The following is a 72,089-nucleotide window of genomic DNA, read 5'->3' as shown; positions in this document are numbered from 1 at the left end:
TTTCCTCCCCAAAGAGATACTAAGTAGAGTATTCAATTAGTGTTAGGGTACCGTGTACCATTCTTTATCTAATTTTTTAAGCTACACCAAAAGATTAAAGAAATGCAAGAAAATATTCAACAACAAAAACATGTAATCTCTACATTAAAGAAGAATAAGGTAATGTTAGTTTTTTTTTTTTTTTTTTTTAAAAACTAGTGGTTAGTTTATGATTGTTATAATGGATATTTAAGTCCTTTTAATACTTTTGGAGGTTTAACCCCTCTATGTTGTTATTTTTTTCAATACAACTCACGAAGACACATATATTTATACTAGAGTATAATTTGAGAAGTACAAAATATGAGGAAAGACAGAATAAACTACCATAGATGGTGGCGGTCAATCTGTGGAATTGTGTCTAGACATAAAGTAAAACGATAAACCTCTTCAATATGGAACAAAATCTTCAAAAAAACAACCAAGAGCCATGTTGGTTTAGAGAGCATAGCTCAATCTGATGCTACTACTATATAAAATACATTTTAAACTAGGAGAACTACGTGATTACATGTGCAATTGAAGAGTAAACAGCCCCAACACAAAAACTTGTATAAGTAGAACGAGATTTAACAGCCCCAAGTCAAAAGTAGGGGACATATTTACAATTACAAAAATACCTTATGAACCCTATATCTTTAGAGTGCATCAAAACAGAAAAGAGAGCCATGCCTTGTGTGCTGAATGAACTGCAAACACCGACTTAGATCTTCAGGTTGTTCTCATCTGTTGCCTCAATCTCTACATTCTCATCATGTGAGGCCTTGTCCCTAAACCTGTAACCCACATAGAGGCACTTTGGAATCTCTCTCTAAAATTCTAAGGTGGGGAATTTCTCAAGTGTCTGGGTGTGTTACTGATGACAGACCATGTAGTGGAGAGAGTAGAATAGATCTGAGAATTGGTTGCTATAGATGGAGAAATGATCTCTGAAAAAAAAGCTAGCTCATTCTCCAAAATCTTGCAATTGATAGATTCTCAACCTATATTTCTAACATTATAAAGGCTAGTCTACTAAGGTTTATTTTTAAGATACTTCCTAGGGAAAATCCCTACTACCAAACCCTTTCCTACAAATACGACATATTTTTTAACAGTCCTTTCTAAATCATAAAAAATAAAGTCTTGCTTGACATATTGAGAGCACAGATGCATTAAAGACCCAAAATTCTGAAGCAAATCAAAACCATTGGAGATGAACACAAAGACAACCTATGAAGGGTAGAGACTATGTGGGGCTCTAGGATTAACCACCTCCTCCCCGATGACACTAATTATCGCCTTCTGGGTTTTAACGTTATCTCATTTGAAGATATGTTTGAGGTGCTCCACGGTATAAGTTCCAGAGGTGGGGAATTCCCAGCCGGTGAAAGAGATGGAAATTCTTAGGTTTAATAGCTTATATTCAATTTCCCTCTATGGCCAGATGTAGAGAGTAAAGAACAATAAAAAGAAGGGTGGAAATAAAAATGAGCTCCTTTCCACTGAAAAGCACTGTCCCAAATCCTTCACACATTTTGCAAAGATCAAGTGACCCAAAATAGCATTCAATTCGAATGAGGGAAAGATTTGAAGTGATCACAGATGATTAGGATCATACAAAATTATCCTTGCTAGTGTTCAATCCTAATCCTTCACAGCTCTTTTTATGATTATCAATCCCTTTGCATGTGTAAGATAGCTACCACCTATATGTTGGCATTTGATCATTTATACTAAACCGAAAATGTGTGTTTGCTTGATGCAACCGGTATATGTCTATTGTGCATAGAGATTAAATTAATGTATGATGACTATTTTGTATGTTGTCGTTGATGGCAACTGTGTTTCTTTAAGTCATCTAAGTCCTAGAGTTCAACCGGTTAGATTTAACTGGTATAACAGAGACAATTTTTATCAAAATTGGTAATTAGAACTTCAACCGGTAAATGACAGACAGTGTTACATTTCGACAACTGGTACATGAAAATCATGAAGATTGAGATGATGTGGTTTTGTAGCAGCATTAGAGACTATCAGATGAAGATATGTTCATGACTGCATGTGTTGAATTGATTGGGTGAATGAGATTTGTTTGATAGAACATATTAGTTGATGGAGACCTAATCGGTAGTGACAAAAATCACTCAGATTGGTAAAACGACATAGAATTGGATTTGTTATGTCAGTGGCCAACATAATTAAAGTGTACAATGCAAGATCGTCTAGATGCATTGAACTTAGGGAATTGTAACAAGGTTCTAGCCGATGTTATGATGATTTTAATTGTGTGTTGAGGTATGAAAGGGTTTAAATACATGAGCTTGATAGTGTGATAGGTGATGAGCGAATTTTGTATTTTTGATAGTGCGAAGATCAGAGGAGTTGAGAGATGAAGTCTTTGTGATGATGTAATCTTCTAAAGCAGATCTTTTCTAACACAGAAGGTGTTATACTGAGATTATTTGTACTTGTTGTCTCCCTAATAGTTGCAATAAGAAAATCCTCTTACAAGGTCACTCTTAACATGGTGCAATCAGATACTAATAGTTCTAATCATCAAATCCTCTAACCAGGTGACACATTAACTTGTGTTTGCAAATCCCAGTTACTTGGGTAGCTCCTAACAGGGCCGGTCCTCACAGGCCTTTTTGTAAAGCTCTTAACTGGGCTTAGACACTTCTAACAAGGTGTGCCCCTAACCGGGTGTTGTAGACCTTAACTGGTCAGATCTCTATACTGGAGATAGTGGATCTTGTGGGATCTAACTCCCATGGTGGTTTTTCCAATTTGGGTTTTCCACATATAAACTCTTGTGCCATGTGATTTATCTTTGTGTGGTGACTGCATACTTGGTCTTATTTCTTACATGTTTGTTGATTTTTAAGTTGGTGAAATTGATACTCAGTTTTGTATTGTTTTTACTATCATTTATTCACCCCCCTCTTAGTGCCTTATAAGTTCATCAATTGGTATCAAATCCTAACTTCCTTAACGCTTAACCACTCGAAAGGGATCTCTAATCATAAGGAAAATATGGGTGAAGGAATGAGCTAGAAACTCTAAGTGGCAAGTATAAGACATCACTAGCAAAAAGGAAGAAACTGACCGAACAATTGTTGGAGATCTCTGATAGCAACTCTTCAAATGAGGCAAACATTGAGGCACTGGTTGAAGAAGTGGAGAATTTGAATCGTGAGAAGACTAACCTTAGAAGAGAGTTGGAAGCACTTACAATCCGAATGAGTGAGGAACTTGAAGCTAGAAGAAAGGTTGAGGATCAGAATTGAGATAAAGAGCAAGAAATCTTTAAGATCAAGCAAGAGAAGGCAACTTTGTATGAAGATTGGCATGACGAGAAAGAAGAAAAAGAAGCACTACAGTCAGATCTTGAAATGGAAATATCCTTTAGAGAGACCCTCATGAAAACAAATGAAGATCTTACAAACGAACTTGATGAGGCCCATGAGAAGCTTGATAAATTCAACAAGAGCTCCTCTATGCTAGGTGAACAAATCCAATCTCAGAGGATGAAAGGTGATACATCTGAATTAGGATTCAATACATTTGAGAAGGGAGAACCTTTTGGTACCAAAAGAGACATGCATGAAGGTAAAAATGCTCCTAAGACTCAAAAACCTACCGATAAGAAAGTTTACAAACCAATTTGCTTTAACTGTCACAAAACAGGACATACTGCTAATGTTTGTAGAAGCAGATTTGATGCTTATACTTGTTATAGACCTAATACTAGATATGTGCCTAGGAGATTTGAAGGTTATTATTATACATGCAATCCTAGGCAAAAAAGAAAAGCTTGAAGGAACAACAAAGAGAAGCAGAGACTATAAGGACCATTGTTGATATTTTGTCAAGTCTCCTACCAGAGACTAATAGAAAACATTTGTTACCCCTATTGCCAAACTTGGACACTTAGTTATTAATGCCAGTGAATAAATTAAATCTCTTGAAGAAGCTGCATACATTTCTATTCAAAAGGATTACAAGAATAAAAGGGGAGAACAATTAATGGTTGTGATAGATAAAGGCAAAGTAGCCCTAATAGCGAATAAAGACTTGTTGAAGACTGGATTGGAAACCGGGTGTAATATTTTGGCGAATATTTGCCAATTTTCACTATTTTGTGTAGACTTGAGAAAGAAGAAAGCTAATACTAAGAAGGAAATACAAAAGTTAAGTGAAACTTTCATATCGATACAAGACTCAGTGATCACTTTTGGTAAAAAAGTTGTTGATCTATAACACCAGTTAGAACTTTGTGAAAATGAGCAAGTGAAACGGGTCAAATCATTGAAAGAACTCCAGATTCAACTACTTCCGAAAGTAGATATTCTTCAAAGAGAATTCAACCAGTCAGAGGCAATTTTGGCTACTCCTAAGATTAATACAGTTGATGCTATGGAGGAGTTTGCAGCACAGATCTTGACACATGTTGAGATTGCTAAGACATTGTTGGAAATATGGGACACTAATCTTAAGGAATTGAAGTTTCATTACAGTGATGTTTTCTTAAGAATTGCATTATAAAGACTTTAACACTTTTATTTCTATATATACAAGTAGTTTTACTAACAAATTTTGATGTAATGTATCTATTTTACTTCTTTATTTGGCATTGTTGTCAAAGGGGGAGTATAAATAGTTAAGTCAAAATTTTGTATGTATTTCTAAGGGGGAATATATTTCATGAAGTTTTTTTTGTTTCGCACACTTGGTTGACAAAATTTTCCTAAGTGTTGCCATAAATTCTAAAGGGGGAGATTGTTGGCATTTGATCATTTGTATTAAACCGGTAATGTCTTCTTGCTTGATGCAACCGATATATGTCTATTGTGCATAGAGATTAGATTTTTGTATGCTGACTATTTGGTATGTTGTCATTGATGGCAACTATGTTTGTTTAAGTCATCTAATCCGTATGGTTCCACTAGGTAGATTTAGCTAGTAAAGCAGAGAGTTTTTTTATGAGAATCGGTAATTAGGACTTCAATTGGTAAATGATAGACAATGTTACATTCTAACAACCGGTACATGAAAATAATGAAGATTGAGATGGTGTGGTTTCCAAGCAGCATTGGAGACTATTAGATGAAGATATGTTCGTGATCACACGTGCTGAATCGATCAGGTGAACGAGATTTGTTTGACATAATAGGTTAGTTGATGGAGACTTAATTGGTAGTGATGAAAATCACTCAAATCGGTAAAACGACATAGAATTGGAATTGTTATGTCGGTGGCTGAGATAACGAAAGTGTACAATGAAAGATTGTCTAGATGCATTGAACCTAGGGAAATGTAACAAGGTTCTAGACAACCTTATAATGATTTTAGTTGTGTGATGAGGTATGAAAGGGTTTAAATACATGAGCTTGATAGTCTGATAGGTGACATGAGAGAATTTTGTATTTGTGATAGTGCGAATATCAGAGGAGTTAAGAGATGAAGTCTTTGTGATGTTATAATATTCTAAAGTGGATCTTATCAAACATAGAAGGTGTTATACTGAAATCATTTGTACTTGTTGTCTCCCTAATAGTTGCAGCAAGAAAATGCTCTTACAAGGTCACTCCTAACAAGGTGCAGTCAGATCCTAATAGTTATGGTCATTAAATCCTTTAGCCAAGTGACACATTAACTTGTGTTTGCAAATCCCAGCTACTTGGGTAGGTCCTAACAGGGTTGGTCCTCATAGGCCTTTTTGTAAATCTCTTAACCAAGCTTAGACACTTATAATAAGGGGTGCCCCTAACCAGGTGTTGTAGACCTTAATCGAGCAGATCTCTATACTACAAATAGTGGATCTTGTGGGTTGTAACTCCCACCGTGGTTTTTCCCATTGGGGTTTTCCACGTATAAACTCTTGTGTCATGGTTTATGCTTTGTGTGGTGATTGCATACTTGGTGTTATTTGTTACATGTCTATTGAGTTTTAAGTTGGTGAAATTGATATATTTCAGTTTTGTATTGTTTTTACTATCACCGATTAACTCCCCCCTCTCAGTGCCTTATAAGATCATCACTATACATAGGAGTAACACTTGGCATCTGATTAAAAGGCATATGAGCTAGATTACAAAAAGGTACGCTATGGAAGGTATCCATTAATGATCTTTCTTACACCACTCCTTCGCCACATGGGAAGACCTCGCTAAAGAAGACACCATGTTAGGGAGAATTAAAAGTGGGACTTGTTAGAACTCTCAAAACATCTTTGAAAAAATTATCATGTTTTAATTTTTACCCCTCAAGTTACCTCCTTAATTAATTATTTCCATTTATATTTCCCATCTTTTTTCCCTAAATACCTCTATTTACCATACTTGCTATGTCCTCTAAGCCCAAACGCTACTTCATCATTAATTATCGCAATCTTGCAAGACTCTTTCTTTATCACATCTAGTGGGTAGCGATATGGCGATAAGAAAAGCAAGGTAACAAGGTTATCATAGTATTGCAAAAGAGGTGTAATGTTAAAACAAGAATGTTGTGATACAGTGATGAAAGGCTAAGTGACAAGCTTATCACAATATCGCAAAGAAGGTGTAAAACTAAGGTAAGGATGTTGCAATATAGCGATATCCCAGAGTGAAGTTGTCACCAAAGCGTAGGATGTTGGTAGTTAAGAAAAGGTGCTATTGCGATATAGCAATAAGAGTAAACTCACGTATTGCAATATTGTGGGAAGCAAAAGAATAATGGAAAGAAAGGTTGTGATAACATGGTGACCATTACGACAACCTCACAATGGTGAGGGAAACCATTAGGCCCGAGCCTGCGATATGGCCATAAGACGAGAACTGAGTCTACTTGGAGGCGCAATCGGTAGGTCATAACTCTATTTTTGGAAAAAGTGGCGGAGTTGTTACTTCCATACAATGACATGAATGAATTAAATTAGAAATGACTCAAGTGCAAGCTGCCAGTAAAAACTAAATTCTTTCTTCTGAAATTCATTCAAAATTTGAAGATTGAACAATGCGATCTCTACGACAAAGGGAAGAGGGTCACAATCATCAGCGAATTCATAAGTAAGTACTCCACTGTCTCAAAGAATTCTTGAGTGATTTCCATCTAAATTTTAAGTAGGATATAAAAGTAAAAATGTCTAAGAGGGGAGAAGGGTCTAAAATGGGTGAGAGTTCAAAGAAGGGGAACGGTTCCAAGAAAGAGCTCAACCATTTGACCCTATTGAGAAAAAGAGCCCACTCCAAAATTCCTTTTTAGATGTATTTTCATGGTTAGAAGACACATGAGATAAAAAAAAATTTAAGGATAGCATGGAAGGTTGCAAAGATGCTTTGATTCCCATAGCTGGTGGAGACTTATTTTTCATATTTTTATAAAAATCGTGATGGGAAAATCCAGTGTCAAACCTTTGGAATTTGAATGTAGCTAAGTTAATTGTGCCAAATGTTTTCATTGATGTTAAGTTAATTCAAGTACTGGCTGAAAACTATCACCCTATGACTTAGACAGTTAGAATGCCTAGTGGGAATCCATTGTTAGTGATGCTCTGCAAAAAGGATTAGAAAATCTGTTTGATGGCAACACACACAAGAGCACAAGAAACAAACGTTAGTGTTAGCAACAAAAGATTATCCTAAACAGGCATATCAAGAGAGATATTAAGCATGAATTAGAAAGCATATAAACATAGAATGAAATAGCTAATCAAGATGCTCATAGTTGCTCCTCCCTTGTTCCTCTCCTCTCCAAGTCCCAAATGAGTGTAGCTCTCAGCTTTTAGCACTAGCCATGGATGCCATATGGAGATTCAAGATAGTTGAATATGATAAGCAAATACTATGCAAGAGTAGATAGTGATGCTATGAAAAAGCTCTATGCTAATGCCAGTATAACAACAATACTCTAAATGCTTCTTTTTGCTTGAGGAGAAGGGTTCTATTTATAGAAGAAATAGGGAAATGAAGGGTTAAGATTGAGCAATCTTAACAAGGGTTAGGATTGAAAGTTGGGGATCCATGTGCACAATTGGCACCAATAAAATGGTGACAAGTTTCAACATAGGATTGGGTTGAGAGAAGAGGTTGGAGGCATTAAAGGCCTGAGAAGACCTCATGGTTATCTAGAAGGTAAGGGTCAAGTCTAAATTAAGATTACCCATTGGATTAGGAGTTAATGCAAGGATAAACCTTTGTACAAATGATTAAGAGATAATCATGGTCAAAGCATTAATGGCCTGATGAGACCTTTGGGTTGGGTAGAGGTTGAGTCAAAACAAATGTTTTAACCATGTGGGAGGGTTGAATTAACCATTAATGGTTATTGGAGACTTTGGGGATTAAGTGGTTGAAGGTTGAAAGCTTTCAAAGGTTATCCAAGACTTTGAGGGTTAATTTGTTGAACACACAAAGCATTAATTGCTTTTCAAAGACTTTGGAGTCTTTGAGAAGTGACTCCAATTTGCTTAGGAATGTGACAATATTTAGGGGATGGATTAGGCTAATTAGGAAGGGTTTAGAAGAATCTAGAAGGGGTTTAGGCATACAAGTGGATTTTGTAGGAAAATGCAAGTGGGAGAAATTTTGGTATTTTCAATTAAAATAAAATCATTTATTTCAATTAAATGGTGTAAGTTGAATTTGGATAAATATTTAAATAAATATTAATTTATTTAAATGAGAAAAAGAAGATAAAGCATTTAAAATGCTTGAAGACTTTGAGGGAAACCATTAAAGGCTTGAAGACTTTAAGGAAAACCATTAAAGTCTTTAAGAAGACTATAGAAGGAAGCCATCAAGTTTGAAGACTTTAAAGCCATCAAGTTTGAATACTTTAAGGGAAACCATTAAAGGTTTCAAGTGGGTGAGGATAAATAGGTTTTTAAATAAATAATTTATTTAAAATAGTTGTGCAACTTGCTTTTGTAGGAAAATACAAGTGGGTGGAGGATAAAGGTGATTTAAATAAATTATTTATTTAAAATAATTGTGCAACTTGCTTTTGTAGGAAAATGCAAGTGGGTAGAGGATAAAGGTGATTTAAATAAATGATTTATTTATTTAAATGTGAGAGGTGGGATTTTGGGGGATTTAAATAAATATTAATTTATTTAAATGTGAGAGGTGGGATTTTGGGGGATTTAAATAAATATTAATTTATTTAAATGTGAGAGAAGATTTAATTAAACAAATATGATTTATTTATTTAATTAATGGTATGAATTTGGTTAAGTGAATTAAATCAAATAAATTGAATAATTTATTTAATTAATAGGAGAAGAGCGTTAAGATGAATTAATTAAATATCAATTTAATTAATTATTAATTGATGGTTAAATAATCAAATAAATACTAAGTATTCATTTAATTAAGTGGACAGATTTATGTGACTACATTTGCCCCTCTTTGAGACGGTGCGGTTTATCGCGTCGTTTCAAAGAAAGAAAAATAGGTGTGAAGAAATGCCCCATAAAATGTAAATTTAATGGGTGGTATGCCCCCTCGAGGGATGGGCCGAATTTTTTTTGAAAAATCGGGCGATCTCTCGAAAAAGAATAAAAAGCGGAGGGGAGGTAGAATAGAAGAAATTAGAACTAATGATGAAAGAATGGGAGAAAATAGAGTGAATATGAAGAAACAACAAGCCAGCGAGTACCCTGAGGTCATGCAAGAGATACATAACAGATGTAGTGTGGGGTTTGGATTGATGCTATACAATTGATCAAAATTGTTTGGACAATCTGGTGCAATCGGTTTAATTGCCCTGGTCATGTCAAAGCGTGACAGTTGATGTCAGTTGGTCGCTTGAACATGATAAAGTCTGAGTAAGTGAATCAAAGTGACCTGATGGTGACTTAGACAATTGATGTAATTGTCCGATGAAGTCAAGGTATATGAAGCAAAATACTCATTGAGACGTAGACAATTGATGTAATTGTCCGTTGGATTGTGTTTGATTGGTTGATCAATTGATAGTGTGTGCGTGTGATGGATGATTGTGGTGAATCATAGCAGCCCCGTTGAGACTAGGTCATTATGATAAATGCCTGATGTAGTCTAGGATTACCATGATCGATTACCTGTTGAGACCCGAAGATACTTGATCAGAGTATCTGTTGATAGTCTAGGTGTGTGGGAGTCGATGTATCTGTGTAGACAGAGTAACTGGCTTAATTTTGTGGATGAGTGAGGATGGGAAGTGATGAAGGGATTAGGATGATGTTGATGATCAAGATAGGGAGGGTGAGGGGGGATTCGATGTTAGATAGAAGATATGGAGGACTAGGACCGAGTCCTATGGAAGAAGATGAGTAAAATAGAGTATGCATTATTATGACTACGTATGCATGATATGCAACTATTATGAATGTATGGATGGATGGAATGCAACGAAATGCAATATATACAGATGAGATGGAATGACGATCCATGGTGCTTTATTTTTCATCATTGAGCTTTAAAATGTTGTAAGAAAATACAAGCAACTTGACATAAAGATTCAAGATGACCAGAGTATTTCTTACATGGATTTTATATAGCAAGTTAATACAAGCAACTTGATATAATGGATCAAGTTGACCTGAGTATTGCTTGCGGAACAGACAAGGATTATCTCCTTTCGTGCATGACTTGGATCATCCTCCTTGATCTTAGACTGATCATATCCTGAGACAAGTGCATACCGTAATAAGAGATAAAACCTTTATCCAGTTTGGATGAGGTAGGAGGAACCAAAGAAAAAGCATTGTACCTGCAAACAAACAGTATATACATAAAGAATAAAGAATAAGGATCCTTGGTAATGGTTCATGCCCATATGGTCGAGGTATACGCTGTAGTCAGCAAGCCATAGTGATCTATGACTGCATTTTGCATAAGATCACGTAGCTTGGTGAACTTCCCACGTAGACACCATTAGTACATGCCCCAGAACTTCATCGGAAATAATGCGCAAATGATACAAAACAATACTGAAAGATCCCGATACAGATAAACAAATGAATTGCTCACGAATCAACCAAGTATTTGATAGCTTAACATAATTTTCTTGTCAAAGAAAACGTCACTTTTGGCTTTGTTTTGGTAAGGAAGGATGCATTCTTGTTTAAGATAGTTTGGATTGTTGATGTTGATTGTGTTGGTCGAGTGATAAGTGGTCATTTGTGTGAGTATTTTGTATCTGATCGGATGAATATGTACAAGGTGTTGTCATGTTCTTGGGTGATTTTTGATGGTTTTTCCGATGTTTTTGGATTTTGTGAATCATTTTTGAATGTTTTTGGATTTTGTATTTTGCGAGACATTTTTGAATGTTTTTGTATTTTGCGAGACATTTTTGAATGTTTTTGTATTTTGCGAGACATTTTTGAATGTTTTTGCCAATGAATCACCAGTAATGTAGAATCCACTTCCATCATCTAGATTGTAAGGGCATTGCCCCCAAGTTGGACATGATTTATGAAAAAGCAGGATGCTAGACGCATGAAGTACTTTCTTGGATGACAGATCAAATAACAAGCCATGGTTAGATGGATGGATGTGTGTATGTATGAATGTGATCGCAATGAGCCTGAAAGATACTGGAGCCATTGCCTTTACGAGTGGCGCCTGTTTGCCAGGTTTTCACCATCGCACTTACCCAAGGTGCCACCGGAGTGGTTGTTCACCGTTTGGATGCATGATTTTTTTCTTTACTTTTGTGAATGTTTTTGTATTTTCTTCAGGACATTTTCTGAATGTTTTTGGTATTTTCTGATGTGCAGTGGAGCCTGATGCTCTGTACACCTTAGGTATAAAACCTTTTGAGGTGCATGCTGTTGATTGGATCTGCAAGCGGTTCTCCTTCTGAAGTAGCCAACTGATATGCCCCGGACCCGAATACAGCAGTGACAACATATGGGCCGAGCCAATTTGATTCAAACTTGCCTTGATGTTCTCTATTTGGTTGGTTGCGAGGATTTTCGCGAAGAACAAGATCACCTACCTCAAATGTACGAGATCTAACTCGGTGATTGTAGCTTTTACTCATGCGCTGCTGATAGGCTTTGAGGTGATTGTATGCAGCTTGTCGCTTCTCATCAAGTAACTCTAAGTCCTGAAGACGGGATACTCTGTAGGCTTCATCATCAATGAGATTGTGCAAGGAAACCCTTAATGATGGTATCTCGACCTCAATAGGCAAGATAGCTTCTGCACCATAGACCAATGAATAAGGAGTTGCACCTGTAGGGGTTCGAATGCTAGTTCGATATGCCCATAGCGCTGGATTCAATTGAACATGCCAATCACGACCAGCATCATTGACTGTCTTCTTTAGGATCCTCAATATGTTTTTATTGGATGCTTCGGCCTGACCATTGCCTTGTGGGTAATAGGGAGTGGAAAAGCGGTGTTGGATATGAAATTTCTCACAAAGCTCACGAACATCCTGATTTTTGAAAGGAAGACCGTTATCTGTGACAATGGACATGGGCACACCATACCGACAGATGATGTAATTGAGGATGAATGAGGCGATCTGCTTGCCGGTGACTTGGGTAAGTGGAACAGCTTCGATCCACTTGGTGAAATATTCGGTGGCGGTAATAATGAATTTATGGCCATTGGATGAAGATGGATGGATTTTACCCACAAGATCAAGACCCCATTGACAAAAAGGCCATGGTGTTGTGATTGGTTGCAGTTCTTGAGCTGGTGCATGTATTAGGTCGCCATGAACTTGACATTTTTTGCACTTCCTGACAAAGTAGTAGGAATCCTTTTCCATAGAGGGCCAATAGTATCCAGCTCGCATGATCTTCTTGGCTAGTGATGGACCACTTGAGTGAGTCCCGCAAATTCCTTCATGTACCTCTTCCAAAGCCTTTGTTATCTCATCTTGTTCCAGACATCGAAGGAGAGTACCATCAAGACTACGTCGGTATAGGGTTTCAGCAATAATGGTATATCGAGCAGTTTGGCGAATGAAGGTTTTACGTTGGTTATTTGATTGGTTGGGAGGAAGGGTGTGATCACGGAGATAGGTGTAGAACTCACCGTACCATGGGGATTCAGAACCGACAAGGCAACATATCATTTCAGATTCGGGGATATCATAAGCAGGGATCCAAAGTTGTTCTACCAAGAACTCGTAGCGTGTTGAATTCTGTGGAAGATCTAGTAGAGATGCGATGGTAGCCATGGCATCAGCAGCTCGATTCTGATCTCTTGGTATCTGCTCAAAAGTGATAGTAGTAAATGATGTCTTTAGAGTGTCCACCATTTGCTTATATGGCATGAGTTTATCATCTTTGGTCTGATATTCATCTGTTGCTTGTCGAATGACCAGTTGCGAGTCGCCATATACTTGTAGTTCTTGTAATTTCCATTGTATGGCTAATCTGAGTCCTATGATCAAAGCCTCATACTCTGCTATGTTGTTTGTGCATGGAAATGTGAGCCTGTAAGACTTCGGGATGCTATCACCTTGAGGTGTGATAAACAGAATGCCTGCCCCCAAGCCATGCCTAGTGTATGAACCATCAAAATACAGTTTCCATGGCTGTGCTTCTGTGATCATGAATATCTCTTCATCTGGAAAATTGGAAATGAGAGGATGATCGCCTATGAGTGGTGCATCGGCCAACTGATCTGCAATAACTTGCCCTTTGATAGCCTTACGGTCCACATACTCAATATCAAATTCACTTAGAATCATCACCCATTTGGCTAAGCGACCTGTCAATGCTGCTTTGCTGAGTAAATACTTGAGTGGATCAATTTTTGCGATGAGTTGTACCTTGTGTGTTAACAGATAGTGCCGCAATTTAGTGGCTGCCAGGATTACTGCTAGGCAAGCTCGTTCAATAGGTGTGTAATTGAGTTCATAGCCAACCAATGTGCGAGAGATGTAGTAAACAACACACTCTTTACCTTCTTCATTATGTTGTGCCAGTAGCACACCCAGTGCTGTACTTGTTGCTGAGATATAAAGTAACAACGGTCTACTTGGATCTGGTGGCGTCAACAAGGGTGGATTCATGAGATAGTCTTTAAGTGCCTGAAATGCTTGCTGGCATCTGTCATCCCATTGGAAGCGTATGTTCTTGTGTAGCAGGTGTGTGAATGGGTGACACTTATTAGCCAATTGTGCAATGAATCTTCGGATGGATTGAAGCCGTCCTTGTAGTGTCCTTAGCTGACTGATATTCCTTGGAGGTGGCATGTCCATGATTGCCTTAACCTTTGCTGGATCAACCTCAATACCTTTGCTTGAGACAATGTATCCTAGAAGCTTCCCGGAGGTCACTCCGAAGACACATTTCTTTGGGTTGAGTCGAACATGGTATTGTTCCAGTCTATCAAAGATTTTATCTAAGATGTGAAGATGTCCTTCTCTAGTAAGTGATTTTGCTAGTAAATCATCCACATAATCTTCCATTATAGTATGCATCATGTCATGGAAGATGGTGGTCATTGCTCTTTGATAGGTCGCTCCTGCATTCTTTAGACCAAAAGGCATTACATTCCAGCAGTATGTGCCCCATGGACATGTGAAGGCTGTCTTATGTTGGTCCTCTGGTGCGATCTTTATTTGATTGTATCCTGAAAAGCCATCCATGAGTGAAAGCATGGCATGTCCTGCTGTCAAATCTACTATGATGTCAATATTTGGTAGAGGGAAGTCATCCTTAGGACATGCTTTATTTAGATCTCTGAAGTCTGTACAAATGCGGATGCCCCCTTTTGGTTTGCCAACTGGCACAATATTGGAGATCCATTCTGCATAATCAATTTGTCTAATGAAACCAACATCCAGGAGTTTCTTGAGTTCTGTTTTGACTAGCACGGCAATCTGAGGATGCATCTTACGAAGCTTCTGCTTGACAGGTTTGGCTCCTTTTGCTACTGTGAGATGATGCATGACTAAATCAGGATCAAGCCCAGGCATGTCTGCATATGACCATGCAAAGTTGATCTGACGCTGTTGGAAGAACTCTATAAATTGAGGTTGTTCCTCTGGAGTGAGAAGAGATGCCAGATGTATGATATGAGGATTTTCAGGAGTCCCCACATTGTATTCTTTGGTTTCCTCGATAAGAATCGTTGATCGTTCCTGTTGTGTACTAGCAGGGAGAATGTCAAACCCTTCATCCTCAAGTGCCTCAGAGAGGTTTTCACCGTTGGATACGCTCTTTCTTTTTACTTTTGTTGGATCAAACAGTGCCACAGTGTGGTTTTCACTGGAAGATCCATGTTTTATTGTTATGTTTTTGTAGCTGAAAGGTTTGGCATCCGCCCCAAAGTATGTTGTGCTATTAAGTTCAATGGCGAATCCAGCTTTGTGATCCCCGCTTGGTAGGTTATCCCTTAATTCCAAAAAGTCAATGATGGCCTCATCGTTTTGGAAGAGGTCAAGACATGGGGGATTTGGTTGGTTCCATTCAATGAGTTCAGGGTGGATAATGGGCATTACTTCATCGATTAAGTTAAGTGCGGGAGATGTATCAGTGAGGGTTAAGACAGTGTGGTGAAAATCGTTGATGGTACTCTCCCTGTCAGAATCAGGCGTAGGATGAGACGTAGGGTCTGTGGAAGATGTTTCCAGCTCAGGTACCCAAGTGGTCTTTATCTGTGCTTCTCCGTAAACAGGGATGTCTTTGCGTGGCGGAGGTGGTGACGTGTCTTCCTCATCTGAAGTGTTAAGCTGTACAGAATCAAATTCCCACTCATGTGAGTCAGTCTCTGAATCACTTTCTAGCATCCGATTGCTATACCATACTGGGATGTCTTTGGAGTTGAACACGGCAGGTGTGATTGGTTTATGTACTTTTGTGGTGATCAATGCTGCAGGAACCGTGATGGGGTTTAAAGGATTTGTTACTGGAAGTATTGGTAATGGTGACTCAGTGGCTTCTGCTAGAACTACTGGTGCCATAGATGTTGCTGCGGGTTCTGATACAGTTGCTGCTGCTATTGGTGTTATTGACGGGATTACTGGTTCGATTGGTGGTATGTTTGGCACTGGTGATGGTTGCGGTGGGGTTGTGAGCCTCGATGGGGCAATGGCAATATTGCTTGATGGTGCTTTGATTATGAAAGGTGTCCTCTTTATAGTAGGTGGGCAAAATGGTTTGCTAGGTTTTCCTTTAAATCTGAGTTTAGGAAGGATCTCTTTTTCAAAGCCTAGGCCTGTATTACCTTTGGGCTTGAACTCTGGCAGCAGTGGTTCATGTCGTCCTTGTTTGCAGTATCCCAAAGCACTTTGACCATCATACCCCATTCTTTGCATAATGAGGAGGCCTTTACCATACTGTTCCGTAGGAAGTGTAACTTGCGGTTTATCAGTGGTGATGGGATCCTTATAGATCCAGTCCGCTAGGTCCTCATCTTGTGTTTCTTCCTCTTGACTCTTTCCAAGGATGAAAGGCGTTAAGGCACATGCTGGCGTGATTAGTGGTTGCTGGAGCAACTGCTGTGGTTTACCATGTGTTCTAGGAGAAGTGGGCATTTGTCCCACACAAAAGAGCTGACTCAAGTTGTATTCTCCAGGACCTTCCTCTACGATTTTCATCTTAAGCTTTTCTTGCTTGGGTATAGGGGTGTTTGAACTGGCAAGAGAGGCGGGATTTACATATGATGTGGAGGAAATGGCTTCCCTATTATTAGGAACAGTAATCTCTGGTTGATGGCTGATATTATGGCAAAATGCAAAGGGATTTGCATCGCCCAGGATTGTGATCTCTGCACCATTATGTGGGAACTTGATACATTGATGGTAGGTAGATGGAACGGCTTGCATGGCATGTATCCAAGGTCTCCCTAATAATAGATTATATGGCAGAGGAAGGTCCAGAACCTGACAAATGATATGCTTTACCACAGGGCCCACTCGGATTGGTAGTACCACAGCTCCTTTGGATGAACGCTCTGCATCATCATAGGCTTTGATGGTGATCTTCTTACGAGGATCCACTGATTCTATTGCATATCCCAATGCTGTGACCAACTGAAGTGTGCAAATGTTTAGGCCTGCTCCATTATCGATCAAGACTCGCTTGATCCTGTGTTGGTTGACAAAGCCTTCAATGTGGAGTGAGGCGTTATGAGGTTGTTGGAAAGAAGAGTTGTCGCTTTCAGAAAAAGTGAGACAAGGTGATGACTTTAGAGTTCCAACCATGGCTTGAAATTGGTCCGTGTTTAGGTTTGCAGGGACTGACGCCTCTTGGAGTGCGTGATCCAAGATTGTTTTATGAGAGGGTGACAGACGCAAAAGTTCTAGAATGGATATAAGTGCAGGGGTTTTGTCTAATTGTTCCACAAGATTGTACTGCTTTGGAACGGAGGTGGTGCCTTGTGGAGCTGCCTTGATGGTGACCTTGCCACGACGTGTAACAACATTGCAATTTGAGATGGGATTTTTGAAGGTGATAGTTGCAATTTGTTCACTGGCATCATACAGGTGATTTACAGTGTAGTTATACGCAGCCTGCGTATAATCAGTGGTATCAGTGCCTCGCCGGGAAGTGGAAGGACCCCTTTGATCTTGTGATGGAAGTGGATTTTTGAACATCAAATGATCATTATTTGTTGTTTTTGGGTCATGTCCTTCAATTTCAATTTCTCCTCGGTCAATAAGATCTTGAATGAGATCTTTCAATCGGTGACAATTACTTGTCTTGTGTCCTCTTCCTTGATGGAATTCACAGTGTTCAGTATCTCTCCACCATGCCGGTTTGACCTGAGGCTCATAGTTTGATAGCTTAGGTAGAGTGACCAAATTTTGAGAGAGGAGTTGTCGCAACACTGTTTCAATGGGTTCCCCTAAGGGAGTGTATGTACGTTTTTGTTTTTGCTGACGAGGTCTTGGTTCATCATGAGACGTGATGCGACCTTGATTGGAAGGAACATTTGTGTTATTCTGAGGTGGAGGATTTTGTCCTGCAAACCGAACCACAGGTTGTGCATTTTGGATAGTTCGAGCATCCACAACTCCATCGTTGACGATATTCTTATTCTTGTTCCAGAAGTTTGGTTTATCACTATTGAAGCGCGGGCGAGGACCATCTTTTGGTTCATTAAAGATTTTGATGAGTCCTTTCTTGATGAGTGCCCTTTCACATTTTAAACCCTTGGTGATCATATCGTTAAAAGAGTCTGTGTCTTTGACATCCAAGTGAAATTCCATTTCTTCGTTTAAGTTGGAAATGAAAATTTCCACTAGTTCTCGTTCAGGTAACTGAAGAGAACGTCTGCTAGACATTTGGCGCCATCGTTGCAGGAATATTGAGAATAGTTCACGTGGTTTTTGTTTGGTATTGCATAGATCAGCCATGGTGATGTCGCGTTCAATGTTATAAGAGTAATGAGATAGGAACTTCTGGATGAGTTCCTCAAATGTTCTAATGCCACCTGGTAGTCGGGAAAACCATGATGTGGTTGTTCCTCCCAAGCTTTGGGGAAAAAGGTGCATTAGGTAGGTGTCTTCATATGCCACTTCAAGACAAGCGGAATGAAATTCTCGGACATGATCACGGGGATCCCCCTTTCCTCTATATTTTTCAAATTTGGGTGTTTCGAACCCACGTGGAAAGGGTGGCATATAAAGATTCCTATCAAAAGGATAGGGACAGATGTCATTGAGTGAGAATTGGTTAATCTTGACACCACTATGAAGTTGTTGGGCGAGATTCTCGACTTGTTGCCGCAACGTCTCCATTTCATTTGGAGGAGGAGGTGGTGGGTTACCTCGAGGGATGTTATATCTGATGGGATCTCTACGCCCTTCCTCCTCATGGTGACTTTGTCTTTCTGATGCTTGTCTTAATTGGGCAAGATCAAAGTCTGAGGGGAGTTTGGCTCCTTCTTGAGCAAGTCTTAAGAAGTGAGCATCCGCATTGCTCCTGAGAATTTCATCAAATAATCTATTAAAGTGAGGGTTATGCTGAACCCTTTCGATTGTTGAAGGAGTGGGACTACTTGGGTTTTCATCATTTACATTTCCTCCAAGTGCTTCTTGAAATTCATTGAGGTTGTCCTCTTCTTCCTCAATTTCTATTTCTCGTTGCCTTGATCGCGATCGGGTTTGAGCCATTTTGTTTGCAAGTTTGTGTTGAAGTTGATTGAAGATGATGATGAGTTGTTCGATGAAAGATGGATGATTAGTGGATTGTAGATCTCTAGCACTCTAAAGGTAAATGTAACCAGAATTCTTTCTTTGAATTGCTTGTTTGTTTTGATGAGTTTGGATGTGATAAGGTGTAGAGAAATCTGAGATGTGTTACAGATTTTGACTACCTAGTAATGAGAGGATTCACTCATGAACTAGTTTTAACCTGCGTAGATGTGTCTCTTAGGATGAGCTTATCCTAGATGTAGAAACAATCTAAAAGTGATGTGATGTGTTTGATTTCAAGCAATATCTAAAAAGGAATCTTGGGACAAGAACCTCTTAATGTTTTGAGAGTTGGGATGGATTGATGATGAAGTGATGATGTATGAGTGGGATGATGGATGAAAATGTTTTCAACTTTCAATAAAAACTTTGTGTCACAAATGGGACAAACTCTTCTTCTTCCCTTTCAGACGTTGGTGGCACTTCTCGAGCTGTGTTGTAGGTGATACAGATGTTTGGGAAGAAATTGGGATTAATCTTTCCTCCTTGATTTTTGTGATAACTCAGAGCTCTATATTGCATAAAAGCTCTGTGGTTCAATGATTCTGAATCAAACTCGTTTGTTTTACCTTGAAGGTATAGACGCATGCGATGTAGAAAGACTCTATGTGAGACAAATATTTGTCTATTGAGATAGAAGAATTTCCTCCTTTTGATCAAAGCCTTTGAGCTTAATGGTCTTCTTTTCAAGGTAATATTCTGATGACACTTCTTCTTTCGCAAGATGTGAAGAATGGTCATAAATTTTGTCTCTTTGTTGTTTGTACTTTGTTTTTGGTATTTTTGTTTGTTTTTGACAGATGTTGGATGAATACTATGTTTTTGGGATTGATTTTTTGATTTTTCTTTGACAAGAAAACAAAGCAAGCACACAAACACAAAATTGTAGCCTCAAAGGCACAAATGAGTATGGGTCTAGATCAACCCAATCCTTGGACTTGTTTTTGACCCTTCCTTTAGATTTATTTTAAGGTGTATTTCCAAAGCCTGAAGTCAGCTCAATTCGCACTAGGTCTGTAAAACGAACACACTTCAAACACTTTTTATCCCTAAGGTCAAATGGCCAGTTGTGATAAATTTAGCCCACATCTTGATATTTCTTCGACTTTGGTACTACATACCTTATCAATCCCGCCGTGGCAGGTAAGGATGTGATATACTAAGTCTTGCACGAGCATAACAAATAGATGATCCCTATGATGGGGGAGTCACCACTTTTATCAAGCCACAAGTGACCTTTCAAAAAGCTATGTTTCTACTCAAGGAAATATGTATGGTGAGTATCTTGGGAGAAAAACCATCTGTGCTCTTGCACTAAATTATACCTCAAATATCCTCAATCAATAGAACGGGTGGGCTACTACTTAAAGGTGTTTAGTCATATTCGATGTTTTTGGACATAAGTTCATTCTGCAGTGACTCACTTAAGAGCCTTGTAACTGGTGGTGGGGCCCATTTGTCCTTTTGGCCAGTTACACTGTAGGAACAGCTATACCCAAGGCTACAGCTTTCGCTCACACCTGATTTCTATAGCGGCTCGAAGGATTTACCGCTCAAGGTCGTTCCCAAGAGTGATGTGTCTCTTGGCAGGCCTCTCTTAAAAAGATAAAATTTTGAGTGTTACTAACACTTTTCTCTTGCACCTAGGACCACGAAAGCCAAGGGAGAGGATAGTGTGTGTTAGAAGTAGGACCACTCGACCAACTCTTTGCACAAGTGTGCCAAGCACGAAAAACACTTGTTCTTTTTAATCTGTCATTGCAATGTGATCTAACTATTTGGAGATGTTGCTCCAACAATCATGGTGTTCTTTTTAATTTTCAAAGGCAATTGTTTGAGTAAACTAGAATTTGAAATCCTGGTCAACTTAATGAAAAACACGTTTGCATGAAGTAAAATTGCTTTGAAAATGAGACAAGTTGATTGTGAATTTTATTTGCACCAAAAATGGAAGTGTGGATTGTGAGTTTTATCTTGATGCAAGAAATAAAATTTGCCTTGTTGATTTTAAGCACCAAAACGAAGTTTGTTTCCTAACTTGCAAAAAAAAATAAAGTTGTTTTTGTATAAGTTTGTGGTTCTTTTTACCTTTGAACAATGAAATTCTTTTTAATAGCCCCAAACAAATGTGTGATTCTTTTTCAAAAGCCCAAATTTGAAATGTGAAGTTAATTTTAAACCAAAATAAAAAGTGAATTCATTTTTAAAACCAACTTCAAAAACAAGTTAGTAAAAAAATATAAATCTACTCTTTAATCTAATTTAAATCTGCACAAAAGAGAAAAATAGTTAGTAAAATCCGCCTATTTGGTGGGCTTCTACAAGCCTAAATTTTTATTTTTTTTTGGTTTTTTATTTTTTTTGGTTACAAAGTGATTTGTACAACGTTTTGTTACAATAGCGCTAGTCTGCGTTTGAACAGAGGCACTATTTAACACGAACGTACCAAAAGAAAGGGAAAGACAGAGAAGGGAAAAGCACTGAAATAGGGTGAATAGCGCCAAAATAATGCCAAACGCACCAAAACAGTGTCAAAATCGCAACCTGTGTGACATTTTCAACATTCAAACATGTTATTGGTTAAAAAAAAAAAAATTGATCTTTTTGGTGTTTGGATTCACGTCGGGTTCACCAAATGATGCTCTGCAAAAAGGATTAGAAAATCTGTTTGATGGCAACACACACAAGAGCACAAGAAACAAACGTTAGTGTTAGCAACAAAAGATTATCCTAAACAGGCATATCAAGAGAGATATTAAGCATGAATTAGAAAGCATATAAACATAGAATGAAATAGCTAATCAAGATGCTCATAGTTGCTCCTCCCTTGTTCCTCTCCTCTCCAAGTCCCAAATGAGTGTAGCTCTCAGCTTTTAGCACTAGCCATGGATGCCATATGGAGATTCAAGATAGTTGAATATGATAAGCAAATACTATGCAAGAGTAGATAGTGATGCTATGAAAAAGCTCTATGCTAATGCCAGTATAACAACAATACTCTAAATGCTTCTTTTTACTTGAGGAGAAGGGTTCTATTTATAGAAGAAATAGGGAAATGAAGGGTTAAGATTGAGCAATCTTAACAAGGGTTAGGATTGAAAGTTGGGGATCCATGTGCACAATTGGCACCAATAAAATGGTGACAAGTTTCAACATAGGATTGGGTTGAGAGAAGAGGTTGGAGGCATTAAAGGCCTGAGAAGACCTCATGGTTATCTAGAAGGTAAGGGTCAAGTCTAAATTAAGATTACCCATTGGATTAGGAGTTAATGCAAGGATAAACCTTTGTGCAAATGATTAAGAGATAATCATGGTCAAAGCATTAATGGCCTGATGAGACCTTTGGGTTGGGTAGAGGTTGAGTCAAAACAAATGTTTTAACCATGTGGGAGGGTTGAATTAACCATTAATGGTTATTGGAGACTTTGGGGATTAAGTGGTTGAAGGTTGAAAGCTTTCAAAGGTTATCCAAGACTTTGAGGGTTAATTTGTTGAACACACAAAGCATTAATTGCTTTTCAAAGACTTTGGAGTCTTTGAGAAGTGACTCCAATTTGCTTAGGAATGTGACAATATTTAGGGGATGGATTAGGCTAATTAGGAAGGGTTTAGAAGAATCTAGAAGGGGTTTAGGCATACAAGTGGATTTTGTAGGAAAATGCAAGTGGGAGAAATTTTGGTATTTTCAATTAAAATAAAATCATTTATTTCAATTAAATGGTGTAAGTTGAATTTGGATAAATATTTAAATAAATATTAATTTATTTAAATGAGAAAAAGAAGATAAAGCATTTAAAATGCTTGAAGACTTTGAGGGAAACCATTAAAGGCTTGAAGACTTTAAGGAAAACCATTAAAGTCTTTAAGAAGACTATAGAAGGAAGCCATCAAGTTTGAAGACTTTAAAGCCATCAAGTTTGAATACTTTAAGGGAAACCATTAAAGGTTTCAAGTGGGTGAGGATAAATAGGTTTTTAAATAAATAATTTATTTAAAATAGTTGTGCAACTTGCTTTTGTAGGAAAATACAAGTGGGTGGAGGATAAAGGTGATTTAAATAAATTATTTATTTAAAATAATTGTGCAACTTGCTTTTGTAGGAAAATGCAAGTGGGTAGAGGATAAACGTGATTTAAATAAATGATTTATTTATTTAAATGTGAGAGGTGGGATTTTGGGGGATTGAAATAAATATTAATTTATTTAAATGTGAGAGGTGGGATTTTGGGGGATTTAAATAAATATTAATTTATTTAAATGTGAGAGAAGATTTAATTAAACAAATATGATTTATTTATTTAATTAATGGTATGAATTTGGTTAAGTGAATTAAATCAAATAAATTGAATAATTTATTTAATTAATAGGAGAAGAGCGTTAAGATGAATTAATTAAATATTAATTTAATTAATTATTAATTGATGGTTAAATAATCAAATAAATACTAAGTATTCATTTAATTAAGTGGACAGATTTATGTGACTACAGTTAGTAATCACAAAGTCAACCATTGTTGATTGTTTCATGTTGAACAAATGGGCCCTAACTAGGGTTGATTTAAAAAAGTTTGAGCAAGACTACAATAGGCTAAGAAGGACTTTCAGGAGAGATGAGCTCCAATTCTACTGAAAAGGGGGTATGAATGCCCCTTTTCTAGTGTCTCTATCATGAATGACAAATTTTGGCTATTATACACAATAGGGTTTGTGCCCACTCTCATAATTACCCTTTTCATATTAAGGATCACACTTTTGAAGAGTTGTCCTAGAGGTCGAGGCTGATAATATGGAATGTTGGAGCTTGCACATGTGGATCGAGTGTCACCTTGGAAGAGAACATACGATGACATCATCATCTGTCCTCTTGGATTCAGAAGTTCCACCCTTGAATCCAACCATACCACCACACGACACTGATAGGTTCCCACATTTATTCTGATGGCTATCTCCACAAAGGGAGTGTCTCCTCCAACATCATCACTCACCACCTCATTGTTAGAAGCCACTATGTAACTGATTTCTTCATCGCTCATTTTTGTGCTTGAATTGTTTACCAAAAATCTTTGACTTCTCCACCAATTTCCACAACACCCATGTTGTTGGAGGTTGTGAAGATGCTCAGTTGGTGAAGCCTCCATAAGTGTTCTTTTAAATTCCTTCTCAAATCCAAACCCTCCTAAATTCAACATCAAATCACCAATTTCACTACCCACAGGCTATTGTGGCATAGGATCCTTGTCTGGTTCAAAATAGAGCAATTTTCCCAACGAATTGAGGTCCACATCAAACATTGTCTCCATTGTGGGATACTTCAAAAAATCAAAGTCATTGCAATATTTCTTGCAAACCTTGCCAACATCACTACCATTCATAGGCAAGTTGGGGTGAAAAGGAGATTATTTGACAGGGAAATAATCCATTCGCAGCTTGGTCAGCAATTGCATGACCTTAGACTCCAGCACGACTCTACTCATGAGTTCCATTGCAATGACATGCACCTTCTCTTGTCGTTCATTCTCGAGCAAGGTATTTGGCACAAGCACAAGGTTCTTAAACCACTTCTTTTGATCCCAATCTACAATGACCTGTGGAGGTTCATCTTTGTCATCTATAGCCTTGACCACCTGTGGTTTCTTTCCACCAAGGAGATTCTTCTCTATCAACAAGAGATGCCTTTTTGCGATGAAAGAGTTCTTTGTCAAGTTCCATTGGGCTTTCTCATCACTTTCCTCTACTCGAATTAAGGTCTCTTCAAAAAACTCCCACTCTTTCTCGAAGTTGTCTTTTTCTAAATTCATCATATGACAAAAACCTCCAATTTTTGTTCCATACAAATCAGTTGGTCTGTGAGTAACAAATCAGCCTCACAATTTGGTTTTCTTGGTAGTCCTCCTGATTCTCGGTCTCATCCTCCTCAAATTCATCTTCACTTACCTCAACATCCCTCTTTGCCAAATCTAAATTGTCAAGAAATTCTTTGATCATAGATTCAACTTCATCATCTTCTTCCATCTCTACTCAATCACTCATCAAGATCTGATACCAATTGTTAATTTAAAACGAGTAGAGAAACAAAATAAAGAACTAAACTAAGATGAAAACAAACATAAATGCTTAACACAAGTTTTAATGTGGTTCACCAATTAATGGCTGCATCCACTTAGAAGCGGGGAGAATCAATCTATTAATCAATATCCATTTATACATTCACATTCAGCTTTGCAACCAAAAGTTAGGAGAAGGTGAACGATCATATGACCGTTGGGCTTCACATTCCCAACAAAACATTGAACTCAAAAGTTAGGTCACTGCTTCTCACATAGCGAATGCCATTGGGCGTAAAAATAGCTGATATTTGGCAAGTGGAGTTTGAGGAGGGAGGGCCCTGAAAGCACATAAAGTTTCGTACAAAGGAAACCTGTCGAAAGAGAATGGAGACACGTCGCAAAATATGAATAAGCGCATGTCTTGTTTTGTTATTTTCAAAACCATTTATTTTCTAGTAACAAATCATTATCGTCACCGGCCATCAATTTGTCAAGATATGGAAATGGCCAAATTCCACACATTGATATCACGCGTTCCGACCAACCGACCGACTGTTTCACCATTTTATTCAACTTTTAGCGTCCAACTTGGTTCGAAAGTTTATAATTGATTTTGATTGAAAGCACTGGAAAGTAGACGGTTATGTCGTCTGTGCTCAAATGTTGACCAGAGGATCACTTATTCACAAAGCTACCACCGTCTTATGATGATTTGGAGGTCTTTTATGATTTCAGAGTGTATATATTATTGATCGACACTTCAAAAGTACTGTTTATAAGCATCTTACAGCCCACAGATATGGCCCACTGTACATCGCAATATCATTATCATAAGGTTTTACACAATCTATAATCAACAAAACACCAAGATATGCATAAATACATATGATACTAGACACCTAACGCATAAATACATATGATACTAGAAAGCTAACAAAAGAGACTCGCAAAAAACTTGCTGGCCATTTGCTTGTGTCCGAGTAGTTAGAACTCTGATTCGACACACGAGAAGAATTCAGGTTTATCATTAGCATAAGAAATGATAGCGAGTGGGCGGAGGTTGCAGGCAGATTGTTAATGTGAATACGAGCTAACTAGATAATTGGCGGGTGGCAAATGTTATAAGCAGCTAACTTTGATTTTTCTCATTCACTTCTATATTTTCAAATTTCCCTTTCAATCCTAAGACATCACTTCTCTATTCATAACCTTTCTAAAGAGGTGGTGGTAATGATATTGGAAATATATCACATTCAGATCGATGATATACTGGTTATAGAAAGGTCAACAATTCAATTCATGGAGTATTTGAACATCAAATGAATGGTCCTGCTTCATTCTTATTAACTATAATTCACTATCAGAATCGGGATAAGAACTGCAAGCACATGTAATAAATCAAGTGTTAAAAATAAGTTACATCCAGATACTGATGGAGTGGTCATAAAAACCAATAACTCAATGAATAAAACACTCCAATGAAAAATGGTAAGTCCTAGCTAACAACTATTAGTAAGTCACCCCACTATAGATAGACAGAGGTAGGGGGCATTATAAAAGTGGAACGCTGCATATTTATTCAAATTTTATCATTTACAGAGTGGTTGTGTACTATATATAAGACAAATAGAAGGAAGATGGGTGATATTCACTCAATACAAATTAAAGAATACTATTTTTAGAATCAAATTTAGTAGACTCCCTTCTCTTTAATACGGCAATGAAGAAAAAGTAAATGGAAGAGCCATTTGGTTTCTATTTTCCTTATTTTCATTATCCTTAGAAAAATATTTGAACTTTGTTGCTTCGAAGGGTAAGAAGCATCTTCTCTCGGTTCATAAATAAATTCGTTTATTAAAGTAATTTGGAGTCCACTCTTTTTGTATGAGCATATAGCTCCATGAGGTTAAAACTTATAAGATACACATATAATTATGTGTTTAGTAAAAGCATTAGATTATATAAATGAAAATAATTAATTTGAAACATGTAGAAGATAATATAATCACATAATCAAATAATCTTTCATTTGAATCTTGAGAAAACTCAAATAAATCATTAATTATAACTATAAAGCACACATTTATTTTCAATCCTTTTAGAAAATATTTTTTGAAATGACTAAATAAATGAATATGTCTTTGAAGCAAAAGTCTACAAAAGCATATCTTTAAGTGTTCTTGGAAACAACTATGCTAGAAATCTATCCTCTTAAAAAAACATACGCGTAATAGATAATACTTAAAAATGTGCATTAGGATCATCATGTATAGAAAACTATGTTGCTACAACCTATTAGGATTGATGATATTAACTTTGCATGTACAGGGTTTTGGGTCCCCTCAAAACCTTTTTTTGCTTAAGAAAAAACTAAAGCCGATACGGGTTTTATCCTCTCTCCTCCTGGAAGAAAATCAGCAAGCTAGATCAGAGATCAAGAGGCAAGCAAGAATATAGCGGATGATTTTTTGATGACCATCCTTGAGGTATGTTCCCTAAAAAGAAAAGAAAATTTGTTTCATGGAATATACATGGATTGAATAGTCCACATAAACAGGATGTTCTTAGAGATTTAGTTAGAGAGCATAAATCGGACATTGTTCTTATCCAAGAAACTAAAATGATTCAAGAGAAAGCTAAGAAGATTAAGCTTTTTAAGGATGGGGGAGTTTTAGGTAGCTCAAATGGTGCTTCTGGGGGCAGTGCCAATTTCTGGAATCTAAGGCGTGTTACTGCGGTTCCTATAAAACATGATAGCAATTTGGCCTTTGTTAGGTTTCATCATTTAGAGGATGGTACCTCTTGGCTCCTAACTAATATTTATGCCCCTAATAATAGACTTGGTAGATGTAAATTTTGGAAGAAGCTGGAGGCCATTCGGTCTCTTTTTAAGGATGAAACATGGATGGTCATGGGGGACTTCAACACCCCTCTCCATGACAAAGAAAATTTTGGAGGTGTTCCCTCTCAATTAGAAAGTAGAATGGATTTGCTGAAATTTATTAATAACCAGGGTCTACATTATATTGATCTCCAAGGTGCCAATTTTACCTAGACCAACCAAAGGGTGGGGGAAGATCTTATTCAAGTCAGAATTGACATGGCCCTTATCTCTAATGACTCGTTTAACCATTATCTGTGCTCCCTATTGGTTATTTCTCGGTTTGGGTCTGACCACTTTCCTGTGGTTTTTGTGGCAGAGAATATAAGTGTTACAAGAAACTTCATGTTTAGATTTGAGAGGATGTGGTTAGACCATCCTAACCTTGAGAAGGCCATTGAGAAGTGGTGGTCTATTGATGTCAAATGGACCACGATGTATAGAATGACAAAAAATTTAAGGCATGTGAAAGATAATATAAAGAAATGGAACAAGGATGTTTTTGGGGATCTTTTTGTTGCCAAGTCCAAAACCCAACTTGACCTAAAGGAAATATAGGATAAAATCCAAACCAGCGGATATAATGAAGTGTCTATTATGGAGGAAAATGAAGTGCTTCTTAAGTATCATAAGATTATCAGAAGAGAAGATGGATTTTGAAAACGACGGTCTAGATCTCTTTAGCTTAAAGTTGAGGACAAAAATACCAGGTTCTTCCATATGATTGCTATGAAATATAAGGCTGCTAATAGGATCTCTAAGTTGAGAATTGATGAAATTGAAACAAAGAAGGATTATTAGATTGGGAATGAAGCCAGGAATTTTTTCAAATCTCTTCTCTCAACAGATAGTGGTCTAGATGATCTTTCTCAGAGGGCCCTCTTAGAGACCATTCCTTCCATCATTAATGATGTTCAGAACAAGGCTTTGGTGGTCATTCCCTCTGAGGAGGAAGTTAAGAAAGCGGTTTTCTCCTTTGATGGCAATAAAGCCTCAGGTCCAGATGGGTTCATGTTGTTCTTCTTTCAAGACTTTTGGAACATTCTCAAATGTGATGTGGTTAAGTGAGTGCAAGAATGTTTTGGGGCTAGGATTATCTTAAAGGAACTCAGTGCTACTTTTCTTGTTCTGATTCCCAAATGTCCTAGGGCTAATTCCATGGATCGATTTTGCTCGATAAGTTTATGCAATTCTCTCTATAAAATTATCTCAAAGATGGTTAGTGGTAGACTACTAATGATTCTCCCTTCTACAATATCACCCCGACAGAGTGGCTTTATTCCTGGAAGATAAATCCTTGACTCTATCATTACTATTCATGAAAACATGCACTCGTTGGTGGAATTGAAGAAACAAGGCTTCCTGATGAAGTTGGACTTGTCTAAAGCCTATGATCTTGTGGACTGGAGCTTCTTGGGTAAGGTGCTTGGTGCTTTTGCCTTCTGTGGTAGGTTTATTCAGCTGATTGACCAGCTTATATCGACTCCTTCTTTCTTTTTCATTGTGAATGGTGTGCCTTCCCCCTTCTTTAAAACTTCTAGGGGAATCAGGGAGGGGGTTCATATCTCTCCTATTCTGTTCATTATTCTGGCTGAGTGTCAAGGTAGATTTATTAGCAAATTTGTTTCTTAGGGTCTTCTACAGGGATTCTCTCCCTCTTCTAGTTTCAAAGCCTGTTCCCACCAAGAATTTGTTGATGATACCATCTTAATGGGAACTTCATCGATCAAAGAAGCTTCTTCTATGAAGAATTCAGGTTTCTCATTAGCATAAAAATGATAGTGATTGGGCAGAGGTTGCAGGCAGACTATTAATGTGAATACGAGCTAACTAGATAGTTAGCAGGTTGCAAATGTTAGAAGCAGCTAACTTTGATTTTTCTCATTTCGTTCTATATTTTTAAATTTCCCTTTCAATCCTGAGACATCACTTCTCTATTCATTACCTTTCTAAAGAGGTGGTGGTAATGATATTGGAAATATATCATAATCAGATTGATGATATACTAGTTATAGAGAGGTCAATAGTTCAATTCATGGAGTATTTGAACATGAAATGAAAGGTCCTGGTTCATTCTTATTAACTATAATTCACTATCAGAATTGGGATAAGAACTACAAGAACATGTAATAAATTAAGTGTTATAAATAAGTTACGTCTAGATACTGATGGAGTGGTCATAAGAACCAATAACTCAATGAATAGAACACTCCAATGAAAAATGGTAAGTCCTAGCTAACAACTATTAGTAAGTCACCCCACTATAGATAGACACTAGAGGTAGGGGCATTATAAAAGTGGAACATTGCATATTTATTCCCAAGTCGACCTCCTTTATAGAGCAAGGAGTCTATCCACCCTCTGGAGCTAAGAAAGGTGTAAATTTTGGTGTTTAGTTACAAAGCTTTGTTTTTTAAAAATTTGGCTGGAAATTTTGTTCTTCTTGAGGATTCAATAGGGTACGTTTGATATGGTTGAAAGTACCAAACTTTGTATTCAAAACCAATATAATTTTTTATTATTTTTCTATTAAGTTATTGGTCCATATTTTTACATATTTTTAATAACTTAATATTTATAGTTATCAACATTTTTCACAAGTGGTATTTACTATGTGATGTATAACATTTCTTTTGTTTGATAATATTGAGAGTAATCCAGAATTTTAATTCTGAGTAGGATGAAATGGGCAAAATTTTGCATGCTAGAGTTTCGGGGCACAAGCTAAGTTGGGGAGAGGATTCCCTTGGTGATCCCCTTCCTCCTCCAGATCCTTTTGGCTTTCACGCCGATCACACTCCACAGTGGGTTTTTTAGAATGGTAAATGGGTTGATGTGCTTTCTTGGGATAAAATTGAATGGCATCGAGGGCATTCTAGAAGACTGAGATCAACTTTTTTCAAAGGGTTTTTTGGTCCTCAGAAGAATTTTTCCGCACGTTCTAAGTCCCGAGGATTTGGGGGGTTTGAAAAAAACCCTAGGAGTAAAAATAACCCTCAAAAGGGTGTGAAGGGGAATTTTGCAGGGATGGCACGACCAAATGTTGTATTACCTTTTGGTTTGAACCTAGATAAGCCTTTGGATAAAGAGCCTTTGGACGAGAAAGTTTGGTTACCGATTCCTTGCATTTCAGCGGTTGAAGCTCCGTTTGATAAGAAAGCTAGGGATTTGCACTTCTTGGCGGTTCTAATCCAGGTTTGGGGAGATAATATTTTTCTTTCCAAGCTTCATCATAAAATTCACTCTCTCTGGTATGGCATGCTTTACTTTCAGGTTCTTTCAGTGAATTCCTTCATTGTTATTTTTGATTTTGTGGATGGTAAACAACAGGCTTTGGAAAAACCATACTTGTGGGTTGGTCATAATTTAATCTTTGTGGAAAATTGGAAACCTTTTTTTTCTACATCACAAGATACTGTAGAATGTATTCCCACTTGGTTCTCCTTTCCTGGTCTTCCCTATGTGCTTTCGGATCTGGATATATTGCAAAAAATTGGGGATTCGTTTAGGAAATTTATTCATTCGCATTCAGTTTTTGAAGGTGGGGTTTTTAGGGTCTAGATTTATGTGTTGCTTTCTTCGTCCTCTATGGTCCCTTGCAATTGTAACTTGAAGTCTATTGATGGTATTTGGCGGCAAAGTATTGTTCGTGACTCTCCTTGGCATTTTAGGGCTTCTGTGGTTATGGATTCTATTCTATTTGCTTCCCTCAAGGGTTTGTCTTTTGGAGATAAGGTGTCTCGACCTTCTAAATTGTTCAATTCAAATTTGAAAACTCCGTAGACTAATGTCGATAATGGGGGTCTGTCAAAATCACCTACTTTACAAGGATCGACTTCTATTGACAATGAAATTCATCCTTTGGTAGGAGAGCAGAATGGGGATAGTAGGAGGGATTTAGGGTCTCCTTCTCTTATTAAGAAAGGGCTGCTCATGAACTCCTTTAGTTTTTCTTAGAAAGATGATCATCCTTTCGTCAATGGAATGGATTCTTTCCTTCCTGATGAGGACTGAATTTCTAAAGTTCAAAAATTATTTTCTAATCATAACATTACCTTGAATTCTAATGTCACTGACAAAGTTGTTGAAGCGATTGACCAAGATTTGGTCAATTTGAATTCCTCTTTGGTTATCCCTCTAACTTGTAATCCTTTTGACATTCTTTCATCAGACAAAGTTTAGGAGGGTGATAGTGCCTTGTGTATGATTGGGAATGTGGGGTTTGATCCTGCAATTAATAAACCTCTAGTTTAGTTCCCATTATCCCCTTCCTCTCCTTCTCCTTCCCCTGCCAAGCGGGGTAGGAAGCTGAAGGCGTTCTATATGCAGTTAGAGATTGATGTTGGTATTCAGTCTAAGCTTTTGAGTTGAAATTTAGGATCAGTTAAGAGGAAAACAAAATTTAGTCCTCCGTTTACTCGGTCTATTGCCTCCAAACGTAGTTTGAAGGCTTGATTGGAGGTTGAGTTGGAGGGTTCTGATATTGCAATTGAGAAGAGGGGAGCAATTGTCTCCCCTCGAGAGAAATGAAAATCATGTCTTGGAATGTTAGGGACTTAAATGCCCCTAACAAAAGATGCCTAATTAAGTCACAGTTGGACTTGATGAAGTGTGATGTGTTACTATTGTAAGGTTAGTTTGTGGTTTTTGGAGGGGATTTTAATGCTATTTCCTCTGATGATGAGAAATTTGGGGGTATTTTTCGTAACAAGCGTATTTTGGAGGATTTTTCTACTTTTATTCAGAATAATGACTTGATGGATTGTAAAACCTTGAATGGTCCTTTTAGTTAGACAAATAGGAGAAAAGACTTTTCGCAAATTGCTGAAAGGCTTGATCGTTTTAGGGTTTTCGTCAATTGGATTTCCTCTGATGTAGATGTTGTTGCTACGGTTCTGCCTAATACTAGCTCTGATCACTTTCCAATTATGTTGTCTATTTTGGATGATAGAGCTCCTGGGCGTTCTTCTTTTAAATTCGAGCAAATGTGGTTTTGAGATCCATCTTTTTTCATGCTTTTACAATCTTGGTGGACCTCGGCTCCCTTTATTTATGGAACTAGAATGTTTGGGTTTCTAAAGAAACTTACTTTTCTGAAACAAGAGATTAAGAAATGGAATGTGTTACATTTTAAAAATATTTTTTCTGAAAAGATTAGGATTTAGGAAGAACTCGAAGTTCTTAATGCTATGGTTATGAACTATGGGATGGATTTTGCTACTTTTGAGAAATAGAAAATGTTAAATTCTTAGCTTGAGGAGGTTCTCTCTAGGGAAGAAATCTATTGGCAAGAGAAATCTTGGGATTTATGGTTGAGTGACGGCGATAGGAATACTAAATTCTTCCAATCTTCAGCTAAATTAAAAAGACAATGCAATAGGATCTCCTATATCCAAAATCCTAATGGAGTTGTTCTTACAGAAGAAAAGGATATTGTTGCTGAGGTTGTCCGGTTTTTTAAGTCCTTGTTATCTGAGGAGACATTTGTCTTTAGTGATAGCTTTGCTTCTGCTATTTCTAGACTAATATGTGATAAAGATATGTAATGTTAATGGCTCCTTTTTCTATTCAAGAAGTAAAGGAGGTTTTTTTTCAATGGCACCTGATAAGGCCCCTAGACCTGATGGTTTTACTGCTCTCTTTTTTCAAAAATCTTGGCCTTTTATTAGGGAAGGCCTTCGTCTTGTTTTAGAAGAGGCTAGATGCAGTAGGTCTATTTTGAAGAAGCTTAACACAACACTTATTGCTATCATTCCAAAATTAGAGAATCCTAAATCTTTTGTGGACTTTCATCCAATTGCATTATGTAATACTTTATATAAAATTATCACTAAAGCTATCTTTGTATGGCTTGCTAAGCTCATCCCAAAGATTTTTTTGGGGGAGCAGGGGGGTTTTGTCCATGGTAGGGAAATGGTGGAAGGTGCTATTATGGCCCATGAGATTTTGCATTCGATCTCTCATCTTTCTATTCCGGCTATGATACTAAAATTTGATATGATGAAGGATTATGATAGGTTAAGATGGCAGGCTATCTCTTGTGTGCTTAAGAATTTTGGGTTTGGGGTAAAATGGGTAAAATGGATATAGGCATGTATTAGCACTGCTAGGTTCTCGGTGATTTTGAATGGTTCCCCATTTGGTTTTGTTGCTTCCTCCAGAGGTCTTAGGCAAGGAGACCTTTTGTCTCCTTTCTTGTTTATTATTCTGGCTGAAGCTCTTAGTAGAGCTATCTTGGGAGCTAGGGATAGTGGCCTTTGGAAGGAGATTTCTATTCCACATATGGTTGCTAGTCATTCTCATTGTTTATTTGCTGATGAAACGTTATTGTTTGGTAAAGCCACTATGGGGGAAGCAAAGGTCATTAATAGGATCATTTTGGACTATTCTTCATTTTCTAGCCAGAAGGTAAATCAGGCTAAATCAAAGATTTTCTTTCTTAATGTTTCCCCTTTGGTGCAGTCCAGGTTGACTCATTTTTGGGGTTTCTCTGTTGGCCAGTTCCCATGTAAGTATTTGGGAATCTTGTTTTTTACTGGCTCAGAGAAGCATAATTTTTGGGAATGATTTTCGATGGCTATTTCTTCAAGGATAGTTTCCTGGTCTAATAAATGGCTCTCTTTTTCTCGAAAAATTGTGCTTATTAAGGTTGTTCTAAATGCGGTTCCAATTTATCTATTATCCGTTTTGAAGGCTCCTAAGAAATCTGTGATTTCTCTGCAATCAGTATTAAGGTCTTTTTTATGAAATGATAATGGTAATAATAAGACTAGGATTCCTTTGTTAGCATGGGATAAGGTTTGTTCTCTCAAAGATAAGGGTGGTGCAGGGATTAGGGATCTTGGTAAACAAAATTTGTCTCTTGGTGCTAAGTTGGTCTGGAAGTCGTATAAGCAACCCTCTTCCAAGTGGGCATCTATATTATCTACAAAATATTTGAGAAATTGTTCTAGGGGGGCCATCTTTATTGCCTCTTCACTCCCTAAGGGGTCTCTAATCTGGAATTTCATGGTTGAGTGTAGATCTGCTATTATTCCTAGGTTGTCCTGGCTTATTCATAATGGTCGTAAGGCTAGATTTTGGGAGAAAGTATAGAATGGTTTCCCAACACTTTCTAGCCTGAGGGATTGGTCGCCTCTTATGTCTCTTCTCAATTCTTCTTTGGGCATATTTGTGGCTGATTATTTTTTTGTGGATTCCTCAGGTCTTGCACCTGTGGGTAGATGAAAATCAGTTGACTTTCTCTTGGTGGATCAAGATCTTAAATCTACTTTTGTTGAATAATTAAAGAAACACCCATTGCTTTTTTCTTAGGTTGAAGATGATCTTATTTGGGTATATTCAAAGTCAGGGGAATATTCAATCAAGGAGGGGTATAATTATTTGTCTGCAGGTTGTAGGGGGGAGGACTTGCCCTATAAGTTATTCTCCCATGTTGCCTGTCTTCCAAAAGAATGAGCTTTTGCTTGGTTAGTTGTTCAGGATAGAATACTAACTAGTATGAGGTTGGATAGGCTTGGTGTTACTGTTGGTTTTCCATGTGTTATATGTGAAGGGTCTCTTGAATTAGTTGATCATCTTTTTCTTCATTTCCCTTTTGCTTCTCAATGTTGGTACTGGTTGTCTAAGAAGTTAAACTGGTGTACTGCTTTATGTGGTGACCTTAGGTCCCAATTTATGAGTTAGCCTCTATTATATTCATCTTCATTTTATGCTTGTCTTTGGATAATTGCTCCTTTTGTTCTGATTTGGAAGATTTGGCTTGAGAGGAATAACAGGATTTTTAGGAAACACTCTTCCACCTTGCTAGATGTGCTCTTCTGCATTGAAAAATCCATCTCTAAGACTGCCTTGGATTTCATTTACAAAGCCAGTTTTCTTCAACATACTTTTACATCATGGGATAATTGGATTACCGGGCTTGGCCGACTTTGCAGACACTCCCCATGATTGGGGCCATTTCTAAAACAAAGTTTCCTTTAATTAATAAGAAGGAGGTAGTCTAGTTGCATCTCCATTCTCCCAAGTATAAATTGAATTTTGATAGAGCTTCTCATGGTAATCCTAGGAAGTTTGCCATTGGTGTTGTGTTTTTCGATAATAGTGCATGTATTATTAAAGCACAGTGTCATTGTATTCCTAATGGGACCAATAACGTGGCTGAGTTACATGCTCTATCAGTTGGGCTTGATTTGCTCCTTTCATTGTACTTTTTGGATGTCATTATAGAAGGTGACTCTCTAGTTGGTTTTTATATGATCACAAATTGTTCCTCAAATTCTTGGCATCTTAAATATTGGTTGGATAAGATACTTGCACAACTCAATTTTTTTAATTCCTTCTCTATAGCTCATTGCTATAGGGAAGCCAACAGAGTTGTGGATTTCTTGGCAAATAAAGCCTTAGATGAAGATATTCAGTCATTGGTTGATGTTGATGTCAGTTGCTTACCCCCTCATCTTGTAAAATATTAATTATGTATATACAACCTTTTGGCTTAGCTTTGACCTTGTATCTTGTTTGTGATTATAAATAGGTATGCAGTTTAGTGTGGGGTTGTTTGAGGCCTTCTTGGTCATTTTTTATATCTCCTCATTAAGTCTACATGTTTGCTTGTAATTCCAGCCTTGGTAGTGGTCGTAATTCCAGCCTTGGTACTGGTCGTGGCCTAGTTTAGGGGTTGTGGTTTTTTGGTTTGGGGGGTATCTTGTAATCATGCTTCATTGGTACTTTGTTTCTGTTGTTTTGCTCTCATGACAAATTTGTTTTTGGGTGTCCATAAAATGATTTCATCTGCTTTTGCAGTGCGGCGTGCACGTTGGTTTAAACTTGTTTACTATTTTGTTTTGAGTTTTGTATTGTTTGATTGAACTTAATGAATACATAGATATCTGCATTTGCAGTGGCGGCTCGCTTGTAGGTATATTTATGATTGACTTATTGTATTCTTTGAGGTGGCATTTGGGTATGTTTCTTTTTCACAAGGCTTTGGGGATTTTCTTTGTGTGACAATCTTGATTTATCATAAGATATTTCGTATGAGTAATGGACATGCTTTTCTTGAGGACATTTTCATTATTCCTTATGAGCTGGCAGTTCGTGGGAGTTTGTTGGCACGATTTACTACGGGCTAGCTTGTGCTAATCTTTATTCTGATATCTTTCTCGTCCTTTGGAGGATGTGCATATTTATTTATGATGGTCTTTGGTTTCTTTATAAGCCTTCTCTTTTTTTTCATTGTATTATTTCTTTTTTGATGGAGTTTGCTGGTTATAGAGTCTTGCTGCCTGTTAAGCAGTGTGATTTTTAGGACTCTCATGGTTTTGATGATGAAAAGCTTGGTCGTCTGTTTAAAAAAATTTCTCTGGATTTCTCTCTGGCTTTTCGCAAAGTGGTGGGCAGATGATGGTATGGTTTTCTTGCTGAGCTTGCATCTCACTTTATTACTATCTATCTAGACATGTTGTTGGATTCTTCTATGGTTAGGGCGCTATTGGATGCATACATTCATTCCTTTATTTATTCTACTACTGATATGGATAATGCTTTGTCTCTCTATCATTTTGAGTTTGGTGTTTTTCCTTATGGTGGTTTCCTATCTCGTTCTCAATTACTATCTTCTAGCTGGTATGGTGAACTTGTTCCAGTTATAAGAGGAGGCTTGATTTCTAATCTTTAAGATGATACTATGTTTGCTCTTGTATCTTTTTTACATCATGTATCACCAGATATCTTGGCAGAAGCTGTTAATGTGTTTTTAGGTATTCACTTTCTCCTAGACTCATTAGATGCGATTATGTCTTCTCCAGCTATAGTTATGCCTCTTCAGATTGTGGCTCCATCAGTGCAGAATGATGACATTATCCACCCTCTCTCTCCTCTGTTGGAAAGTACCAATTCTTGATTTTTGCATTCTTGATGTTCTATTCTCTCACTCAGAGAGTTTGTTTACTCATATACTCTAGGGGGATGGGTTTTTATTGCCCAATATGGTTTTTGGGGAATCCTTTTAGGGTTGGTTGGATATTTCTCTTCGATCCTTGTTCTTATCTAGCTATACTATTTATGAGAAAGACTAGAGGTTTTCTTTGCTTGGTTCTTTCCTACTGGTGCTCTTTGAACTAGGTTGTAAAAATTCTAAATATTAATAAAATTTAGTGGTTCTCCACTTTTATTCAAAAAAAATATAAAAAATACATATATTCAAATTTTATCATTTACAGAGTGGTTGTACTGAATACCAATTCAAGAATACTATTTGTAGAATCAAATTTAGTAGACTCCCTTCTCTATAATGCGGCAATGAAAGAAAAGTAAATGGAAGAGCAATTTGGTTTCTATTTTCCTTATTTTCATTATCCTTTGAAAAATATTTGAACTTTGTTGCTTCGAAGGGTAAGAAGAATCTTCTCTTGGTTCATAAATAAATTCATTTCTTAAAGTAATTTGGAGTCCACTCTTTTTGTATGAGCATGTAGCTCCATGAGGTAAAAACTAATAAGATACACATATAATTATGGGTTTAGTAAAAAGTATTAAATTATATAGATGAAATTAATAAATTTGAAACATGTAAAGATAATATAATCACATAATCAATTAATCTTTCATTTGAATCTTGAGAAAACTCAAATAAATCATTAATTATAACTATTAAGCATACATTTATTTTCAATCCCTTTAGAAAATAACTTTTGAAATGACTAAATAAATGAATATGTCTTTGAAGAAAAAATCTACAAAATCATTAGTGCATATCTTGAAGTGTTCTTGGAAACAACTATGCTAGAAATCTATCCTCCTATAAAAATATACATTTAATAGATAATACTTAAAAATGTGCATTACGATCACCATGTATAGAAAACTATGTTGCTACAACCTATTAGGATTGGTGATATTAACTTTGCATGTATGGGGTTTCGGGTCCCCTCAAAACCTATTTTTTCTTAATCAAAAACTTTGCATTTTAATTTTAATATTTTATATTTAAATATTATTGATGTGGCTCTGATAATAATGGAAGACAAACTTCTATATCCCACATGTTGAGAAATATTTTTGTAATTAAAAATAAGTTTTTAGACACTTGGAATATTCTCTGTAAGGTGGCACTGAGTGGGAAATATTAATTATGCTAATGAAAGTATTTACAAACACTTGATATGAAGTAAAAGAGAATATCACTATTTATAGTAGTTCGATAAGGATATATGATAGTGTAAGATGTGTAAGAAAGTGTCTTGGAATTTGCATAAGAATTGTTTATTATCTTAGTGGGTTATGTTTTTCCCTTAGTTAAGTTGGATGACCAAGTCTATGAAAATTCTTGAACCTTTTAGAAAGATGCGTGTAATTCTCCAAAACATGTCATGACATATATTTTGCATGCAGACCACTTGGTTCATGGTTTTAGTCCTTGGTATTGTTTAGATCAGTTATGGTTTCTTGTGTTTCTTTTTTAGATATATTAGAGTTTAGAGTATGAAAAAAGTAACTTATTTTTAGGTTGAAGAATTAATGAACTTCTATAAAAATTCACAAAGGGGACTTGTATTGATGTCTCTAATGAAGGATTAACACAAGCTTTGGATCTATTTAGGTGTTTTTTTTCCCATAAGTGTTTCTCAACATATATTTTGTGGAATTATTTATAGCTCTTGTTTTTTTATTTCTATATATTATTTATCATGATTTATACTTTGATGCTTTGATTTTGAATTTAAATATTTTCACTTGTAAGTTATAGCCCATTTCTACATAATTTCACGGGCAATAGATATGTCACACTCTTAAATTTAGGTCAATATTTAATGGGATTTAAAAATTCATCATCATATCTATTATTATTTTTATATTCTTTCTTAAATTAACTTAATGAATATCTCTAACTAGTGCATATAGAGAAATTGATTCAATTCTAAAATGGGATGGGATCTATGACAGATATACACATATGATGTGATCTAGTGATTTAATGATTTTGATCAAAGGAAAAAATAAAAGGGTTATAGGTGTATGTGGCTTCTAATGATGTAGGAGTATATGAGATAAAAAAACAACCCTACATCACCAAAAAAATTAATTTTCTTTCTTTGTTTTTGGTGTAGGTTGGAGCTTGAAGAGAATATTCAAGTGTTGAAGGATACAATATTTATTTTATGAATACTCAGCTTCCATTACAAAAATTAGAGTAAGCTTGGGTTTCATATTTGGAAGCATTTAATGATGAATTTCTAGCATATATAATATATTTTTAGAATGCAATTAGAGGGAAATAAAAGAATAAATTTGGGTGCCTTTTTTTGGTGCCTCATAAAGGTTTTACCATCAATAAAATGAATCTTTTAGTGGTGTTAAAGAGAAGAAATCAAAATAAGAAAGTTTGGAGAAACTATTTGTAGATTTCTTCAAATATTGAATGAAAAAAGGAGTAAGAAATTAGCTTGCCAATAAAAGAGGAGTAGAGAAAAGTAAAGAATGAATTTCAGGTGTGTTGGTGATGTTCAAGGTAGCCATGAGAGCTATAGGATGAAGGTAAAATTAATATTTCAAAAGACAAGTGAATCCAAGAAGATTCGAAAGCATGAAGGTTTGTAGATTTGAACGCATGAAGTGCCTAGAAACATTGTTAATTTTTTTAATTTTGTTTTTTTATTGAAATTATAAATATATGTATTTGTGCTTGAGTTATTATGTTGCATAACTATACAAATGGGAGTTGCAATAAATATTTGTTTCATATTTTTTTCTATATTGGATTGATGACAGTTGAGATTGCAAGATTAGGAATTTTGATAAGATGCACCAACCATGTCTGCACCAAATTGTATCAAATCTAGAAGATTGCTTGGATGGTGAGAATTATGCTAAAGGTTTGAGGTATGAGAGGGTTAAAAAAAGAGAGAGAATTTATTTTTCAGGGGAATGAAAGAGTTTATTGTTGTAGGAAAAAGAGAGGGTATGCAACTAATATCCTCAAATAGAGACAAAGTTTTGTAGAAGGTGTACACTTTGATCCATTAGCAAAGAGTAAGTAGAGTGGATTTTGAGAGATTTATCTTCTGGATTCATTGTTGGGTAGAGGATAATGTGATGTGATACATTATTTTTATGAAGACTTGTAACTATAGAGGGTTAATACCATATATATTAGTGAGATTGAAGCCTTGTGACAAGAAATGGACTATTGAGTCTCTTAGAAAAACTAAATAAGAATCAAACAAGGATATACATTTGAAAAAAAAGAATGAAGAAGGTAAAATTAAAAATACATGTAAGAATTTTATTTAGGGAATAATATTGGGAAGAAGAGTGAAATAAAATGCTCAAAGAAGAATTGGAGAAAATTGAACCAAGATTAGATACCCTTGAAAATGGGTTGAAAAAGAAATATACAAAAGATAAAGAGAGGGATGAAGAAAATTAGAAAATGAGTGAAATTTAGTCCAATTGTTCTTTTTTTTTATTATATGTTTGCAAGTGGTGTTTTGTATGTATGATATCAATACGAAAAAAATCAAAAAATGGACCTATAAAGTCCTAAATTTGATGCAAGAGTTGTTGAAGATGAGGATTATCTCATACTAAAAGAGCATATGAGAAGAATAGAAATATTATTTGAAGGAGAAATAATAGAATAAATTGAACAGGAAGTAGTATGTCATGTAGATAGAATTATAAAAGAATAAATTGCCATGCTAGAAGATAAAGAAGAAAATGATGAAAAGATATAGATGAAGAGTAAAATTATAGAAACAATAGGGATATATCAAGTCAATAATTATTTTTCAAACTTTCATCAATTTATAATTAATATTGGGTCACCTATGTAAGAGATAAACAATTTATTAATAAAAGAAAGTGTACTTAAAGTAGAATTGTTGTGGCAAAGAATAGTGTTGTTGTAATAGAGGAACAAATAGAAGAGGTAAAACTATACCCTCTTAAATTTTAAAAAATATGATTTGCATGTTGAGGCACATGAATTAGTGAATGAAGAAGAGATGGTACAAATGGATCTTGTTAGTGTTGATTTGTATGTAGAGAAATATTTGTATGATGTTACAAATTATAGTATAGATGCATGTTGATAGAGGAGGCTATAATATGGTGGGTTGAATCCCACAAGGCTAGAAAAGGGTGAGAATTCCAATGGGTGGATAAGGTCAAAGAATGGTAGATTTCATTCCATGCTGAGAAAGAAGAGTAAAGAACATATTTGTTAGAGGAGAAGGACACTTATTCTAACTAGGTGCTAGAAAAGAAGGAAGAAAAAAAAAAAACTTTTAGGTGCCTAATGTAGTAATGGGGTTCATTATGGATTGTTTGGAATCCAAGATGATGTTTCAACCATTTAAATCTAATTTTTGAGATATAATCACAATCTTCTTACCTCACATGTCTAATGCAAGAGCATTTAGGCTTACAAGCAATCTTGCATGACCAAATTTTTTTCTTTCCATATTTACTTTTTTATTTATTTTAGGTCTAGCTTGGAGCTTCAAAAGAGCATATTTTGGAGTATTGAGGATAAAGTATTTATTTTATCAAAACTTGGTTTCCATTTCAAAAATTATATCAAGCTTGGGTTTCATATTTTGAACCATTTAATGAAGAATTTCAAGCATATACAATGGAGCTTCAAAAGATAGTTGGAGGGAAATGAAAGAATAGATTTAGATGCCTCTTTCTGGTGCTTCACAAAGATCTTACCCTCTAAAAAATAAAGCCTTTAATGGTATTAAGGGGTATAAATTGGCATAAATAGTTTTGGAGAAAGTATTTCTAGGTTGCTTCAAAGATTGAATGAAGAAAGATGTAAGAAATTAGCATGCCAAGAAGAGAGGAATGGAGAAAAGAAAAGAATGAACTTTTTAGATTTTCTAGTGACTCACAAGGCATCCATAAGAATTATAGGATGAAAGTAAAAATCATATTTCAAAAGAAGAGTGAATCCAAGAAGGTGTGCAAGCATGAAGGTTTGAAAATTTGAAGGCATGAATTGCTTAGAAACATTGTAAAATTCTACAATTTTTCTTTTTATTTAAATTCTCAACATATGTAATTGTCCTTGAGATATTTTTGTTGCTTGAATGTAAAAATTAGAGTTACAATGAAGATATGTTTCAAATTTATTTGTATTTAGTGAATTGATGACATGTTAAGGCTACAAGATTAGGTAGTTCAACAAGACCCCCTAATCTTGTCTCATTAACTCAAGAGTGAGGCAATAGGCTTGATAGCAGAAAATAAATTATTTATTGAGAGAGAATTGATTTTAAATGTGCTAAGTGAAATGGTTGTATTGAACGAAAGAATGGTAGATGCAGAGTTTATGGTAGACACGGGAATTAATGGGGTTTGTATGGTAGAAGTAGGGATAGTTGCACTAGTCTTTAGAGATGATTCAAGACTACAAAAATTTCCTTTAATGTTTATTATTTATATTCATGAATGTCAAAAAAATATATGAAGCACATCACTAGATTCCTATGATTCGTAAATGAGCAAAACCAACAAGTTGTGTATAAATATCTTATATTTTAATATGTGCCTCATGAATATAATCATCACCTTAATTTATCTCAATTCAGCCAATATTGAAGATGTCATTATCATTGGAATGGGTGGTCATATTAAAGTTTAAATAACCTAGTGAGAGTAAGAAAAATAGGAGGAGGTGGTGGGTCTCAGTTGGCTACTTTACCCCATAATTGGTAAACAATAATCATCTTTATCGAGCACGTTTCTTCTCATAGGAGGAGGAGGTGGTGACCACTCCATCAATATCTAGATGTTCCATATTTCCAACACCCCATTCATTACATGTACTTGCAGCTCCAATCCTGATTCAGATAGTGAGCTACAGTTAATAAGAATGAACGAGGACTTAAACATTTCAAATTTAATTTGATATTCAAAATCTTCATCAATTGAACTATTGACCTCTTTATGACCAGTCTATCATCGATCTGAATGTGATTTATTTCCACCATCCTTAACCCCATCTATTTCGAAAGTTTATGAATAGAGACGTCGATTGAAAGGGAATTTTGGAAAAATAAAACTAATCTTGGTAGAACTGAATGAGAATAATCAATCTTAGGTGCTTGTAAATAAGGAAGACGGGGCTGAAGTAAGAGAGGAGTGTCATCAGACAAAGGAGTGTGGTTGCAGCCTACAGGTGGTGTGGCAGAGTGTATAAGTGCTGAATGTGAGATTGTAAATCGAGAGAGAGATAGCCCTATGACATAAATAGTGTGTTTTAAATTGATGAAAATACAAATGATGTTTATTTGTTGCAATCTTTGTGAGCAGAGAGACTGTACATTAGCTTTGTTACTTTTGTGTGTTAGGCAAGAGTTGGCGTTTCTCGTCGTGCATAAATCACAATGGAATTGTAAGAGAAAATTACTTTTTAAAATCTGTATGAGAATTTTATTTCTTAAATTGTCAAGAAATTTGAGTTAAACCATATAGAAATATTAAAAAAAATAATTAATTTTGTGGTAAAACAGTTTTTTTGGTAAAATAGAATTGTTTATTTTATTTATGTCTCATTGTTTTTCTAAAGGTAAGAGGTACATGTTAGAATTGAAATAAAGATTTAATCTTATTTATTGTATTCTTCATTCTATTTCAATCTTAATTATTCACTTTATGTATGAAACAACAATAGAATTGGGAGACTAGGTAGGAGTGAATTTAAAAAAACAAAAAAAACAGTGAGATAAAGAAAAATAGGGAAATAGAAGTATATATATAATGTGTGTATACATATACGTACATATGTGTGTACATATGTATATATGTATGTATGTGTGTGTGTACATATGTATATATGTATGTATGTGCGTGTATACACACATATAAGGAAAGAAAAATCAAGAATGTAGAAATATATCTAATTAATTAAAAGATGAAATACAATTAAAATCAAACTTTCTTTTGGACAAAAGATTGAGGTTATGAACTATTAAGTTTTTTTTAGACAAAGAATTAGACACACACCTTATTAGTAAAGAAAACTATCTATGAATCAAAAGGAAGTTAAAAAGGAAGATAGTAGGAGATCTAAAAATGTTAGCAAATACTTTTCATCATTATTTTAACCCCCTTTTTCTTAATTCAAAAATGAAAAATTGATATTAATCATTTCTTTCCAAAATAAATTAAAGTGAGACAAATTGTAATTTTGAAATAAGCTAATAGATTAAAACTTGATAACTAATACTATTTTTTAAAATTAATTAACTTAAGCTAACACTAATTAGCTTTATAAAATAAATTAACTTACAAACTAAGCTAATATATTAAACTTGAAAACTAATACTATATGTTAAAATTAATTAACTTTAAGCTATTACTAATTAGATTTATTAAATAAATTAAACTTAGAAACTAGTGCATTAACTAAATTCATACTCAGCTTAATACTTCAACCAATAGGAGTGTTACATGTGCTAGTTTATTTTAATATGTGGTCCAATAATGTCATAGCATCATAGGTCTTTCACATTCATAACTGAGCAATTGTATGCAGTAACATATTAAAATTTATTCCTATTGTACATTACATATATGAAAGTGGGATCGTCACTTCAAAATTGCAATGCAATATCCTTTGTAATGTAATCACAACTTGTCACTCTTTTTTCATTGTATAAAATATTGTCATACTAAAAACCAAATAAACATTTCCTTGGAGGAGGTGTTAGGGTTTTACCAAATGGGGAAGGAGAAAGTGATGATGACAACCCAAATGAGGGTGGATCTTCCTTGCCTTGCATTTCTTTGGGTAAGGCTTCGGTCTCCATTGTCTTCCTTGGTTGAAAGGATCTCTAGTGGTACCCACTATTTGTGGGGTTTGTGTTTTTCTTTCTTCAAGTCCCCTTGTGACAATTTTCTTCTATGGTTGGTTGGACCTGAGATGGTTTCTCGTTAGATCTATCTCTTTCTAGAGTTGAATTCTTGGGACTGTGTTCTCGAGCCCTTTACTTCAAGCTCTAGTTGTCAATGGTTGTTGGATGCTTTCTATGGGGTTACTTGTTTGGGGTTGCAGAGAGGTGATATCAACTCTTGTCTCTATTGGGGGGTGCATTTTTATGTGTGGGCACTAGTTTCAACCTGTGTGATCTAAGGGTGTGGGTTTCATAGTGATTTTTGATATTGATTTTCTTCCCACTTCTACAGTCTTTATTTGGTGGTGTCACTTGTGATCCATGTTTTTCCTTGGTTGTGGACAATGGATGTTAGAGAGACCCTTTTTTGGTGGCATTACTTGTGCAAGATCCGTTTTCTTCTTTGTTTTTGGATAGTGGGTGCTAGAGCTCCCCTTTTAGGGCGGGTTCTCATAGTGGTTTCTCTTTGTGGGACTTGTTCCTCTACTTGTTTCATGTTGCCAACTCAGGGATATGGGGCCTTGATATCTCATTCATGCCCTATTATGAGCTCCTCTTTTAGGGATATGGGGCATTGATATTTCATTAATGCCCTATTATGAGCTCCTCTTTCTAAAGCTTCTATATTTTTCTTTAGTGGGTTGTGAGCTTTTTTTTACCAAAGGTCTCTATTATGGAGATGTTTGATTACCCCAATGTTAGCATGTATCCTTATTCTTGTTTTGAGGGTTCTAGGGTAGTGCCTTTTTACACCTTTTGTGGGTTCTAGTTTTGGGGTTGGTTGAGGCCCTTGGGTTTTTGGGGTTTGTGCATTTCTCAGGGGAAGATGGTTTTCCTCTCAAAGTGGGTTTGATGCTGTCAATTGTGGTTCCATGTTGAGGGTTGGTTACACTATGGGTGATTATCTAGACAGGACTTTCTCCCTTCTTACTTTCTCCTTTGGTGGTGTCAAACTTCCTTCAGGTGATAATATTTTCTGATGTTTGTTAGTAGCCTTGTTAAGAGGTCAGGGTCTTTGTTAATTCTTTTTATTTTCAATTACTAGTTTTAGGTACAGCTTCGTTGGAGTTGTGTTTGAATATTTTAAAAAGAGTTAGGGTTCATTCAAAAATAATTTTTAATCACTCAAAAATAACTGAACAATAGAATTTGATAATCTAAAAAAAAAAGACAACTTTAAATGCAAGATCATGTCAAAATTATAACTTTTTATTAGAAAGTTGATGATTTATATAACTAAATAGTAGAATGACATGTACCCAAACATCAAGAGGGATATTTAAACATATTTATTAATTAATTGAAAATAAAACATAATTTTTATTGACTTATTTTAATTTCTAATTAATTAATAAACATAATTAAATGTATATTTTGATACTTCTATAGAAATATGGAATAATAGATATGTTAACCACAACACAATGATAAAATATTATAAGTGGGAAATATCTATGGGTTGTAAGATGTTTATCAATAATATATAAATTAACACCAGAGTAAATCAACCAGATATATGCTGAAATCATAAATCACCTCCAAATCATCATAAAGTAATGACGATGGTATGTTTTTGAATAAGTGATCCTCTAGTCAACATTTGCACAAAAAAGACACAACTATCTACTTTCTAGTGCTTTCAATCAAAATCTATTATACAATTTCGAACCAAGTGGACACTAAAAGTTGGAAAAGATGGTGAAACTTTTGGTAGCACTAGGTCAGATGGTAGCACTAGGTCAATATGTGGAATTTGGGCATTTCCATACCTTGACAAATTGATGGCCAGTGAGGAAAACGATCTCTTAACAAAAGAGAAATGATTTTGAAAAGAACAAAACAAGAACAAAGAACATATGCGCTTATTCATATTTTACATTTCTGATGTGTCTCCATTGTATAAAATTTTATGTGCTTTCATGGGCCCTCCCTCCTCAAACTCAACTTGCTGAATATCAATGATTTTTAGGTTAGAGACCTTCCTTTTATGAGTGGTACTGATCTAAAATTGGTCATCAATGGTTGTCATCAGTCTGTTGGAACTTGTAAAATGTTTTATGACATGACGGGCCATCATTTGTGGATTGATTTGGAGGTTTAGGAGATCTTTTTGAGTTAGAGTATGTAAGTCTTTAAGAGTATGGGGTAGTCTTTATCTATAGATTCAAAGCAGCTTATTTGGTATGTGAATTGTAGAAGGATTTCATTTGTATTTTCATTTTCATTCTTTATTGACAACTTCAATTTTTAAGAGAAATAAGTAATGGTCTCATGTTCCCAAGTTTTTAAAGTCATAGATGAGCTCTTTGTTAGAAGTATGGTTGTTGTTGTATCAAAAGATTGACTTGTTAATGTCCGATACAACCACTAGACTTAGACTTATAGAATCCCCGAGCATTGCACTACACAACACAAGGAGAACAAGAGTGTACAGCTTGCAATAATGCCCCCCCAATGCAAACGAGGGGGTTTAAACTTGTGACCCAGACTCTGATACCACTTGTTAGAAGTATGTATTCCATTGCAATAAAAGATCGCCTTGTTGATGCTCGATACAACCACTAGACTTATAGAATCCACAGGAGGTAGTTAAGCCATGCCACAAATCTGAGCACTGTGTTGCATAACACAAGGAGACCAAGGGCACACATCTTGCAACACTCCTCATTTGCCACATTATACTCATCTTCGTCTTCCTCTCCCTCTACCCTAGCATCTCTACATACTATATATATATATATGTATGTATGTATGTATATATATATTTTCATTGTATGGTTATATTTGTTTTTTATTAACGAAAAATAGGTTATGATGGGCCCCTAAAACCCATTACAACATAAGATCAAAAGATGCCATTAAAGCACAACTAAAAAGAAAGAGACAACAAACATAGAAAAGACAGATGACCAACAAACAAAATTCTGGCAACAAAAAGATAACAAACATGACCTATAGAAACAAACCCAAGGCTACATAAAGTTCTTAAGTAGCTCGACAACTTCTTGCTCTAGTTCCTCCATGTTCTTAGCAGTCCACTTAATTTCCTCAATCTCCCTGCTTTGGCTTTGCTTTTTTCTCATGCTCGCATGAGTTCTTCGACCATGGTCGATCTCCTTATCTTTAGTGGTGTCTTTCTTAACCTTCATGCTTTTAGAGGTGGCCTTTAAGATCTTATGACTCTTCTCCATAATATTTTTTAGCATATTCTCAACCCCTTCCAGCCTTTTTTCAGTAGCCCACCCTTGTTCTCCAAGATTTGGAAGCTATTACGTTGGGCATTAATGATCTCCTCATCATTACTGATTACTTTGGTAAGTTCACTTCAACAATCAGGGAGGGAGCAAACTTTACTAGTGCCAATAGCTTCTAAAGTCTCAATTTTGTTGGCTTCCTGGGTTTGTTTATCTTTTATGCTTGTTATTTCTTTCTGATCCCAGAGGAAAACCTTGTTGAAGCTGTCTGTGCCATTTTTGAAACATAGGTCAATATCTAGATGGGAGTGATCTTGTGCCTTGTCTCCCACAAGATCCAAATTCACCTCGAGACCCACCTCCTTCAAATCTGCACTCTTCATTTCCTTCATGGAGGTGTCCTCCCTAGCTAGGCCCTTATCCTTAGAACCAGTCGAGAAGGGCGAATGACTCTTAGCTCCCACATCCTCATTTCTCAGAGTTTTCCCTTTATGCTTCTAGCTAGAGAGAATTTGGACCTCCTCGCTGTCAGTCTCCATATCATCTTCAGTCTCATCTTCCTCCTCATATGAGCTTTCATCATCCTCCCCCTTCTGCTTCCTTTTGGCTAACCCTTTACTCTGAACCTCTTGCCCCCTTTTTCTTCTTCGCTTGCTCGAGCCAGCGATATGGGGGTCATCCTCAACATCAACCTCAGTGTCTTAACCTTCACCATCATCATCATCTAAGTCATCCAATTCCACGTCTGACTCAGAAACCTCTACAATGTTTAATTGAACTGTGGTATTCTTGATGTGATTGTACAAAATCACCATAACACCGTCATGCATAGCAGAATTGGTTTTGGGATTGGAGATAGCGTCCTTTATACTAGCATTTAGGGCATAGAAAAAATAATATGGGAAGGAAATTTTCTCCTTATAGTGGAAATGGTTTAGAATAACAAAATGATAGCTATAAACCCTGATAAATCTCCCATCTTAAGTAGTAAATTCCATAATTGAAAATAAAACCCGTCGTCGTATCATCTTAATTACCTTATGGGAGTAATAAGTGTGACTTCCCTTCACCAACTTGGCTTTCTCCTCCTCATCCTTAGGTAATTTCTTCACTTCAGCATCTAACAACTTCATATCATGCTCTCATTCACCTTGACCTTCCTACTGCCAATGGTCAAGGTGCCCTTATTCCATCCCTTTTTGAAAATTCTTATGATTTTCGGTCATCTCTCTTGCATTCTCTCCATAAAATCAGTCATTTTTGCTTCTTGCAGCATAGCCCAGACCTGAGGATGGTCCCACCATTTATCAATTTTAGTTGCCTCCATTTGCTTGTGATTTCCTCCCATTTTCTTATCGATTTTTGTCAATTGTAATTTCTTGCAAATACCACTCTTCGTTGTGGAATTTCTAATTAGGAGGGAAGAAGCCTCTAGTAACCAATGTATATTTCTAATTCTTCCGCTCCAAAAGGAAAAAATCACCCACAAAGCATGCGAGATTATCCAACAACTATTAATGTACCTCCTTCTCGGCTGCATACAAAACTGTTTCATGATGCCACGACCTCCCCTATCATCTTGGGAAATGATTTCAAATCTTGCCTTCCTTACCATGATATCTTTCATAATTTAAGATGTCACATGCCACTCAAGGGAGCTCCCCCTCGCTATTCCAAATCTTAATTTGCCCACTCTATACTGCCTTATTGCAGCCCAGTCAGCACTCCTATTGGGTATAGTTATATTTGTTATTATCTATATTAAATTTTATTTGATATAAATGATTATATATACCACAATATAATACTATCTAAATAATTTACAACAAATCCAATAGCCTATCTAAACTTCCATATATATAGGGGAATTGTTACGGGATGAGACATGTAGGTAAGCTATAAGATAGATAGGGAAGGAGGATATTTATGTAAAAAGAAGGGGCACAAATATTTAGAGAGAAGAGACCAATGATGTGAAGAGAGAAATATAGCTAGAAAGGGAGAAAGGGTAAGAGAGATATTGAAGGAAACAAGAATATATTAAAAGTAGAGAGATATAAAGGGAGACAAAGGAATATAGATAGAGGTAAAGAGAGTGAGAGGCTACTAAATAGTAGAATAGAGAAAGAGAAAGAGAAAGAGAGGAATACAAAAGGAGAGATCTAGAGTAGGAGAGAGATAGAAAGAAGATATATAAAGGAGAGAGAGAGACTAACTTTTGAGTAGACATTTTGTGCAAATAATCCAAAGATGACACATGTTCTAGGAGCTATGTTTGGGGTAGATTGTTTTTGAATATGGGAAAATAGGTTTTGATGGTCCCCTAAAACCCATTACAGCCAAAGGAAAAAAAGATTTACATTAAAGCGCAACAAAACCCAAAAGACAATACCAAAGAAAAAGATAGCTGATGAGAAAAATGCCAGCAAACTAGAGACAACTAGTCAAAAACCAAAAGGACCGACAGAAAGAGCCCAAATTTAGCTTAAGTTCTGAAGCAGTTCAGCAACTTCTTGTTGGAATAATGATATATTTGTCATTAGTGAATAACACTTAGTGAAAACACTTATTCGATTTTGAATGCTTACCGAGCTCATCACTCAGTCCACAGCCTATACCGAGCATTTGGTAAAGCTTACCGATTAAACAGTTCATACCGAGCAGTAAGACTGTCACCGAGCATATGAGACAACAGCAGTTACCGAGAAGTCAGTTCTCACCGAGTCACCAGTGGTTACCGAGTGACACTATATCTACCGAGTCACCACAGCTACCGAGTTCCAAGCTACACTTCGGGACTAGTATGGACCGAGCTTCTACTCTTACCGAGAGCATGACGATGCCGAGTACTGTAGTGGACACCGTGTATCAGAAGATCACCGAGCCAGCTTGAGGAACCGAGTATCTACCGACTCAATAATATTTTGTTCACCTATGTAAGGCCGACTTAAGAATGAGTTTATGTTATTAATTTGTATGAGGCCGACTTTATGAAATGTAAATGTAATTATGGACGGTATATATATGTGATGTATTATACCATCTGTAATCTGAAATGGGAAAATGTATGTAAGATGTATGAATATGCGAAATTAGAAAAAGCAGAGCAGAAACTGCATTAAGGCAGCAGATCAGAACATTTTTGCAGAGTCAGTAAAGGAGCAGAATCGACATATCTATCTCAGAAGGAGATCAATACTCAAAGGATCTTATCAGCAATAAAGTTGTAAGTCAAGATCTACTGTTTCATCCTAACAGTTGAATCAGTTTGTAAATCCTTTTACCGGGTAGACTTAACAGTCTTTTGTAAATCTCTTAACCAAGTGCATACTTCATTGTATGTTTGTAAATCCTCTAACAAGGTGGACCTAGCAGTCCAAATTTGCTTCTAACAGGGCAGATCATCAGAAGTGATCATTGTAAGCCTTAACCGGCCAACTTTTACTGCAGTACCAAAGTTTTGTGGGTACCATCCCCACCCCAGTTTTACTTTCTATTTGAGTTATCTATTCTTTGGCATTATTGTCAAAAAGGGGGAGAATATGGAACATATTAGAGACAAAGGGAGAATGATCAAAGGAGAATGTAAATAACAATTGGTATAGAGATAAGTGTATAGAATCATATGTATATTCTATGGGGGAGTTATGTACAGTGAGATATACGGGTATATACAGCAATCTACAATTGGTATCAATTTTGAAGAATCAAGTCAGCATGACAGATTCATTTTTTGTCTCATAAGTGTTTTTTGTCACTAATGCCAAAGGGGGAGATTGTTGGAATAATGATATATTTGTCATTAGTGAATAACACTTAGTGAAAACACTTATTCGATTTTGAATGCTTACCGAGCTCATCACTCAGTCCACAGCCTATATCGAGCATTCGGTAAAGCTTACCGATTAAACAGTTCATACCGAGCAGTAAGACTGTCACCGAGCATATGAGACAACAGCAGTTACCGAGAAGTCAGTTCTCACCGAGTCACCAGTGGTTACCGAGTGACACTATATCTACCGAGTCACCACAGCTACCGAGTTCCAAGCTACACTTCGGGACTAGTATGGACCGAGCTTCTACTCTTACCAAGAGCATGACGATGCCGAGTACTGTAGTGGACGTCGTGTATCAGAAGATCACCGAGCCAGCTTGAGGAACCGAGTATCTACCGACTCAGTAATATTTTGTTCACCTATGTAAGGCCGACTTAAGAATGAGTTTATGTTATTAATTTGTATGAGGCTGACTTTATGAAATGTAAATGTAATTATGGACGGTATATATATGTGATGTATTATACCATCTGTAATCTGAAATGGGAAAATGTATGTAAGATGTATGAATATGCGAAATTAGAAAAAGCAGAGCAGAAACTGCATTAAGGTAGCAGATTAGAACATTTTCGCAGAGTCAGTAAAGGAGCAGAATCGACATATCTATCTCAGAAGGAGATCAATACTCAAAGGATCTTATCAGCAATAAAGTTGTAAGTCAAGATCTACTGTTTCATCCTAACAGTTGAATCAGTTTGTAAATCCTTTTACCGGGTAGACTTAACAGTCTTTTGTAAATCTCTTAACCGAGTGCATACTTCATTGTATGTTTGTAAATCCTCTAACAAGGTGGACCTAGCAGTCCAAATTTGCTTCTAACAGGGCAGATCATCAGAAGTGATCATTGTAAGCCTTAACCGGCCAACTTTTACTGCAGTACCAAAGTTTTGTGGGTACCATCCCCACCCCAGTTTTACTTTCTATTTGAGTTATCTATTCTTTGGCATTATTGTCAAAAAGGGGGAGAATATGGAACATATTAGAGACAAAGGGAGAATGATCAAAGGAGAATGTAAATAACAATTGGTATAGAGATAAGTGTATAGAATCATATGTATATTCTATGGGGCAGTTATGTATAGTGAGATATACGGGTATATACAGCAATCTACAATTGGTATCAATTTTGAAGAATCAAGTCAGCATGACAGATTCATTTTTTGTCTCATAAGTGTTTTTTGTCACTAATGCCAAAGGGGGAGATTGTTGGAATAATGATATATTTGTCATTAGTGAATAACACTTAGTGAAAACACTTATTCGATTTTGAATGCTTACCGAGCTCATCACTCAGTCCACAGCCTATACCGAGCATTCGGTAAAGCTTACCGATTAAACAGTTCATACCAAGCAGTAAGACTGTCACCGAGCATATGAGACAACAGCAGTTACCGAGAAGTCAGTTCTCACCGAGTCACCAGTGGTTACCGAGTGACACTATATCTACCGAGTCACCACAGCTACTGAGTTCCAAGCTACACTTCGGGACTAGTATGGACCGAGCTTCTACTCTTACCGAGAGCATGACGATGCCGAGTATTGTAGTGGACGTCGTGTATCAGAAGATCACCGAGCCAGCTTGAGGAACCGAGTATCTACCGACTCAGTAATATTTTGTTCACCTATGTAAGGCCGACTTAAGAATGAGTTTATGTTATTAATTTGTATGAGGCCGACTTTATGAAATGTAAATGTAATTATGGACGGTATATATATGTGATGTATTATACCATCTGTAATCTGAAATGGGAAAATGTATGTAAGATGTATGAATATGCGAAATTAGAAAAAGCAGAGTAGAAACTGCATTAAGGCAGCAGATCAGAACATTTTCGCAGAGTCAGTAAAGGAGCAGAATCGACATATCTATCTCAGAAGGAGATCAATACTCAAAGGATCTTATCAGCAATAAAGTTGTAAGTCAAGATCTACTATTTCATCCTAACAGTTGAATCAGTTTGTAAATCCTTTTACCGGGTAGACTTAACAGTCTTTTGTAAATCTCTTAACCGAGTGCATACTTCATTGTATGTTTGTAAATCCTCCAACAAGGTGGACCTAGCAGTCCAAATTTGCTTCTAACAGGGCAGATCATCAGAAGTGATCATTGTAAGCCTTAACCGGCCAACTTTTACTGCAGTACCAAAGTTTTGTGGGTACCATCCCCACCCCAGTTTTACTTTCTATTTGGAAGGTTTCTGGGTCACCAAATCTTTGTGTTATGTGTTATGTGATTATATTTTCATGCATGCAGTAGATTAAACGAATGAATGGTTTAATATATGCAAGTACAGAAATGAGTTAAAAAGTTTAAAAGTTACTGATTCACCCCTCCCCTCTCAGTAACTTGGTTAGTCCTGAATATTTTCAACACTTCCAGCTCCAGCTATTCCATATTATTAGCCGCCCGCTTGATTTCCTCAATTTCCTTGTTACCTTGTTTTGGTTAGAATACTATTTTCTTAAGGATCTAATAATTCATCTTTAAGACATCTCAATTGATAGACTCGATATAATATGTCATTTTCTTATCGACTTCACAATTGACTTCATGTATTGTCACATTGTATACTAAAAAAATGTGCCCAATGAATGTACTCATCATCAATGTACCTATTGTATATGAAGGTGTGATTCCTATCCTAACTTATTTCATATTCATTACAATTTTTAGTTTGATCACTTACAATTTATGAGAGAATATATAAGTACTTTCTTTACACCTCAATTAACACGTGCAAGAAATAAGATTGATTTTTTATTTTTGTTGTAAATTAAATGGTTGTTAGTCCTTTTTTATATTTAAATATTATTTTATTTCAAAATAAAAATAACTGTAGAGATATTAATCATGTTTTAATTATTTAGTATAGATATTTTGATAATATTTATTTAAAAAATGTTGATAAGTAACATATCAAATTTATCCTATAAATTAGATAGACATTTCAAAATTGATATGTCTCAACATTTTTAAATATAAATATTTAAGATATTTATAATAGTTTATAAATATTGCTAATATCCAAAAATATTATAATAACCAAAGCAATATTATTAATTCTGGATAAGTTTTCCCTTTTACTTTGTGTTAACCTTATATTAATTGTGTTGAGCTCTCCACTTATCCCTATAATCACGTGGTTGTAATCCACATCCAATTAACTAATTTTTCCATGTATGATCATTAATTTATTCTAAATCCATATTCTAATCCTATTGAACACACATCCAACCTATTTATCTAACCTATGTCATGTTCACATGTAAGTTTGTCCTGACATCCATGATATCAATCCCTTAAAGTAAAAATTAAAATATAAAAAATTTAGCTAATTGATCCTAGCTCACACTTAGGTCCAAGGATTTCTTTAAAAATAGATCCATATAATTTGGAGTTACATGCCTATTTCTAAAAACAAATGTATTGAATTGATTTTGAACTATCTAAGTAATGAATATGCAACCACACCCTATATGATATGAAATCTTACATTTAATTACCTGTATTTTACATAAGAACATAATAATAGCCATTTGAATTTGATTACACACATACTAACACATCTGGATGGTCTAGCAATCATCATAGAATTAATGTGCATGTTTGAAGCTTTTTGTCTGTCAGAACATTTTTTAAGACCATTAGCTTGACAAAAAATTAAATTTTATTGAAAATACCATCATCTAGCAATCTAGTTTTGAGAGAGATCATAGATTAGAATTCAAGAACCATAAGTTACATAAATGCATACAATAAGTTAGTTCATAATCATGAATTCAATCCAAAATTACAAAGGTGATTAGACACAGAAAAAAGGGAACAATATTAGTTAGTTTTTTATTAATACATATTATTTTCTATTATATTTTGAAATGCCAATGATTATCAATTTCTTGTTGTTCATTAATCAATGTTTAATATTTAAATTGAGTGTTAAGAATTCTCCCATCATTAAATATTATTTATGGCATGATTGTACTATTTTAATAATATATTTTATTCTAATTCATTTATTTACAACCTTATTTATACCCCAAATTATTTTAGGAATATTTTGGAGACAATTTGTCTAATATTCTATGCATTTATTATTTTATTTTTATTTATTATTTTTCTTCCAACTTTATTAATGTATGTTGCCCCACATCCTTTGACTAACCAAATCTTAAATATATTTTATTATTTTAAAGTGATGACATGAAATGTTCTATAATATGAGAATCAAAATGCAAAAGTTATATCAAAGCATGGGTGCAATATTAGTCAGAGTTGCAAGTGATAACATTTTTTTTTATGGAGGTCTAGACTTGCAAGCATGACACCCCAGCAAGGGCACGAAGCCCGTGAGCCACCAACCCAGCAAGGGCCTTCATGAAGAAGTTTTTGCCACTTGATATGGGGGTATGAGCCTATAGGCTGAAACCTCTTCAACTAAGAGCCAAGGAGAGAGTGGTATCTATTCTGCCAAATTCACTCGTAGACCTTATCCCTTATGATGTCGGTGCCTTTGCACTCAACAAGACATGATCTCTGGTGAGCTCATTTGGAGCCATTCAACTTCACTTGTAGACCAAGGGCCCATTGACAATAATAACATTTTTACATTCTTTTATATTTATTAAATAACTAAAAAAATAATACAAATGATGAGTCTATACCATTATATAGAAATATTGAATAAAAAAACATCAAATTATTTTCTTTACTATAATATAAAATAATTCAATTATAATTTTTATTTCCATAATCCATTGTAGATAAAAAATTTTAAGTTTAAATCATATTACACTTCTAAATAAAATTTGACTCATAATTATAATTGAAAAAATATTGATATCTATTTTTCCAAAACAAATCCATCTTAACATTGGATTAATTCTAAATGATATATTTAGAAAACACAAATATTTTCCAAATAGAAATATGCATTTATTTTAATGACATCTTCTTAAATTAAAATAAAAGATCACAATATTGAAGAAAGCTCTTCAGATTTTCTTCTTCATCATATTTGAACTTACTGTAACTTCTATATAGTAGAGTGTACCAAGGAAAATTTAGGTGTTTTGTTTTAAAGTTTTGTTCTTGGTCTGCTGATGAAATTGAAATGTTTAAAATGAGTTCATTAAGTCTTGCTATGTATAAAGTTCCGACATCAAAAAGGAATGAGGACAAAATCTGGGTCTTACCTAAAGAAGTACTCTGTATCAAATAGTAAAAACAAATTTCTAAACAAACCTAAAACAAAAAAAGGAGTAAATTTTTGTTCTTTTGAAAATTCAAAAGGGTACGTACGATATGGATCGAAGTGCCAAACCTTTTTTTCTTAAACATTTCTCAAAATCTTCCACTGAGCTTTGACTTCCATTGCCATTCACCTTAAAAAGGTTCATTCCTTTACTTTTAACGATCTGTTGTAGGTATTCGAATCGACTTCGAACTCTATTGAAAATCAAGAGACTTTTACGATTTTTTTATGGTGGTGGGTGACTTGCTGAAAGATCTGTGGATACCCGATAAAATCGGAAAAAGATCATCCATAAGAACAACACACATAAATCGACAACATGTGGAGATATATCAAAAATTTGGACATTACATAGCTTTACAGGTTGTTGCTCGGGCCAGCGATGATAATGAATTGTGATGAGGACAGAAATGATTTTGAAGAAAACAAAAACAACGAAGAAAACTTGCTTACTATATTTCACATCTTTGACATGTATCCGTTCTCTTTTGAGAGGTCTTCGTTGCATCATTTAGGTAATGTCATAATATACTGTTTTCAGAGTCTCTCCAATTCTAATTCTCACCTTCAATCGAGGTCATTCATTATCTCATGGATATGGGCATTATCAAGGGTTCAACAAATTTGCCTATGGCAATACGATGTTCATTCTCAAGTGTCTATCTTTCTTATGGGAAGAGAAATGTTCAATGAGGATGGTTGTTGTTTACTAACTATTGTTCTATTTTTTTTCTTGATATTTAGATGTGAGATTGTTAGTTAGTCAAGTTTTGATAAAAAAATTTGATTCGATTTTTTTGTTTCTCTTATTCATGATATTACTAAAGTTAAAAACAATTTGATAATGATAATCATGGTTGGGAACTTTTAGTGGACACATTGAACCTTGTTAATGTATAAGGTAAGTGGATAATTGGGACACACCTCCTCCTCGTAGTACTCTTGGTCTCACTACATAGTCACTTGTTTGAACTTCTAGAGTTTGACTTTTTTCTTCCTACATTTTTTGGATATGTGTAACATTATTTTATAAATGGTAATACCGACAAGTATTCATAATAAATGTTCCTATCATTTCATTTTATATATTTAAATATTATTTATTTTTAAAATTAAAATAAGTATAGTTAGAGTAATCATGTTTTATTTTAATTGTATATTATACATGTTGATGAGATACTAAATTTGTTTTGGTTAAGTAAATTAAAAGGAGATCAAACCCTTACATAGTAGCCCAACATAAAAAAAGTCTCATGTGCTCTGCGAAATCCTAGCACAACAAACCAAAATCAGAAAAAAAAAAAACAAAAAAAACTAGAGTTCTAGATAGAAACAAAAAACAAACTAAAAGCCAAAAATCCAAAACACAAGCCCCAACAAACACAAATAGATTTTGTTATAAATTAGGGGATTTAATAGTCTACTAGTCGTAATTGAGTTCTTTTAGATTCTCCCAAAAGGAGATCCTTTTGATTTTCTCCTTGGCGGGAGTAACAACTAGGGACTCAACATTAACATTAACTTTTTCACTAGATAGCTCCAAAGCAATAGTAGCAAGAACCACCTTTGCACACCTCTTCCACTAGGCATGTTTTCTTTCTACCTCATCTTGCAACACTTGCATAGAGGCAGGTGTCTTACTCACCATCTCCTTGCTAAAGGAAACAATCTCTTCCTAGTTTTTCTTTAGTGTGTCCAGATTACCCTAAATAACAAAGATATACCTTTCCAAATTCTTTCCTTCCTCCTCTGAGGCCACATCCTCTCTCAAATCCTTCACCCCTTCTTCTAGGGATTCCCATGTATTAAGTCTCTTAGCCAGATCATTAGCTTCGACCAACACTCTATCATCCTTGTCCTCAAATGACAAATCCTTGGCCCTCATATGTACATTAGTCAAATCCTCTAGTTTATTACTATTTCCTTTTGCAGTGTTTAGCTGAGCTAAAAACTATCTAATGATATCATTTCTTTTTTAATAGGAAATACACAATTCATTAACCTTGCCAACAACCTCTACCAAACCAAGCTCTCTAGGAGAAGAAATAGGAGAATGAGAAGGGGAGGCCCAAATTGGCAAAGAGGTATTAGGGGAAAACCCAATGCATTAGGATGAAAATATTCAAGGGTCCATTAAGTGAAGTAGACCAAGAGGAAGAAGAGTCATCTTAAATGACCTCTTGTTCCAAATTAACAATCACATTCTTATCCTTGTGGGACTGCATAAGTGTTTCAACATTTTTCATTTTGGTATTATGCTTGTGATTGACATAGGTAGCCAAAAATGGGGGGAGTGTGGTAGCACATATTTTTACAAAATATTTTTGTGCTATGTATGGATGCTTTTGCATATAGTTTCATCATAAGAGCACTTATTGCTGGATTGTATGTGCAGGTGATGTGTTGCAGTGTCTTCATAAAAAGGCATCACTAGGGCATATTCAAGGGAAGTGTTGAGTATGATGGCATTCTTGTAATCGTCATTCTCACAATTAGTCTCATTACAAGAGGACTTTTCAGAAAATTAGCATAGAGAAGGATTGTGAGCATTATTCAAAGAGGGAAATGGTGTGGGAGAAACCCTTCAATATGATTATTAAAAGTTGCATCCATAAAGGAGGCCTTCTTTTGCATAAACTGCAAAATTTTACTTATCAACATAAGTCAACCCAATGAGATCACCTAAAGGAGGAAGGAGTATTTTAATCTGAGTAACTCATGCCGACGGTGTTTCCTAAAGAGTGAACGACAAGAAAAGGTGCGACTAAGTGGAAATCCATCGGGACAAGTTATGACGATAAAGTCTAAGCCATCAGAGTAACATACACTATCGGCAACAACGAAAAAATGTCATCTCGATGCTCGATGAGGTTATCGGTGGAGCTCTTGCCAACAACCGATGGAGTGATGTCTTCATAGCAGTGACATCCGGATATCGGGAGGTCCCAATTTATGTTACCTTGATACCTGATGCACTAAATGGAGAAGGCGAATCTATCAGAGAGACTCTCTCCGATAAAGTGATACCAAGCAAGAAAGGAAGAAAGACTCATCGGGATAACATACATTGTTGGGGAGATGCATTTTGGGTTGTCCCAATGCCCGATGAGGAAGATGAGCTTGGCGCAAGTGAAGTTGACTACATCAGGAAAGCCTACACAGATAGACCGAAGTAGCCTGATAAGGAGAGTAAGGTGCAAAAGACTCATCGGGATAGCTTACACTACCGGAGAAACATCTCTAGAGTTGTGCCTATGCCCAATGGGCAAAATGCCACAGAGGGTGGATCTATCAGGGAGACTATACCTATCGAAAGTAAGGGAAATACGCTACTCGGACACCTGATGAAGTAATCGATAAAAGTTACACCAATCAAAGAGAAAGTTAGATGTCATGGGCCCATAGATGAAGTGTAAAGTAATTTCATTTCGAAGGCTGATGGAGCGACTTGAGAAATAAATAGAAGGAGGTTTCATCAGAGAGACATACCCTGATGTAACATAAAGAAACATTGACTAATAAAAAGGAAAGGTGGATCTATCAGGATAAGTCAAGCCATGAGGAAAAAAATGAAATGGCCAGAGTGAGATCAGATGCATTGATCGGAATGACCTATACCAATCAGAAAGACAAAAAGGTAATTGAAGGAATGCATGGCGCCAAATAATTGAATTATTGGGTGGGGTTACGCTGATTAGCCATGAGAATGTCTGATACGACAACCATTATTTAATGCTCACGATTAGGAGGATTCGATCCGCACGAAGAAAAATTGATGAGTTTTTTTATCGTTACAGACCCTAGCCATTGCATATCCAGCATAAAGAAATAGTTGTTGTGCCAGGAATTTTTCATAGTCTCTTCAGCCATTAACATTGAAGTTGCAGACAAGAAGTGCAGGTAATTAAGAATTCCAGCACTTAATCATGGAGGCTTCTGGTTCACAAGGAAAGAGAAAGGTCATAGAGATTTCAGATACACAGTCAACTAAATCAAAAAAAGAGAAGTCTATGGAGGGTATGCAAAAGTGAAAGTTGAACAAGGATATGATTGACCAGATGGAGTCATCTGGTGCTAAGTCAAGGAGGTCTAAAACAAATTTTCCACCCAAGGATCAATTGGAAGATAAGTACAAAGGGGTTGGGGATATATGGACAATCATAAGGGGCCACTAATTGTTTTTATATCACTATCTCGGGATGAACAAGGACATGCCATTGTCAAACCCTTGGATGACAAATTTGGGCAAATTGGTGGTACCAAATGTTTTCAAAATCTCAGATTGTTGGAATTTCTCAAAAGGAAATACAACAAAGAAAAAAGATAAATCCAATTGCCCAATGGGGATCCATTCATTCGGATATCTGTCAGGTCTATTCAGGAGGTTTTCGGCATGACATATGAGCCTTACATGCCCCTATCTTTTATAGAATTAGAAGGAGAATATACCCAAATGGACACCACCCACATAGCGTGGAAGTTGGCAATTCACAAAAAGGAGAAGGGATAACTCACAGAGAAGGGATAACTCACTGAGAAGGATGGTCCCCCTTTTGAGATTACCCTGTTTAGGCAATATTTGCAGTACACATATTGGGCATGCGGCCAGGTCTGCGGGGAAGAAGTTCCTGATGTTACAAGAATAGACCCATTGGTGTTGGTTGCGGACATTCAAATGCATGAGCCGAGGCCATTTGATTATGTAACCTAATTGGTAGAGAAGTTACATGAAGGGTTTTTGAGTTTGCAAATAGAGTCTAACCCTACTTTCAAGTTTTACTCATTGCTAATGCATATAGTTTTGTTTTATGGTTAGATGCAAGGTTTGTGGCCAGAAGAATTAAAAGTGACTTCCAGGAACAAAGAGGGATAGGACAAACCAATCCAATTATGGGTATCCCTGTGGGACTCAAGGTTCAACAAATCACACTATGTGTTGTTTGAAGAATACTTCGTCAAATCCTTGTATAGATTGTTTGGGATCGAATGTGATGGGTCTATTTTACAGGAGATTAATATATTCTTGAGACCCCATGTTTTTGGAGACACTAGGGTCAACTGGTTTGTGTGCCAAAATTTCACTTTTTTCAGGGTCTATGGTTTTGAAGGTGTTTCATTTATGCTGCCTACATTAGTGCCCAACAGAATTGCACATCTAGAGATTGTTAGGCATCTTAGTATGTCAAATGCAAAGCATTTCGGTGGTGCACATAAATAGACATTCATGCCTAGCACTTTACATTTCAGAGTTTTCACCATTGTGTCCACCAAGGCATGTGAAATGATTGAAAAGAAGCTGGTAGAGGAGTACAATCTATATGGATGCCAGGCTCGGAACAAATATGATCTAGAATGATATATTCACTACTACAAGAAGAGCCAGAATGTGGGAGAATATTTGCACATACCCATGGAGGCTGAGGATTTATTTAGGAACAAGGAGTGGGATGAGGCTGATGTAGTCTTAGAAGAGTTGAACTAAAAGTTGGAAGAATGAAAATAGAAGCTCCAGGAACTGAGAGAAGAGGGAGACTCTAAGAGTGAGTCTGATGAAAACATAGTTGTATCAACGCTCCAAGCACCTAAACTAGAAAAAGTGGCAAAGATTCAAGAGCAAGCTATGGTGATACTCAACGCCAACACAGATGTGAGGACGGAAGAGCATGCAACTTTTGTTGCAGATGAATTTTTTGTACAGTCCAAGAAGTTTAAGTCCTTCTTGTACCATTACAAAGGGAAAATATTGAGAGAGAGCATCCCAAATGTCACCCCTAAGAATGAATTAGAGATGCTAAAAAATTTGAAGGAAGACATAAATGCAGAGGTGGCTATAATGACACCACAGAGAGGGATGCAACTTCTCTATGAAGCAAGCATCATTTTGTTCCCAGGATGGGATTTAAGTGCCTCTTTCATTTTTGACAGTTTGTTGTATTCAAATAAAAAAGATGTAAAATTAGCCATACAGGGAGTTGATGACATCTTTATCGGATCAAGATATGATCCAAATGAAGAGGAAATGTTTCTTTGGGCCCTATACCCCCAAATAAAAGACCCAATATTATAGATGTAGATAAGGCATTTGGGCATATGATGAGGCTGAAAGTCAGAGAGGTTAATCCAATTGTCACTGCAGATTTGGGGATTGACATTGCAAAATTGAATAAGGCCCAAATTCAGTGGGTGTTAAAGGATGGTCAAAAATACAAAAATCTATATGAAGACCTCTTAAAAAGTTATGGTCATGAAGTACCATAGATAACTAACACTGGTGTGCCGTGGAAAAAGAAATTTGAGGACCAAATGAAAGAAAATATAAAGTTAAGAAGGCAAATTAGGACTGCCAGGGTGGATGCTGCTTGAGTTTTGTTGACCAACATGTTTGAGCATTTGTTGGAAGTCCTCAAAGAATTATGGACCAATTGTCAGAAGACTCGGGATAATATGGCTTCTCATGAAAGAACTTTAAAGAGACTAAAGGCATTGTTGAAAGAGAGAGTGTCGATGAGAAGATTGTTGAGAAGATCCAGAGAATGTTGAACAAGAATAAAACATTTGGTGTGGATATCAAGCAGGAATTTACTAATTGTAAGGATATTGTCATATATGGTGTACCATATATTGTGGATGAGGCAGAGAAGTTAAAGGACAAAGGGATTTGGATTGCAGAATGCTAGAATGTACTCAACACATCCCTAAATGTTGCCTGGGCAGATGTTTTGGATATGAAGGAGACAAGTAAGCAAATGGAGAGAATGTTTACCATGGAAATCACTGTTAGGGATACTATATTCAACACCAACACTCACCAGGACAACTAATACTTGGAGCACATAGAAAAATTTGATACAATACTAGATGACTAGAACTAATTTTGATATTTTGTATCTAGTAGTTAAGCAGTTAGGTGTTAGGTTTTTGTCAAGTTTAGTTTAACAAGATGAAAGGGTATGTCCTTTCACTTGAATCCTTTGGCTCACAAAGATGTAGTGAGACATTTTTGTATCAAAGGGGATGGACAATATTTGGCCACTAGCTAGGCTACAAGTATTATGTTTTAGAAAAGTCTAATGGGAATGAGGAGTTTATTTTGTGCAAATTGAATATGTTGGAGTATTTGTAAGTGTATTTTTGTGTACATTCTTATTCCAAAAGTTAATATACAAGATTTCATGCTTTTATCTTTAGATTGTTATGTGTAATTTTCTATTTGATGGAATCATATTGCCTCTTGATAAATCTTTTAGATTTGTTGTGATGTGCCATCACATGATGTTGAATTGAATATAAGATTGGGTTTTTATTGTTCATGCAACACATAATGAAACTTTCACAGTGATGGTCTTATAGTTGTCTCTTGAGTTGATAGTGATTCTTGTCCACAAAGTTATTCTTTAATGGTCAGATAAGGCACTAGTTTGTTATTAATCTTTGCTGAATAAGTTTATATGCATTAGGTCCTTGTCAAAGAAACAAATCTTCTAATTTCTATCAGTACTACTCTTTTTCATAATGGCTTAAAGTCCTAATAGTAATATTTTACATAACACAACTATATTCACACTTATTTTATCAATTTTAAGGGTATTCAATAAAAAGCACTTATGTTGGCATAGTTGCAGGAAAACCTTTTGCCATCCCTACAATTGTTAATTCCCATAGTTTAAATTCACTTAAAATAAACCTCTTTTGTGTTTGAGAGTGTAAGGCATACCCACCTAAGTTTAGTGGAGCCTAAAGTGCAGAGGGATTTGGTCTTCGACCATCCCTGTTCGTTGGCCAAGGCTGATTGGAGAAACTCAGGATTAGGCAAGTCTTTGGTTTTCCAATCTATGGTTTTGGGCACCAACATATTGGCGACTTTGCTAGGGAGTTGCCTTAGGAAGTATTCACTGTCTTTGGTGGTTTGTTTTAGACTCTACTAGAGGAAGGAACCTAGAAGATTAATAAAATATATTGTTCCTCTTAGGAGGTGGTGACTCTACATTTTAATACATGAATAATAGTTGGTATTTTGAGAAAGTAAGAGAAACCCCTAGGCATTTATCAATAAAATTGATGCAGGGGAGAAGGACTCTGCATAAGGGACAAGATAATCTTGTTTAGTTGAGTCCAAAGAAAAGGTATAAAGAAAATAAATCAACAACAAATATGGCATCTCGGGGTTATAAGAAGTTTCCTAGAAGAGAGGATTTCTCTTCATCTGGTGATAAGTTTGATAATCTGGAGGAAAATCCATTCTATTCCTTAAATGCAAAAGATAAGAATGATGGCCATGATGAAACCCTGACTGCTAAGGAACAGGAGGAAAGGCAATGGGATGAAATCATACTTAAAATGGTTGACTTAAATGGAGATGAATCCAAAATGGCAAAGGCTCTTAGGAGACAACCTGATTGGATATTGCAAAAAATAGGGTTACAAAGAGATACAATACAAAGCCCTAGGTTAGAAGGGATATAAGACAAAAGTAAAGGTGAGGGAAATAGGCCAGCAACTTCTAAATATATTCCCCCTCATATGAGAAGAATAGAGCAGCATTTGGTAACTCGTTATTAAATGGATGTAGAAGATGGAGGGATGTACATAGGGATCAAAAATGAAGAAAGTTAGAGAAACAACTAGGATAATGGAGGAAGAAATGGAAATGAGGAAAATGATGGAAGTTGGAATAACACAAATAGAGGTAACATTATAAATAATAATAGAGGAAGTAATAGGTATGGCAGCAACCAAAATAATGGAAATAATAGAGGTAACAATGACAATTATGGAAATGGTAATGGTGGAGATAGAAACAATAATAATGGCAATGGAAGTAATAATGGAAATAATGACAATAATAGTGGTGGTGGAAACAATAGGAACATTGGTAATTATGGAAGAAATGGTGATTTCAACGAAGGAAATATGAACAATCAAAACAACAATTAGGGTGGCAGACGGCCTATGATCATTGAAAGATACAACCAATTAGATTTCATTGGCATTGTTGGTTATCCAAATCAGATCACTAATCATTTAAGATCAGCCATCCCCAAGTTCTCACGAAATGGAATTGATTCAGTAGAACAACATGTAGTTAATGTAAAAAATATCATTGAAGAATTTGAGGTTCCTCATGAGGATGTATTCATGAAGTTGTTTGTTCAATATTTGACAAAAGATGCTGGAGAATGGTATAGAATCCTTCCTGGTGGATGTATTGGCAACTGGCAAGAATTTGTAACATTGTTTTTGGAAGAATTTGGAGATCACAACGATCCTTCATTTGCATCCCATGAATTGACAAGTATAAAGAAGAACCAAAATGAATCAGTAGTTGAGTTTAATAAAATATTTAATCAAGTATTAAATAGAATACCCAAAGATGTCAGACCTGTTGATTCATTTCCGATTAAATTTTATTTGAGTGCTTTTGACAGCAAAACCCATTATGAGATTTTGTCTCATAGACCTGATACTTTACAACAAGCATTCAAGACAATTGCTACCATTGAGAATAACATGAAAGTTGTTGGGAAGGTTTCCAAGAGAGATGATTCAAAGTTGTACAATACTAGGGTTCCCAAGAAAGATGAGCTTACTCAAACCATGGACGTGCTTAAGGACCTAAAGGGAAAGCAAAATCCTAATGAAAAGCCACCATATAGAAACAATAAACAAATGAATTACAATAGACTGAGACTACATGATATGTCATATAACACAAACTAGAAGGATGGGAAGCTAGTGAAACCTAATGTAAGCAAAGAAACACCTAATCCATTGAAGAAGGCCACAAATTTTGTAGATGAATATCCATGGTGTGATGTGTGTAATTTACCTCATGTTATTGAACGGTGCATGATTGCCCAAGGTTTGATAAAGGAGGAAAATCATAATGAGGATTATGAACCTACTGTAAATGTACTTTCATCTGATCCATATTGGGAAAGGGATGGAGACTCATCCAAGGGTGAGCATTTTTCTGATGTGCAGCAAATGAGAGAAAACCATCATTATAGTATACAATAGATCTTTTCAGATGATGATGATGAAGACATTCCATCTTTGAGAAGATTGTTTTAGGATGACACAGTGCCTTCACTAAGGAACTTAACTGAGGAAGAAAAGAAAGCCTTCACTATTGCAACAATAGAGCAAGTTAAGAGAAATTATTAGTTGAGAAATAGGAATGTAAATAATGAGCAGGGAAACACAACAAGTATGTTTGCCAAAATTAAAAAACCAGATGGGAACAAAGATAGCACATTCAAAAGCAAAGATGTAAATGCCAAAAAGGGAAAGTTAGCAATATTAGAACATGCCAAGAAAGAGGAAATCCCAAAACTAATTAAGCTTGTGGAGAAGAAGCAAATAAGTAATCCTACCTCAAATAGTAATTCAATCATGTCCCAGGCATTGTCTCAAGTAAAGATATCTACGCCTTTACTAGATGTAATGAAATTACCAAACTACAAGAATGAGACGTTGAAAATTATATCCAATGTTGGAGAAGTAAGTAGGGAAGGTCTTAAAACTAAAGAAGATCCTCCTGTGGTGTATCTTGGCATGTATATTACCAAAAATCTCACTTAGGTAGATCCTTTCTATCTAACACTGCTGATAAACACAAAAATGCTAAAAGATTGCATGATAGATTCAGGAGCAGTAGTAAATATCATACCAGAGGATGTCATGAAAGAATTGGGAATGCATGTTGATACACCTTACAGTAAATGCTATGTCATGGACACTAGGTCAGTTCCTGTAGTAGGAATTATGAAGGATGTTGAGTTCAGATTCCCAGCTTGCCCAGACACTGCATATAAGACAGATATCATAGTTGTACAAGTTCCTGCAAACTATGGGATGTTGTTGTCTAGGAATGGTCTAATTTGGTGGGTCGACATGTCTAGCTTGACTTATCATATGCCATTATTCCAGTAAAAGGGACATAGGTGAGGATAAATAGAGAACCAATATTTGCCTACCTCATAGAAGAAGTTGATCTTGATGATATTACTTATTTTTGCCACTCAGATATGGACAAATTTCAGGTAAGTATTTCTAAACCTTTAAAAGTTGATAAACTATAGAAATGGTTAAACAAAATCAGAATTTAATTTGGAAATTGTATTTTGATGGTGCCTGTAGTAAGGATAGAAATGGAGCAGGAGTTGTACTTATTTCACCTAATGGAAAATCTTATAAATATTCCTTCTTGTTGGCTTTTGAGTGTACTAATAATATTGCTGAATATGAGGCTCTTTTATTAGGACTTCAAATAGCAGATAAACATGGCATTAAGTTACTAAAAGTCTATGGTGATTTAGAATTAGTTGTTTCACAAGTTAGAGGCAAATTTGCTACACAAATACAAAATTAAGAAGCTACAGGAACAAGGTTTGGGATTACATTGATCTTTTTGATGCTTTCTCCATAAATTAAATTGAAAGGGCAAATAACATTTTGGCAGACTTCATGGCTGACCTAGCAATCAAACATAATGATATCCCTTTTGATGATATTAGCCAAGTAGAAATCAAGACCAGACCATTAGTCCCTGAAAAATATAAAGAGTTGGGAAGTATTTGATGATGATAGGGATTTGGTAAAGTTTTTGTTTTGTGAGAATCAATATGAGCACCAGCTAATTAATTGGAATGGACTTGTGGAGGAAATCGATGGCAAGGGGACTGTACTTGGGCAAGAGGTGTTGCAGCTAAAAATAAATAAAATTCCAGAAGGATTGATAGAACTTGAAAGAATGTTTGATGATAAAGATATAACAAGTTTCAGACCTAATTCAGGAGGATGTAAGGATGTTGAAAAAATAAAACTGGGAAGTGAAAGCAATCCAAGAGAAGTATATATTGAAAAAAGGATCACACCAAAAATCCGAACAGTATTAATTAATCTGCTAAGGAAGTACAGGCATGTCTTAGATTGGTCATATGATGACCTTAAAGCATACAGGGAAGACTTGTTCTAGCATGAAATACCCTTGAAGCCTGATGCAAATCTTTTCAGAGAGAATCAAAGGCCAATAAATCCTACTTTGGCTTCCAAGATGAAAGAAGAGCTAATGAAAATGAGAAATGCTGGTATTATTGAGCCCATAAGGCACTCAACATGGGTGTCCAATTTGGTCCCTGTCAAAAAAAAGAATGGTGATATCAGATTGTGTGTGGACTTTAGGAATTTAAATGTTTCATTTTAAAAGATAATTATGCTTTACCTAACATGGAGGATCTTTTGCATAAAGTGACTGGAAATGCATTATTATGTATGATGGATGGTTTCTCAAGGTATAATCAAGTCAAAGTTAGGGAAGCAAAAAAGTTCAAAACTGCTTTCACCACACCTTGGGGCATCTATGTTTATGCTAGGATGCCTTTTGGACTGAAAAATGCAGGAGCCACATTCTAGAGGGCTATGGATGTAGCCTTTGAGGGGTTGATTTATTATATCTTGGCAATTTACTAGGATGACATGACTGCTTATTCTAAAAGGGCAGAAGATCATTGTATTGACCTAGAAAAAATCTTTATTAAAGCATTAGAATATGGCATATCTTGAAATCCCCAAAAGTGTCATTTTGGAGTTACTGAAGGAAAATTGTTAGGTCATATTGTTTCAAAAGATGGTGTGAGAATCGATCCAGAAAGGATTGCTGCTATTGATAAGATTCAAATCCCTAAAATAGTTAAGATAATCCAATCTTTTTTCGGAAAAATTAACTTTGTAAGAAGGTTTGTTTCAAACTTCTCTGAAATTGTAAAACCTATTGCTAAAATGTTGAAAAGGGGTGCTGAAATAAAGTGGACTAATGAAGCCCTTGAAGCCTTTGTAAACATCAAAAGAGCCATCAAGGAAGCCCCTATATTAAAGTCCCCTGATTTGTCCAAACATTTCCAAGTGTTTTCATTTGCTTCATTCCATACTATTGCCCCTATCATGTTACAAAAGAATGATGAGGGCTATGAACAACCAGTGGCATTCTTTAGCAAAACATTGCAAGCATCTGAGTTGAACTATGATTTGAATGAAAAATAGGCTTATGCTCTTGTGAAAGTAGTAAAAGGTCTCAGACCCTACCTGGTTGGTGCCACTGTTATTGCATATGTACCAAATGTTGTTGTTAAAGACGTCTTCAGACAATCAAAGACTACTGGAAGAAGATGTGAAGGGATAAACTAGATCCAAGAATTCAATATTGATATACAGATCACAAAGTTGGTGAGGGGTTAGGGTTTAGCAAAATTGATGGCAGAATCCAATCTTGAAGCAGCACATTTAAATCAAACAGAATTGGAAGATGCACAAATGAGCATTGAGAGGTGCCCTTGGTATACAAATATTGTTTACTTCTTGAAAAACATGAATTGTTTTGATAGTTTAAATGATGATTAGAAAAGAACTTTAAAGATTCAAACATCTAGGTATGTATTACTTAATGGAGATTTATATTGGAAAAATAGAGATAGTATTCTCTTATTGGGGCTAGATAAGTGTCAAGCATTTGTTGTTTTAAAAGACTTACATGAAGGTGTATGTGGAGGCCATTTCTCAGCCAAAACCACTGCTCATAAAATTATTAATGTTGGTTATTATTGGCCCAAAGTTTTCAAGGATTGTCATACTTATATCAAAAAATGTGAAGCTTGTCAAAAGTTTTTAGGGAAGCTCAAGTATAATGGAGTTATTCCTCTTAGACCCATGCATATAGAAGGACCATTCCAGATGTGGGGTATTGACTTCATAGGTGAAATAGAAAACAAATCTAGTGGTGGGAATAAATGGATTTTGGTTGCTACTGATTATTTTACTAAGT

The sequence above is a fragment of the Cryptomeria japonica genome, chromosome 1, assembly GCF_030272615.1.
Source record: "Cryptomeria japonica chromosome 1, Sugi_1.0, whole genome shotgun sequence".
NCBI lineage: Eukaryota > Viridiplantae > Streptophyta > Pinopsida > Cupressales > Cupressaceae > Cryptomeria > Cryptomeria japonica.
This window is presented reverse-complemented; position numbering follows the sequence as displayed.